The following is a 72,089-nucleotide window of genomic DNA, read 5'->3' on the forward strand; positions in this document are numbered from 1 at the left end:
TGAATATATATAAACAGCACTTCGTATATACCGGTGTTCGCCTTGTTCTTGCCCTGAGAGCGTACTTTTTGACTTTGTTGTGCAAGAATATATATATATATATATATATATATATATATATATATATATATATATATATATACATATATATACATATACATACATACATACATATATATTACCTACTGGCGGTCGCCTGTAGGTAGTTATAGTTAGGACCTATGGTTTTTTTCAGTGAATTTCAAAGGTTTTTCAAATGATAATTCCTAACTATAGCAGGCCTAAAACCTATGTTTTTTTTCAGTGAATTCCAAAGGTTTTTTAAATGCTAATTCCTAACTATAACATGTCTGAAACCTATGTTTTTTTCAGTGAATTTCAAAGGTTTTTTAAATGATAATTTTTTTAACATATTTCTTGTTCTATTTTTTCTTATTCTTTAACTACATTTTTTTATCTACTTATTTTTAGATAATTTTTTTTAATTACACTACACATATTTTGTAAAAATATTTTTAAAAAAAATAAATATATGTATACTTTTTAATATTTTATATTCTTTTAAATATACTTATATCTTTTTTTCTTTTTTTTGGGAGTCCCGCACCCAAAGTGCCCCCTTCTCGTTCACTATGCGGAACGTATCCGTCATTTTAGGATTGATGTGTAGGGTCCATGTACGGTGTGCGACGAGTACGACTTTCCGAACGCAGCCACTATGCGACTGGTACACGAATTCTGGCATATACGCAAGATGCACGTATTACGCGACGTGGCGGTCGCGCGGCTGTGCGTGACGTCATATTCGTATTGGACGCAGTGGGTGCGCGACCCCCACGGAATTTTTAAATGTTCAAAAACCTATATATGTTTATTTAATATAAATATTAAGACAAGACATTATCTGAGCTAATTATAAAAATAATAGTCTTTAACTTTCAATAAAGTTACATTTCTTTTGAATGCAACTTCGTGAAGTCACGCTCTGTGCGAGTTGGGTGCGAGTTGCATGAGCGTACCGTGCACGGACACCATGTGATGAGAAAAAAAGAGATTTGATTGGTTCATTACACTTCCTATTGTAAGTATTGAAGCACCCCACCCATTTCAATCTCTCTTGTTAGACCTTCCTGAGGAGAAGACATCTACTGGCAAGAACTGCTCTTTTTCAATTTTGCACTTCTGTTTCTCAGCGAAGTTGGAGAAATGGCAACTAATGAACCATCTTCTGCTTCAGAACACTCTGGAAATGAAGAATTTGTGCCTGAACCTCCCCCTCCAGAGAGATAGTCTTCAATTGTGTGGAAGTTTTTCACTTTTCCTCCAGGGCTGAAAAAAGTTAATGCCACGAAAGTGACTTGCAAAATCTGCAAGGCGGTGCTGTCCAGGGGTGACCCTACAAAAAAATACTCTTGTGGAACAGCAAGTATGAGGAGACATCTTCAAACAAAACATCCAGTAAACTTTGCATGAGAGGAAATGAGCAGACTAAGAGACAATGCTTCTGCACCACCGGGTGTTGCCAGTACATCTGGGGCAACAGCTTCAACTTCAACATCTCCTGATATTCGTCCCCAATTTGGAAGACTCAGGATTCATTGTGTTCAATGCAACAGACTCATTTCATATGGAGAGCAGTCAGTCGACCTAGTTTGCCACGCTGTCGACAACCACCGTTGCTAGTTTCCTTTTTTTCTCCTCCTACAGTTTACTTTTTTTTGTCCTGTTGACATTTTTTTCCTCTTTTGAAAAAAACACAAAAAAAAAATAAAAAATATAAAACAAAAAGAAAAAAAGTTATTGTTAGAACTAACTACTCTGGTTAAAGAAAGAGCTAAACTTGTATGCTAGTGTGTGAAAGTTTACATGAATGTATGTCTAGTAGATAATTGAGTGAAAGAAAGCATTTGCGGTGTATGGTGAATGGATATGTGCAGAACTATAGGGAAGTGCTGCAGCATGACACTGTAAAGTGTTTACCTACAGCGTGCTGTGGTACTGCTGAAGCACAGGGATGTAACATATGTACATAAATATGTTGCAAGTCTGTGCTTCCCTCTGCACAGCTGGTTAAACTGCAGCCATGTGGTGACACAGGTACCCTTGCACCAGAGTTCAAGGATGTCTGTGTCGTGCGGACATTGTGTTTGTGCAGGAAGGCACACCTTCCTAAACAAAAACAATCAGTAAAGGCATTTTTCTCCTTCAATACATGCTGTGCATTGTAGCATATATTGCAAGACAAAAAATGAGAAGTGAAAACAGTTCTCCTTGTTGTGCCTTGCTACAACAATTGGAGGCTGGTGCAGCATTCAATTGGAGGATGGTGCAGCATTCACACATATGTCCAGATTTATGATTTTTGATGAAACTGGAGATGTGTTTTGTTCTAAGACTGTTCTGTGCAAACACGCACAGCAACACCTATAGAACGCCTTTTCAATGCAAAGTGGTGTGTATGATGAGATTGTATTTACATGGAAAACAAAAGGTATACAGAGTGCCTTTTCCTCTCCTTGTAAATATGACAGAGAGTTAATGGCTAGGCCAATTCTTATTATAGGAGTACATTTCTTGTCTGCTAACAGAGAACAAAATACATTTATAAGTACTTATGTTTCCGGAAACCTATAGCACATATTTATATATGACTGAAGAGAAAGGATGGGGCCTATTGTGACATGTGCAAAAACACTCAGTGATGTGCTTTAAGTTAAATAGTTGTATTTCTTATAATTCTGAAATTACTAGGACGTACAAGACCACCATATGTCTATATTATGTACTATACCATGTATGTTGCACACAGATGCTCTGAAGCTGTCTCCTATTTGATACCTGTCTGCAATGGAATTCTCTGGCACAAATCTACTCCATCCATCTTCCTTTTTTTCAACTGTGTGCAAACACACGCCATTGTGCATTTTAAGACTTACTTAAACTTACCTCAGCAGTAATACATCTAAAACACGCTACACATTTTATTCAATTGTTTTTTATAATGTAAATTGTGGTAAACTGCTTATTTTAGAATTAGAATCTGTGAAAGAAAAGAAAAAATAGTTATAACATGTAATTATATATTTTTAACAACACAGCATAATTTAAACATTTTACATAGTAATTTATATGCTTTTTTGCTGTTCTCAGAATATATTGAATTTCAATAGAAACAGTGATTTCAATCGTACTCATCACATAACAGCAGGCAAAAAAAAACAATCAATAAGATTGTTTAAAAAAAACACAAATCCATCCTCAAAAATATACCGTGTAATACAAATCACACATATATAAAATCCTTACTGCTAAGAAAATTGTATAACTTTAATTTACAAACACTGAAAATGTTGTCACTTAAAAGTATACACCGAGACAATGTGCAAGAAAAAGTCCATAATTCAGATACCTTTCCATGAGGCCAAATGGTATTTTTGCACTCCTTTTTATATAAGTTATCCAATGGTAATCCTATTAAACCATAATAATAAATTCCTCAGAGGCTGAATTATCTTCCTAAAACGTTGGCTTTAAAAATATTAGGTAGGAATTTAGTAATTCATAAGGCAAACGTTGTTTGAACACCAACTGAGCATCGTAACAAAGTGTCCAGCCTTTTTCACTTTTTAGATAGGCAGTGTAATGTCCAGATGTTGTGGAAGGACCATCATGGAAAATTATTGCTACTGGTACAAAAGTCCTTCCTGAAATTGATAGTTGAGTAGCTAAAAAATGTTTTATTAAAGTGTCCAATTTCCTTCCATCTGCAGTACAACGTTGCATCATTAAAATTATATATTGTCCATATCTTTGTAAAAATAATGTTGATACCATTTCTGATTTGCATTGGCTACACTCCATGTTCTGATTTGCAGCTTTACCTAATTTATTGAAAGACACAGATTTACAGTTTGTTAATGTCAAATATAAAAATCTTTCAATGTCTACATTAGTGCTACATGTATACATACAATTTTCACAATGATGTTCCCATTTATAACAAAGGCCAAACATATTTTCTATTATACATTAGAAATTCCTGAGCATCTTGTTGGATATTTTGCGTAAATTGTGTAGAACCAGAACATACATCCAAAACACGAACATCAGAAACACTTTGTATTTTACTTGTATCATTTCTCAATTTTTCATAAACAGAATGCAACAAGGAACAAAATCTTTTTTCCCGTTTCTCCATAATTTGCTGTTGCAAACTTTCAAGAAAAAAAACAACATTGACCACTACATTAGCATAGCAGTTGACACCTGAACTATTTTCAAACCGATAACCAACAATCTCTTCAACAGTGTCCTTTTTCTTTTTGCTTGCAATGACATTATCTTGTTTTCTTCCCTTCTCTACACCTTCAGTACAGATATTCTCATACCTTCTTTTTCAACATACTACACGCTTTTCAAATACAGGATATTGGCCTAAATAGACAGCATATGTTCTTCTTAACCTATTATACTCTTTTACACAGTTTGCATATGCAGTAACCTTTGTGTCATCAAAATCAATCAAAAACAAACCAGATAATTTTCTGACTCGCAACAAAGCAACATATGCCATACCCTCTTTAAATACAGTATTTCCAATGTTCACCAAAGCACTGTCAACACTTAAACCTTGAGATTTATGAATAGTCACTGCATATGCCAGAGAAACTGGAAACTGTTTTCTACAGACATATAAATCTTTAACAAACAAAAACTAACTGAACAACGACCAATTTGTTTAACTTCTTCAATCTGATCAAATTTAATTTTTAAGAATTCAATACCATATTTATTCTGATAATAAATTCCACAACTTTGCCCATTGCTCCATTAACTTATCTTTTTCTACGTCCAAATTACGCCTTAAAATGACTAGAAAGTTTTTACATGCTTATAGATTCTTTTTTAAACCAGCAGTTTTAGATATCGATTTTTCTAAAGAATCCAATTTTGACTTCAATTTTTCTGTCAAAATAATAGGGATTCCTTCTTGCCCTATTTTATGGATGACTTCCATTTTTATTATTTCTTCATTTTCCAGTTTCAAAAGTTGTTCGTTGAATATAGTACACTCGCGCAGTGTTGGAATTAAGCAGATTACAGATTTGTTTTCTGCAATTTTCATGTATATTTTCTCAGGAACTACATTTTCATTTGGAAACAAATTGGAAAGTAATCGACTCTGCAAAGCTTGTTTGCCATGTTCTGTCAGTAGTCTAATTTGTATGTCTTGGAGAATAGTTCGATAATCCACATCATTTGCCTGTCGCATATTTATAATGAGTTCTTTGTATTCAAAATATGACCAAATGTTCACGTTTCCAACACTTCCGAGAGACTTTCTGGTGTCTTCATGCGCAAGTGTTTTAAATACTGGTTGTCCTTTTACAGGAGTACAAAAGGGGATTCGCCATAAGTTGGCAGGGTATGCTCAGACGTGAGTCCCTTGCTCACTTTGCCACTGGATTCAAGCAAGCTGGGCTGAGGACGGCTGGAATGCCAGAAACTGGTCCTCTGAAGCTTGTTTCCGGTCCAGGGAAGGCATGTCTTGGCAGTTCGGGCTGGACTGTTCCCATGAGGCACAGGGTCAGACTGATTTGCATATGGCCGTGTCTGAACTGGGGTGGCAGAGTGGGCTAAAGAACGGTGATGGATTAAACCCAGATCTGTTGACTGGGCGTGAGTGTTTGATTGGTTCAGAAGCTCCGTCCATCACCACCCCCTTTTGTACCGCTTTGTTCGCCATAAGTTGGCAGGGTATGCTCAGATGTGAGCCCCTTGCTCACTTTACCACTGGATTCAAGCAAGTCGGGCTGAAGACAGCTGGAATGCCAGAAACCGGTCCTCGGAAGCTTGTTTCCGGTCCAGGGAAGGCATGTCTTGGCAGTTCGGGCTGGACTGTTCCCATGAGGCACAGGGTCAGACTGATTTGCACATGGCCATGTCTGAACTGGGGTGGCAGAGTGGGCTAAAGAACGGTGATGGATTAAACCCAGATCTGTTGACTTGGTGTGAGTGTTTGATTGGTTCAGATGCTCCGCCCATCACCACCCCCTTTTGTACCGCTTTGTTCGCCATAAGTTGGCAGGGTATGCTCAGACGTGAGTCCCTTGCTCACTTTGCCACCGGATTCAAGCAAGCAGGGCTGAAGACGGCTGGAATGCCAGAAACCGGTCCTCGGAAGCTTGTTTCCGGTCCAGGGAAGGCATGTCTTGGCAGTTCGGGCTGGACTGTTCCCATGAGGCACAGGGTCAGACTGATTTGCATATGGCCATGTCTGAACTGGGGTGGCAGAGTGGCCTAACGAACGGTGATGGATTAAACCCAGATCTGTTGACTAGGTGTGAGTGTTTGATTGGTTCAGATGCTCAGTCCATCACCACCCCTTTTTGTACTGCTTTGTTTGCCATAAGTTGGCAGGGTATGCTCAGACGTGAGTCCCTTGCTCAATTTGCCACTGGATTCAAGCAAGCCGGGCTGAAGACGGCTGGAATGCCTGAAACTGGTCCTCGGAAGCTTGTTTCCGGTCCAGGGAAGGCATGTCTTGGCAGTTCGGGCTGGACTGTTCCCATGAGGCACAGGGTCAGACTGATTTGCATAGGCCATGTCTGAACTGGGGTGGCAGAGTGGGCTAAAGAACGGTGATGGATTAAACCCAGATCTGTTGACTGGGAGTGAGTGTTTGATTGGTTCAGATGCTCCGTCCATCACCACCACCCCCTTTTGTACCGCTTTTACAGGAGTAAGTTGCAGTAGATCTCCAAAAACTATGATGTGTTTTCCTCCAAATAATACGTCATACTCTGTTTTAAGATTGTGCTGCATTCTTAAATGCACAAAATCAAGAATTAAGTTTGAGACCATGCTTACCTCATTAATAATGAGAAGTTTCATTTTCTTCAGAACTCTTAAAACTTCACAACAAGCTTCTCCAGATAGCTTGTGATATTCCAATTTGTTTTCATGCTCTACTGGTAGCATTAGTAAACGATGTAAAGTAATTCCTTTAATGTTGTGTGCTGCCAACCCAGTTGGAGCAGTGACACCACAAGGCAAATGCGACTCAGTTGTTTTCTGTAGATAACTTGTAATTACTTTAATTAAGAAACTTTTTCCTGTTCCAGCTTGTCCACTCACATATATTCGGATAGGTTGAAATGATGTGCATGAGCACTCTTTCTTTTCATGAAGTAATGCATGGTCAATCAATAAATCAATGAGGAGGGACTAGGGATTTTGAAGGTCTGTTTCGTTCCCCAGGGAAAGTACGAGGTTTATCAAAAAGGAAACAGACACTTGTAACACTAGGCCATTGGTCATGTAAAATTAGAGTAACCTCAAAAACCCTATGCACATGTGAGTATTGCGGTATATATGGTTCATCCGCCCCGCATATGGGTTGATGGCAGTTATCATCGGTTACTCTAAATTGGTGATGTTGCCAGCCTCAACCTGAGGCACCTCTGGCATATAGTGCAGTGTCCAGAGAAGCAGGAAAAAGGTGTGTCAAAGGAAAAGGAGTATAAAAATAACCAAAATAGTGGGTTTAAAAAACTGAAAAATCACCCTAAGTGATTTTATTTAATGGTGTGATTATTCAGATTGTTAAAAAGGGTCTATTACTACTAGGTTGATCGAGTAACTAGATCATAGTAGTTGGAAAACATTTATCACACAAAACGTCGACATGTTTCTGCTCTGTCGGCCCGCAGGGGTCTATAGAGCATTCGTCAGGACTCACTACAAAAGTAGACAAACAATGTTCAAAATACTCACACCTTTTTGTGTAGTATTGCAATTATACCCTGTACACTTTGTAGGGTTGTAAATTCCTCCGTTTTCTGAAAAGAGAAGGGAGAAAACATCGAGGAAGACACACTCTTTTATACTCAATCCTAATTTAGGCTAGTACAACGAATAGAATAACATTATTATTCATATCTACAATCAGAAGTATTCGTCTCTAAAGGAAGGAGGGGTTGGGATATGGTTCGAGCTTATCGCGCTGTGAAAAGGGAAAAGTGCATACATTGCCAGCACCTTCAGCAAGAGGGAATTAAAAGTGCGCGTTGGCCACTTCTAAAACAAGCAGAGCGGGTCAGATATGTTATAGGAAGAGCAGAGCGGGTCAGATATGTTATAGAAAACGCAGCCTCTACGAGCGCGTGTGGGAGCAACCTCTAGAAGGGAACCTATTAGGTAAAATGGGCGAGTTAAGTTAGATGCTGCGCATTCGCGTACCTTATTAACAGGGAATACTTGCTTGCGTCGGGGGGCCCTCGGGACTCAGAGCTGTATTCAAAAAAATCGAGGTTAATCAGTATTCCGTTGGTCACCTTACCGCAATTCAGTCGGAGATGCTGCACGACTCCGCCATTACCCGCGTGCACTGGTGCTCACGTCTTGTGCTGACTCTGCCCCCGGAAGTTAGTAAATCCGGCAGGGCAGGCGTTTTTAAAGGGCAGGCACTCTCTGCTCACGTGTTAGTGAGCGTGTCTAGGTGGATGGTTTTTTCTAAACAAAACTTTATTGCTCGCAACAAGAGAAAATTTGCGAGTGTGGTTAAAAACGGCAGTCTCTTGTATTATAGATTGTACAGATTCAATGGGCTCACATTATAGCTAGCGTTGGTAGGTAGATTGGTTTTCATAAACAAAGAGTTTTTAACTTGCATCAATGAATTTTGGCGAGTGTTGTTAATAAACTCGGCAGTCTCTTGTAGTGTAGATGGTACATCATTTAGTGATTCGGTACAAGGATTGAAAATTCATCATTTGGAAAATTGATGCCACGGAATAGAATCATTCAGGCCATTTTCATAAGTTCTGAGGCGTTCCACCCACCTCTGTTCTTTTTCGAATAAAATTCGTTCACATCTCTGGGATTTGTCGGTTAACATTTCAATTACTGACCAGTGGATGTCATCGCAGGAATGGCCTGCTTGCACAAAATGGGTACACAGTTTTGTGGTATTCTTCTTTAATCTTATATTACTGCGATGTTCGCCAATCCTTGTTTTTATTTTTCGGCATGTCATTCCGATATAACGTTTTCCGCAGGGGCAAGTCACTGTGTAGATGACATGGGTCGAATTACAATTCGTGTGTTGACGTTGTTGCCACACTAAGGTGTCTGAAAGCTGTAGTGTTTTTGTAGCAGTTGTAGTTTTGCATGCTACGCATGAACCGCACGGGTAGTGTCCAGTTACTGGTGACATAGTTATATCCCTGGGCAGACTCACTTGTAGTTTTTTTGGTGGCGGTCGAGTATGGACCAAGACATCCTTAATGTTTTTAGATCTCCTATTGGCAAACCTTGGTCTGGGCCAATTGAATTGTCCGGTGTGAAGGATATGCCAGTTCTTGGTAACTAGTTTCTTTACTGCGTATGATGCCTGGCTGAATGTTGTCACACAGGTGGTTAGATCAGATATTGTTTCTTTCTCAAATGTTTGAAGGAGGCATTCTCTTGGTTGATTTGTAGCTCTTTTTTTGCAGAGTTTGATTGTTTTCTCTGTATAGTTTCTTTGTCTTAGTCTGTCACATAATTCATTTGCTTGTAGTCTGTAATCTGAGTTATTACTGCAGTTCCTCTTCAAACGAAGGAACTGACTGTAGGGGAGGTTGTCCCTCAATGGTTTGGGATGGAAACTTTCATAGGACAGAATGCTGTTCTTGGCCGTGGGTTTCCTGTATGTTTTTGTGTGTAACTCATTATCCTTTACGAATATGGTTATATCGAGGAAATCAAGGTTGCTGTTGGTGGCTGTATGTGTGAATTTAAGCCATGGGTCAAGGCTATTGAGCCAGTTCATGAAAAGCTGTAGGTCCAATTTAGTGTCCCAAATCATAATGATATCATCAATGTATCTCTTCCAGTATAAAATACTGGAAGAGAAGGTGTTGTTTACATTGATTATGTTGAGTTCTTCAAAGTGACTCACATAGAGCCCAGCCACCGAGGGAGCGAAGGCACTCCCCATGGAAGTTCCATGAATTTGAAGATACATATCGTCTCCAAAAGCGAAGAAGTTTTCTTTCAGTGCTAACTTACAGCACTCTAGAATAAAATGCCTTGGTGTTTTGAATTCCCAGTTTTTCGAGAATAAGACGTCTTCTAAAACTTGCATGGTATCGTTTTGAGGCAGACTAGTGAAGAGGGCTTCAACATCTAGGCCCACAAGAAGCATGGTTTGTGGGTTGAAAGGTTTTTTATCTATTTGTACCAAAAGGTCTCTGGTGTCCTTCAGGTATGCCGGTGTTTGTTGGACAATAGGCTTCAAGAATTCATCGGCAAATTTGGAAAGTGGTTCCAATATTGAACCGATGCCCGAAACTATCGGACGTCCTGGCGGTGGACTTCTATTTTTATGAGTTTTTGGCAAAGAATAAAAATAGGGGGTAATGGGTTCCTTCGCCATCAAAAAGTCAGCCTCCTTCGGGGTGATCCAGCCTCTCGTCTCAGCTTCATTGACCATAATCGCAATGGTGTTCTTGAGTTTTTCAGTGGGGTCTGAGTCTATCTTCAGATAAAATCTTGTGTCAGATAACAGAGCTAAGCACTGTGAGTCATATCCTTCTTTGCTTAGGATAACAGTTCCACCCCCCTTGTCTGCTGGCTTGATCACTATTTTTTCATTAGCTTTTAAAGCTTCTAGGGCCAAGCGTTCGTTTTTACTGAGGTTTTGGTAGGGTTTTTTATATTGTAATTTGTCTACCCCATTTAGGAGTGCCTGCTCGAACGTCTGTAGTTCTGGATGTACAGTTGAGGCTGGTGGATTAAAAGTGGATTTATTCCGCAAATTAGTATCTCCCTGTTCTGTCGTCCCCATGTTGGAATTGTGATTGGAGAAGAAAGCCTTCAATTTCAGTGTCCTACAAAATTCAGCTAATTCACTCTTTAATTTAAAAGTATCAAGCCTGGGGGTAGGAACAAAGCCCAGTCCCTTGTTGAGGATTTCGAGCTGTTCCTGTGGTAGATCCAAACCCGAGAGGTTAATTACGAGGGATTGGTCTTGCTGGTAGAGGGGTGCGATGCTGCCATGCTGCGTGTTTGCACATTCCTCTGTTGGTCTTGCCATCTGAGGGATTTTTTCTTGCCTCTTGGCTGGTTTTGGCCTCTCGATAAAAAATGAGGTTCTTGTTGAGTGGTGTGCTGTTTATGCCCCATTTGCTGTTCTCCCAAGTTTGGCATCTGTTGCATGCCTTGATTGTATGGATCCATCCAGCCACCATAAGGTGTAACAAAAGGCTGGTAATAAGGCATGTTGTACCCGTGAAAAAATGGTCTCTGCCATCTATTTCCTCTCCTTGGGCGGTTTTGTCTATAATTATTCCTGCCTCTCTTGGGGAAATAACCATCTGTACTGTTGATGGAATTATTGGAGGAATTGTTAGATTCGTTGTCAGATCCTGTATCTTGGGGGGAATACTCCTCCCCGGTATAGGGGTGCATCTTTTCTTGGTTGAATTTCTTTAAATCTTTGCCAAGTTTGTTTAATTTACTTTGTGTGAGAAATTCTCGGGTTTCTTCCAATTCCTTGTTGATTTCATCTAGCCTTTGTTTATATACTGCAGGGTTGATGCCCTTCTTAAGCTCTTTTTCACAATCCTCAATCTCTTTCAAGAGCTTATCTGATAGTCTTTTCGCAGTTTTTACAATTAGTACCAGGTAATCGAGAGTACACTTCCACGAAATCGAGGACCAATCTCGTCGGAAGGCCAGGTCGCTCAAGAAAATACGTGGGGCATTGGTGACCCAGAGGCCTCTTGGGGCTGCTTTTACTCTAAGGTATTCTGTCATTATAATTCCGTGTATAGATGTTCTCATCTCTTCTCTTTTTTTCTCCGTCAATTTGTCCCAGTCATCTGCCTGTGCTAATGCTTCCGTAAGTTCAGTGTTCTGTAAGAGTGATTGGCCTGCCAGAATTTCATCTATATCACTCGCATCAAAGCTCAAACCAAGATTTCCCTCCATTTAGAGTTTCGGGGTAATATCTATATATTCAAGAATGTATATATAGGATATATTGTCCCGCTGCTGTGCGCAGCTTAAATATCAATAAATCAATGAGGAGGGACTAGGGATTTTGAAGGTCTGTTTCGTTCCCCAGGGAAAGTACGAGGTTTATCAAAAAGGAAACAGACACTTGTAACACTAGGCCATTGGTCATGTAAAATTAGAGTAACCTCAAAAACCCTATGCACATGTGAGTATTGCGGTATATATGGTTCATCCGCCCCGCATATGGGTTGATGGCAGTTATCATCGGTTACTCTAAATTGGTGATGTTGCCAGCCTCAACCTGAGGCACCTCTGGCATATAGTGCAGTGTCCAGAGAAGCAGGAAAAAGGTGTGTCAAAGGAAAAGGAGTATAAAAATAACCAAAATAGTGGGTTTAAAAAACTGAAAAATCACCCTAAGTGATTTTATTTAATGGTGTGATTATTCAGATTGTTAAAAAGGGTCTATTACTACTAGGTTGATCGAGTAACTAGATCATAGTAGTTGGAAAACATTTATCACACAAAACGTCGACATGTTTCTGCTCTGTCGGCCCGCAGGGGTCTATAGAGCATTCGTCAGGACTCACTACAAAAGTAGACAAACAATGTTCAAAATACTCACACCTTTTTGTGTAGTATTGCAATTATACCCTGTACACTTTGTAGGGTTGTAAATTCCTCCGTTTTCTGAAAAGAGAAGGGAGAAAACATCGAGGAAGACACACTCTTTTATACTCAATCCTAATTTAGGCTAGTACAACGAATAGAATAACATTATTATTCATATCTACAATCAGAAGTATTCGTCTCTAAAGGAAGGAGGGGTTGGGATATGGTTCGAGCTTATCGCGCTGTGAAAAGGGAAAAGTGCATACATTGCCAGCACCTTCAGCAAGAGGGAATTAAAAGTGCGCGTTGGCCACTTCTAAAACAAGCAGAGCGGGTCAGATATGTTATAGGAAGAGCAGAGCGGGTCAGATATGTTATAGAAAACGCAGCCTCTACGAGCGCGTGTGGGAGCAACCTCTAGAAGGGAACCTATTAGGTAAAATGGGCGAGTTAAGTTAGACGCTGCGCATTCGTGTACCTTATTAACAGGGAATACTTGCTTGCGTCGGGGGGCCCTCGGGACTCAGAGCTGTATTCAAAAAAATCGAGGTTAATCAGTATTCCGTTGGTCACCTTACCGCAATTCAGTCGGAGATGCTGCACGACTCCGCCATTACCCGCGTGCACTGGTGCTCACGTCTTGTGCTGACTCTGCCCCCGGAAGTTAGTAAATCCGGCAGGGCAGGCGTTTTTAAAGGGCAGGCACTCTCTGCTCACGTGTTAGTGAGCGTGTCTAGGTGGATGGTTTTTTCTAAACAAAACTTTATTGCTCGCAACAAGAGAAAATTTGCGAGTGTGGTTAAAAACGGCAGTCTCTTGTATTATAGATTGTACAGATTCAATGGGCTCACATTATAGCTAGCGTTGGTAGGTAGATTGGTTTTCATAAACAAAGAGTTTTTAACTTGCATCAATGAATTTTGGCGAGTGTTGTTAATAAACTCGGCAGTCTCTTGTAGTGTAGATGGTACATCATTTAGTGATTCGGTACAAGGATTGAAAATTCATCATTTGGAAAATTGATGCCACGGAATAGAATCATTCAGGCCATTTTCATAAGTTCTGAGGCGTTCCACCCACCTCTGTTCTTTTTCGAATAAAATTCGTTCACATCTCTGGGATTTGTCGGTTAACATTTCAATTACTGACCAGTGGATGTCATCGCAGGAATGGCCTGCTTGCACAAAATGGGTACACAGTTTTGTGGTATTCTTCTTTAATCTTATATTACTGCGATGTTCGCCAATCCTTGTTTTTATTTTTCGGCATGTCATTCCGATATAACGTTTTCCGCAGGGGCAAGTCACTGTGTAGATGACATGGGTCGAATTACAATTCGTGTGTTGACGTTGTTGCCACACTAAGGTGTCTGAAAGCTGTAGTGTTTTTGTAGCAGTTGTAGTTTTGCATGCTACGCATGAACCGCACGGGTAGTGTCCAGTTACTGGTGACATAGTTATATCCCTGGGCAGACTCACTTGTAGTTTTTTTGGTGGCGGTCGAGTATGGACCAAGACATCCTTAATGTTTTTAGATCTCCTATTGGCAAACCTTGGTCTGGGCCAATTGAATTGTCCGGTGTGAAGGATATGCCAGTTCTTGGTAACTAGTTTCTTTACTGCGTATGATGCCTGGCTGAATGTTGTCACACAGGTGGTTAGATCAGATATTGTTTCTTTCTCAAATGTTTGAAGGAGGCATTCTCTTGGTTGATTTGTAGCTCTTTTTTTGCAGAGTTTGATGTTTAGATGTTGAAGCCCTCTTCACTAGTCTGCCTCAAAACGATACCATGCAAGTTTTAGAAGACGTCTTATTCTCGAAAAACTGGGAATTCAAAACACCAAGGCATTTTATTCTAGAGTGCTGTAAGTTAGCACTGAAAGAAAACTTCTTCGCTTTTGGAGACGATATGTATCTTCAAATTCATGGAACTTCCATGGGGAGTGCCTTCGCTCCCTCGGTGGCTGGGCTCTATGTGAGTCACTTTGAAGAACTCAACATAATCAATGTAAACAACACCTTCTCTTCCAGTATTTTATACTGGAAGAGATACATTGATGATATCATTATGATTTGGGACACTAAATTGGACCTACAGCTTTTCATGAACTGGCTCAATAGCCTTGACCCATGGCTTAAATTCACACATACAGCCACCAACAGCAACCTTGATTTCCTCGATATAACCATATTCGTAAAGGATAATGAGTTACACACAAAAACATACAGGAAACCCACGGCCAAGAACAGCATTCTGTCCTATGAAAGTTTCCATCCCAAACCATTGAGGGACAACCTCCCCTACAGTCAGTTCCTTCGTTTGAAGAGGAACTGCAGTAATAACTCAGATTACAGACTACAAGCAAATGAATTATGTGACAGACTAAGACAAAGAAACTATACAGAGAAAACAATCAAACTCTGCAAAAAAAGAGCTACAAATCAACCAAGAGAATGCCTCCTTCAAACATTTGAGAAAGAAACAATATCTGATCTAACCACCTGTGTGACAACATTCAGCCAGGCATCATACGCAGTAAAGAAACTAGTTACCAAGAACTGGCATATCCTTCACACCGGACAATTCAATTGGCCCAGACCAAGGTTTGCCAATAGGAGATCTAAAAACATTAAGGATGTCTTGGTCCATACTCGACCGCCACCAAAAAAACTACAAGTGAGTCTGCCCAGGGATATAACTATGTCACCAGTAACTGGACACTACCCGTGCGGTTCATGCGTAGCATGCAAAACTACAACTGCTACAAAAACACTACAGCTTTCAGACACCTTAGTGTGGCAACAACGTCAACACACGAATTGTAATTCGACCCATGTCATCTACACAGTGACTTGCCCCTGCGGAAAACGTTATATCGGAATGACATGCCGAAAAATAAAAACAAGGATTGGCGAACATCGCAGTAATATAAGATTAAAGAAGAATACCACAAAACTGTGTACCCATTTTGTGCAAGCAGGCCATTCCTGCGATGACATCCACTGGTCAGTAATTGAAATGTTAACCGACAAATCCCAGAGATGTGAACGAATTTTATTCGAAAAAGAACAGAGGTGGGTGGAACGCCTCAGAACTTATGAAAATGGCCTGAATGATTCTATTCCGTGGCATCAATTTTCCAAATGATGAATTTTCAATCCTTGTACCGAATCACTAAATGATGTACCATCTACACCACAAGAGACTGCCGAGTTTATTAACAACACTCGCCAAAATTCATTGATGCAAGTTAAAAACTCTTTGTTTATGAAAACCAATCTACCTACCAACGCTAGCTATAATGTGAGCCCATTGAATCTGTACAATCTATAATACAAGAGACTGCCGTTTTTAACCACACTCGCAAATTTTCTCTTGTTGCGAGCAATAAAGTTTTGTTTAGAAAAAACCATCCACCTAGACACGCTCACTAACACGTGAGCAGAGAGTGCCTGCCCTTTAAAAACGCCTGCCCTGCCGGATTTACTAACTTCCGGGGGCAGAGTCAGCACAAGACGTGAGCACCAGTGCACGCGGGTAATGGCGGAGTCGTGCAGCATCTCCGACTGAATTGCGGTAAGGTGACCAACGGAATACTGATTAACCTCGATTTTTTTGAATACAGCTCTGAGTCCCGAGGGCCCCCCGACGCAAGCAAGTATTCCCTGTTAATAAGGTACGCGAATGCGCAGCGTCTAACTTAACTCGCCCATTTTACCTAATAGGTTCCCTTCTAGAGGTTGCTCCCACACGCGCTCGTAGAGGCTGCGTTTTCTATAACATATCTGACCCGCTCTGCTCTTCCTATAACATATCTGACCCGCTCTGCTTGTTTTAGAAGTGGCCAACGCGCACTTTTAATTCCCTCTTGCTGAAGGTGCTGGCAATGTATGCACTTTTCCCTTTTCACAGCGCGATAAGCTCGAACCATATCCCAACCCCTCCTTCCTTTAGAGACGAATACTTCTGATTGTAGATATGAATAATAATGTTATTCTATTCGTTGTACTAGCCTAAATTAGGATTGAGTATAAAAGAGTGTGTCTTCCTCGATGTTTTCTCCCTTCTCTTTTCAGAAAACGGAGGAATTTACAACCCTACAAAGTGTACAGGGTATAATTGCAATACTACACAAAAAGGTGTGAGTATTTTGAACATTGTTTGTCTACTTTTGTAGTGAGTCCTGACGAATGCTCTATAGACCCCTGCGGGCCGACAGAGCAGAAACATGTCGACGTTTTGTGTGATAAATGTTTTCCAACTACTATGATCTAGTTACTCGATCAACCTAGTAGTAATAGACCCTTTTTAACAATCTGAATAATCACACCATTAAATAAAATCACTTAGGGTGATTTTTCAGTTTTTTAAACCCACTATTTTGGTTATTTTTATACTCCTTTTCCTTTGACACACCTTTTTCCTGCTTCTCTGGACACTGCACTATATGCCAGAGGTGCCTCAGGTTGAGGCTGGCAACATCACCAATTTAGAGTAACCGATGATAACTGCCATCAACCCATATGCGGGGCGGATGAACCATATATACCGCAATACTCACATGTGCATAGGGTTTTTGAGGTTACTCTAATTTTACATGACCAATGGCCTAGTGTTACAAGTGTCTGTTTCCTTTTTGATAAACCTCGTACTTTCCCTGGGGAACGAAACAGACCTTCAAAATCCCTAGTCCCTCCTCATTGATTTATTGATATTTAAGCTGCGCACAGCAGCGGGACAATATATCCTATATATACATTCTTGAATATATAGATATTACCCCGAAACTCTAAATGGAGGGAAATCTTGGTTTGAGCTTTGATGCGAGTGATATAGATGAAATTCTGGCAGGCCAATCACTCTTACAGAACACTGAACTTACGGAAGCATTAGCACAGGCAGATGACTGGGACAAATTGACGGAGAAAAAAAGAGAAGAGATGAGAACATCTATACACGGAATTATAATGACAGAATACCTTAGAGTAAAAGCAGCCCCAAGAGGCCTCTGGGTCACCAATGCCCCACGTATTTTCTTGAGCGACCTGGCCTTCCGACGAGATTGGTCCTCGATTTCGTGGAAGTGTACTCTCGATTACCTGGTACTAATTGTAAAAACTGCGAAAAGACTATCAGATAAGCTCTTGAAAGAGATTGAGGATTGTGAAAAAGAGCTTAAGAAGGGCATCAACCCTGCAGTATATAAACAAAGGCTAGATGAAATCAACAAGGAATTGGAAGAAACCCGAGAATTTCTCACACAAAGTAAATTAAACAAACTTGGCAAAGATTTAAAGAAATTCAACCAAGAAAAGATGCACCCCTATACCGTGGAGGAGTATTCCCCCCAAGATACAGGATCTGACAACGAATCTAACAATTCCTCCAATAATTCCATCAACAGTACAGATGGTTATTTCCCCAAGAGAGGCAGGAATAATTATAGACAAAACCGCCCAAGGAGAGGAAATAGATGGCAGAGACCATTTTTTCACGGGTACAACATGCCTTATTACCAGCCTTTTGTTACACCTTATGGTGGCTGGATGGATCCATACAATCAAGGCATGCAACAGATGCCAAACTTGGGAGAACAGCAAATGGGGCATAATCAGCACACCACTCAACAAGAACCTCATTTTTTATCGAGAGGCCAAAACCAGCCAAGAGGCAAGAAAAAATCCCTCAGATGGCAAGACCAACAGAGGAATGTGCAAACACGCAGCATGGCAGCATCGCACCCCTCTACCAGCAAGACCAATCCCTCGTAATTAACCTCTCGGGTTTGGATCTACCACAGGAACAGCTCGAAATCCTCAACAAGGGACTGGGCTTTGTTCCTACCCCCAGGCTTGATACTTTTAAATTAAAGAGTGAATTAGCTGAATTTTGTAGGACACTGAAATTGAAGGCTTTCTTCTCCAATCACAATTCCAACATGGGGACGACAGAACAGGGAGATACTAATTTGCGGAATAAATCCACTTTTAATCCACCAGCCTCAACTGTACATCCAGAACTACAGACGTTCGAGCAGGCACTCCTAAATGGGGTAGACAAATTACAATATAAAAAACCCTACCAAAACCTCAGTAAAAACGAACGCTTGGCCCTAGAAGCTTTAAAAGCTAATGAAAAAATAGTGATCAAGCCAGCAGACAAGGGGGGTGGAACTGTTATCCTAAGCAAAGAAGGATATGACTCACAGTGCTTAGCTCTGTTATCTGACACAAGATTTTATCTGAAGATAGACTCAGACCCCACTGAAAAACTCAAGAACACCATTGCGATTATGGTCAATGAAGCTGAGACGAGAGGCTGGATCACCCCGAAGGAGGCTGACTTTTTGATGGCGAAGGAACCCATTACCCCCTATTTTTATTCTTTGCCAAAAACTCATAAAAATAGAAGTCCACCGCCAGGACGTCCGATAGTTTCGGGCATCGGTTCAATATTGGAACCACTTTCCAAATTTGCCGATGAATTCTTGAAGCCTATTGTCCAACAAACACCGGCATACCTGAAGGACACCAGAGACCTTTTGGTACAAATAGATAAAAAACCTTTCAACCCACAAACCATGCTTCTTGTGGGCCTAGATGTTGAAGCCCTCTTCACTAGTCTGCCTCAAAACGATACCATGCAAGTTTTAGAAGACGTCTTATTCTCGAAAAACTGGGAATTCAAAACACCAAGGCATTTTATTCTAGAGTGCTGTAAGTTAGCACTGAAAGAAAACTTCTTCGCTTTTGGAGACGATATGTATCTTCAAATTCATGGAACTTCCATGGGGAGTGCCTTCGCTCCCTCGGTGGCTGGGCTCTATGTGAGTCACTTTGAAGAACTCAACATAATCAATGTAAACAACACCTTCTCTTCCAGTATTTTATACTGGAAGAGATACATTGATGATATCATTATGATTTGGGACACTAAATTGGACCTACAGCTTTTCATGAACTGGCTCAATAGCCTTGACCCATGGCTTAAATTCACACATACAGCCACCAACAGCAACCTTGATTTCCTCGATATAACCATATTCGTAAAGGATAATGAGTTACACACAAAAACATACAGGAAACCCACGGCCAAGAACAGCATTCTGTCCTATGAAAGTTTCCATCCCAAACCATTGAGGGACAACCTCCCCTACAGTCAGTTCCTTCGTTTGAAGAGGAACTGCAGTAATAACTCAGATTACAGACTACAAGCAAATGAATTATGTGACAGACTAAGACAAAGAAACTATACAGAGAAAACAATCAAACTCTGCAAAAAAAGAGCTACAAATCAACCAAGAGAATGCCTCCTTCAAACATTTGAGAAAGAAACAATATCTGATCTAACCACCTGTGTGACAACATTCAGCCAGGCATCATACGCAGTAAAGAAACTAGTTACCAAGAACTGGCATATCCTTCACACCGGACAATTCAATTGGCCCAGACCAAGGTTTGCCAATAGGAGATCTAAAAACATTAAGGATGTCTTGGTCCATACTCGACCGCCACCAAAAAAACTACAAGTGAGTCTGCCCAGGGATATAACTATGTCACCAGTAACTGGACACTACCCGTGCGGTTCATGCGTAGCATGCAAAACTACAACTGCTACAAAAACACTACAGCTTTCAGACACCTTAGTGTGGCAACAACGTCAACACACGAATTGTAATTCGACCCATGTCATCTACACAGTGACTTGCCCCTGCGGAAAACGTTATATCGGAATGACATGCCGAAAAATAAAAACAAGGATTGGCGAACATCGCAGTAATATAAGATTAAAGAAGAATACCACAAAACTGTGTACCCATTTTGTGCAAGCAGGCCATTCCTGCGATGACATCCACTGGTCAGTAATTGAAATGTTAACCGACAAATCCCAGAGATGTGAACGAATTTTATTCGAAAAAGAACAGAGGTGGGTGGAACGCCTCAGAACTTATGAAAATGGCCTGAATGATTCTATTCCGTGGCATCAATTTTCCAAATGATGAATTTTCAATCCTTGTACCGAATCACTAAATGATGTACCATCTACACTACAAGAGACTGCCGAGTTTATTAACAACACTCGCCAAAATTCATTGATGCAAGTTAAAAACTCTTTGTTTATGAAAACCAATCTACCTACCAACGCTAGCTATAATGTGAGCCCATTGAATCTGTACAATCTATAATACAAGAGACTGCCGTTTTTAACCACACTCGCAAATTTTCTCTTGTTGCGAGCAATAAAGTTTTGTTTAGAAAAAACCATCCACCTAGACACGCTCACTAACACGTGAGCAGAGAGTGCCTGCCCTTTAAAAACGCCTGCCCTGCCGGATTTACTAACTTCCGGGGGCAGAGTCAGCACAAGACGTGAGCACCAGTGCACGCGGGTAATGGCGGAGTCGTGCAGCATCTCCGACTGAATTGCGGTAAGGTGACCAACGGAATACTGATTAACCTCGATTTTTTTGAATACAGCTCTGAGTCCCGAGGGCCCCCCGACGCAAGCAAGTATTCCCTGTTAATAAGGTACGCGAATGCGCAGCGTCTAACTTAACTCGCCCATTTTACCTAATAGGTTCCCTTCTAGAGGTTGCTCCCACACGCGCTCGTAGAGGCTGCGTTTTCTATAACATATCTGACCCGCTCTGCTCTTCCTATAACATATCTGACCCGCTCTGCTTGTTTTAGAAGTGGCCAACGCGCACTTTTAATTCCCTCTTGCTGAAGGTGCTGGCAATGTATGCACTTTTCCCTTTTCACAGCGCGATAAGCTCGAACCATATCCCAACCCCTCCTTCCTTTAGAGACGAATACTTCTGATTGTAGATATGAATAATAATGTTATTCTATTCGTTGTACTAGCCTAAATTAGGATTGAGTATAAAAGAGTGTGTCTTCCTCGATGTTTTCTCCCTTCTCTTTTCAGAAAACGGAGGAATTTACAACCCTACAAAGTGTACAGGGTATAATTGCAATACTACACAAAAAGGTGTGAGTATTTTGAACATTGTTTATCTACTTTTGTAGTGAGTCCTGACGAATGCTCTATAGACCCCTGCGGGCCGACAGAGCAGAAACATGTCGACGTTTTGTGTGATAAATGTTTTCCAACTACTATGATCTAGTTACTCGATCAACCTAGTAGTAATAGACCCTTTTTAACAATCTGAATAATCACACCATTAAATAAAATCACTTAGGGTGATTTTTCAGTTTTTTAAACCCACTATTTTGGTTATTTTTATACTCCTTTTCCTTTGACACACCTTTTTCCTGCTTCTCTGGACACTGCACTATATGCCAGAGGTGCCTCAGGTTGAGGCTGGCAACATCACCAATTTAGAGTAACCGATGATAACTGCCATCAACCCATATGCGGGGCGGATGAACCATATATACCGCAATACTCACATGTGCATAGGGTTTTTGAGGTTACTCTAATTTTACATGACCAATGGCCTAGTGTTACAAGTGTCTGTTTCCTTTTTGATAAACCTCGTAATGCATGGTCAATCTGTTGTCTCATTTGGTGATATATTTGTTTCTGTTCAATATTTAGTTGTTCTTCCGAGATTGCTAAGTTTGTTGCATCTTTTTGAGCTTGATGCATTGCTGTTTCCACCTCATTCATGGCGATTACTGCTTCATTTTCAACAATTGGTTGTCCTAGTGGATCTTGAATCAACACAGCAGAACTTTGACTGTCTTGAGAACTGTCTCTAGCAATCTCAGGTGCAATTGTACTTTCTTGATCAATTTCATTGTTCAACATTTTCACAAAATTTGCAAAAGCACTGCATTGTATGCTATCTTTACAAGCATTCCAGTTCTGAACGCCATGGTTTGTACAGTTGCAAAAGGGCTAAATAGTAAAATTCCCTTTGATCAGCAGTGTCGCAACTCAGCTTCCTGTGATTAATCAAATTTCCTTTCGTTTGTTTCACCAAACATCCTTCGGAACCAATGACTCCATATTTTTCATCATTGATGTTCTCTCTACTATTCCCTGTAAAAGTGTAGTTTTGCAGCACTTCATGGAAACACATGTTCTCAAGATGATGACTTCTGTTTGGGTAATATGTGTCCAACATATTCGTTTTCAAAATATCTGTACTTTCCGGATCTTTGCCTGCTTAACATTCAATTTCTTGAACAGATTTCAGTACCTGATTTTGCATTGCTGCAAGACCTAGACTCACCCAAAATGATTTTTCTAGATTTTAGGTATATAGACTTGCAGATGATAACCGATCTGAGCATTCATATGCTCCGATTTCTCGATGCGATAACATCTTCAAACTGAAACTGTATAACTTCTTACTTAGAGTCTTCTCATGAGAAATCTCTTCCCACATTTCTTTCAATTCTGTCTTTTCTGATTTTTTAATATAGGACGTTACATATCGAGCAACAGCAATGGAATTGTCCGCAACATACTGAATATCCATGTTAGCATTCCACATGGACAGAATAACTGGGTTTTAGTCATTTATGTATTTTGACTCTTCATTTCTTCTTAAGTTGTAGGTATTTTTTGGAGTCTTTCTTGTGATGGTATGTTGCAAAGATGACATAAAACTGTTCACTCTTCCTTTGGATATTACAGGCCGTGGAAATGCAAAACGACATTTGGTGTACAACTTATCCTTAGATTTGTACTTTCGTCAACAGTATTTTCCACATCGGTGGCTTTGGAATCTTAAGAATAGTTCTCTTAAGTTGTTTTCTTCTGTGCTTTTAGGTACAGCACATGTGGCATATTCTTCAATAAAAGACAAACAGTATCATCCACATCTGTTCCAAATTTGGGGGCATCCTTAATCCATAACATCATATGTATATGAGGAGCACCTCTTGCTTGATACTCCTTTCTCCAAAAGACATCCACAACTTCTCCAAGAGGAGGATTTTTTTATTGCAGATAAAAGACATCATAGCTTCAAATCTATGATTGAAATACCTGCATACATTAACAGGATCCAAAGAGCAGGTGTCTTGTATTCAATATTTTTTATATTGCAATTTGCCTCTCGAAGAAATAGAAGTAAATCATCCCAAGCGTACTCAGCACAGCTTAGGGTAAGGAACCATGTAGGAGTTCCTAAGTTCCGTAGCATACATTTCAGTTCTCCATGACGACGGTACCAATATTCATTAGTCCCACGCTGACATGCCATCAGATTAATGAGCTGAGATTCAAAATGATCATCTCTCTGGTGCACTTTATCCATTAATTCTTTTGCAGATACATTTGGCAGATGTATTCCAGTTTTTAAAATGTGATTGACTGCATATGAAAGTCCAGACAAGTCGCTCTCAAATAAAATATGAAATATATAGGGAATACATTGTCGAAATCTTGGATCTTCTGCATATAGTCTTGTTGTCCAATATTCATATGCAGGAATCTGCACAGGACGTTCATCATATCGTCCTCATTTTCCAGTTGGGAACAACTGCGGAAAACAACGAGCTTCCAAGCTCTCTTACCATATACTCATGGGACTTCCTTTTGCTTTTTACATTTGGAACAACTCAATAGTGTTCCCCATCACTTCTTTTGAATGAAGTGGATGCACACTGTAATGTTCATAGATTTCTTCACATCTTAACATGTCCACTTTTTCAATTTGTCCACTTGACGTTTCTGTATCTTCTGCTAAAAGTATTTCTTCTTCTCCCATATAAACATTTGTATAGTATGTATTTTGTTTATCAAATACAAAGTTGCCTTCTGTACTTTCCTTACATTCAATAACTCCTGCCAGATTTTCTTATTCTTAGTCGGCACACAATTAACAAGAATAAGTAGTGGTTCACTTTCTACACTCTCTACACCAATAGTTTCAATATTTTTTTTAAATCTAACGGTAAATACACAACTCTTCCTTTTAATCCTCTTTGTAAATCTGAAGGAGGCAATTTGCCTGTTTTAGGCTCCATATGAACAATAGCCTGAAACGGATGCACACATTGAATAAGAATAGACTCATAGGGGTTTAAATCTGTCAATTCTGGAGGAATAGCAACTAACTCTAAATTTTTATGCACAGCTCTAGCGGGCATTCTATTCTCATCTAATTTGTTATAACAATATTCACAAATACGCTGATCAGAATCCAAATCAAAACAATTCTCTACCAACAAATACGTTGCAAATTCCTTCCACATATCATTATTTTCTTTTTCAATTTTTAAATACAGATCAACACTCCTAGTCTGATTTTTATAGTGAGTTCGCCGACAACAAATACAAGAAAAAATTGGCCTTTCACCTGAAATCACCTTAAACTTTGCAATTTCACTTTCAACATTTTATGTACAACTATGTTCAACATTCTCTACAACATTTTCTTCTAATAATGTCTGAATTTCTTCACTCTCTTGTTCAGGACCAAAGTAACAAAACTCAATATCATCACAAACCTTCTTCACATCTGATACTGACCACCGCAAAAGAGCACTGTTCAACTCATTTAACTTTAGTGCTGGACTTTTTGCATAATATAATCTTCTCACTAACTTTTGCATTGGAGTATGATGTACTGCCAACATCCTGAAATGGTGAAACACACTCTGACATACTTTCTTAGAAAGACAAGCCAGAGAATATCCTTGCAAACCAGTATTTTTTCTCACTCTGCAAGGGTCTAATCGTTGCAACAGCTTAATCTTTTGCTTAATATTTTTTTTACTATATGCTCGTAAAAAATTGCATAATTTATCAATAGATTCTTGTCGTACACTACACATACTACTGCAATCCCAAGTGTACACTGGGGCTTTAGGACGTCTGCCTAGAACTTAATCAGCTATCACTTCTTCTGCATTTCTGAGAACCATTTTCTCTTTGTCAATTGGACAACCATTGCTAACCTCATAAGCTCGACCACTGGTGTCAACTTCATGCAACAAATCATTGGTCTGATAATAACTCTCTTCATTAAAAAAAGGCTCAGAACTTGAACTGTGTTTCCATTCCCCTAAAAAATATCACAAATATTACTTCTGTTAATTACTCTTTTACTCTTAATTTTGGCCTTCATTAAATGGATTGGTTTATCTAGTGATGGAATTCTGTTCAATACTAAAATTAATAGTTTTCTTTTGACTTCAAAAGCCTTTTCAACAATGGATTCGATATGCTTCTTCTTTTTATAAAATAGTGCTATCTTTTTATATTTCTTTGTATCTTTCAGTAAATTATGTACTTCTCTGTTGTAAAATATTTTCTTTCGAATCTCTTTATACTGATTTTGTCTTCTTTTAGCATACATCGTGTCCTTTGACTGTCCATTTGCTTTTTTTCCTTTCCTATTATTTTGACTATTTTTTCTAGTGGAAGCATTGTCAGTACTTTTTGCATTGTGTACATTCTGTATGGCCCTGCACATTTTTTTTATGAATTGCTTTGTGGTCTTCCCAGAAGATTTTGTCTTTTTAGCCACATTATGTTGGACATCTAATACTTGTGGATGAGTTTTCTTCAAGTAACTCTCCATTTTATGTTCTTTTTTTGTCTTATTTTGTCCGGCATGATAACTTTATTTTAATTATGATAAATAGTATCTGTAAAAATCATAGATAAGTGTATATTAATAACCTTATAAATAATACTTTTCTATTACTATACAAACACATTTCATATAAATTCTGACTAAGAAATTGTAGGCCTGAAGCACAAGTGTGAAGGTGGTTAGACCACTACATGCATAGTGCATAGTAGTTTGAAGCACTCCATAACCATAACACCTGGCTCACTGCATGAGTACATGCATATTAACTAAATGATTACAATACTATAAGGAGAGACACTGAGTGAATTCATAATTGGATCACTTTTACTTTAGTGCATAGATTAGTAAATGGTACATAAAGAGTCACTATGGGATTGCAACAGTAGTCACAGTGTGTTTGCTGGAGTGTATGGATAGTGACTGGAGAATTGTAGTCCTGAAGCACAAGTGTGAAGGTGGTTAGAGCACTATATGCATAGTGCATAGCAGTTTGAAGCTCTCCATTACCTAAAGCCTGGCTCACTGCATGAGTACATGCTTACACCTGAATGATTACAGTACTATAAGGAGAGACACTGGGTGAATTCCTAATTTGTTGACTTTGAATTTAGTGAATGGATTACAACATGGTACTGAAAGAGTTACTATGTGATTGCAACAGCAGTCACAGTGTGTTTGCTAGAGTGTATGGATAGTGACTGGAGAATTGTAGGCCTGGAGCTCAAGTGTGAAGGTGGTTAGACCAGTACATGCACAGTGCATAGCAGTTTGTACCACTACATAACCCTAAAGCCCGGCTGACTGCATGAGTACATGCTTACTGACTGAATAATTACAGTACTATAAGGAGAGACAGTGGGTAAATTCATAATTGATTGAGTTTTACTTTAGTGAAAGGATTAATACATGGTACTGAAAAGTCACTATGGGATTGCAAGAGCACTCACAGGGTGTTTTATGGAGTGTATGGATACTAACTGGGGAATTGTAGGCCAGAAACTGAAGTGTGAAGGTGGTTAGACTACTACATGCATAGTGCATGGGAGTTTCAAGCACTGTGTGCCCTAAAGCCTGGCTCACTGCAAGAGTACATGTACTTATGTGTCTGTAAACACATCAACCAACCAAATCATTCTCTCTCAATTTTCCCAAATAGACACTGACTCACAATATGATTCTGGACAAATAACAGTATCCCTTGCACCTCACTGAAAGGATTCCTACATGCTACTGAAAGAGTCACTATGGGATTGCAAGAGCACTCACAGAGTGTTTACTGGAGTGTATGGATACTAACTTGGGAATTGTAGGCCTGAGGCACGAGTGTGAAGGTGGTTAGATCACTACATGCATAGTGCCTAGCAGTTTGAAGTACTCCTTGGCCTAAAGCCTGGCTTACTACATGAGTACATGCACACTAACTGAATGATTACAGTACTATAAGGAGATACACTGGGTGAATTCATAATTGGTTGAGTTTTACTTTACTGAATGGATTACTACATGGTACTGAAAGAGTCACTATGGGATTGCAACATCCGTCACAGTGTGTTCTCTGCAGTGTATGGATAGTGACTGGGGATTTGTAGGCCTGAAGCAGAAGTGAGAAGGTGGCTAGACCACTACATGCATAGTGCATAGCCTTTTAAAGCACTCCATGCCCTAGAGCCTAGCTCACTGCATGAGTACATGCTTACTGACTGAATGATTACAGTACTATAAGGAGAGACACTGGGTGAATTCATAATTGGTTGAGTTTTACTTCAGTAAATGGATTACTACATGGTACTGAAAGAGTCACTATGGGATTGTAAGAGCACTCACAGTGTGTTTGCTGGAGTGTGTGGATACTAACTGGGGAATTGTAGGCCTGATACACAAGTGTGAAGGTGGTTAGACTACTACATGCATAGTGCATAGGAGTTTCAAACACTGCGTGCCCTAAAGCCTGGCTCACTGCAAGATTACATATACTTATCTGTCTGCAAACACATCAACCAACAAAATCATTCTCTCTCAATTTTCCCAAATGGACACTGACTCACAGTGTGATTCTAGACACATAGCAGTATCCCTTGGGCTTCACTGAAAGGATTACTACAAGCTACTGAAAGAGTCACAATGGGATTGTAAGAGCAGTCACAGGGTGTTTACTGCAGTGTATGGATACTAACTTGGGAATTGTAGGCCTGAAACACAAGTGTGAAGTTGGTTAGACTACTACATGCATAGTGCATAGCACTTTGAAGCACTCCATGCCCTAATGCCTGGCTCTTCGCCTGAGTACATGCTTACTGACTTAATGATTACAGTTCTATAAGGAGAGACACGGGGTGAATTCATAATTGGTTGAGTTTTACTTTAGTAAATGGATTACTACATGGTACTGAAAGATTCACTATGGGATTGCAACAGCAGTCACAGTGTCTTTGCTGCAGTGTATGGATAGTGACTGGGGAATTGCAGGCCTGAAGCACAAGTGTGAAGGTGGTTAGAGCACTATATGCATAGTGCATAGCAGTTTGAAGCTCTCCATTGCCTAAAGCCTGGCTCACTGCATGAGTACATGCTTACACCTGAATGATTACAGTACTATAAGGAGAGACACTGGGTGAATTCTTAATTGGTTGACATTGAATTTAGTGAATGGATTACAAAATGGTACTGAAAGAGTTACTATGTGATTGCAACAGCAGTCACAGTGTGTTTGCTAGAGTGTATGGATAGTGACTGGAGAATTGTAGGCCTGAAGCTCAAGTGTGAAGGTGGTTAGACCAGTACATGCATAGTGCATAGCAGTTTGTACCACTACATAACCCTAAAGCCCGGCTAACTGCATGAGTACATGCTTACTGACTGAATAATTACAGTACTATAAGGAGAGACAGTAGGTAAATTCATAATTGATTGAGTTTTACTTTAGTGAAAGGATTAAAACATGGTACTGAAAAGTCACTATAGGATTGCAAGAGCACTCACAGGGTGTTTGATGGAGTGTATGGATACTAACTGGGGAATTGTAGGCCAGAAACTGAAGTGTGAAGGTGGTTAGACTACTACATGCATAGTGCATGGGAGCTTCAAGCACTGTGTGCCCTAAAGCCTGGCTCACTGCAAGTGTACATGTACGTATGTGTCTGTAAACACATCAACCAACCAAATCATTCTCTCTCAATTTTCCCAAATGGACACTGACTCACAGTATGATTCTGGACAAATAACAGTATCCCTTGCACCTCACTGAAAGGATTCCTACATGCTACTGAAAGAGTCACTATGGGATTGCAAGAGCACTCACAGAGTGTTTACTGGAGTGTATGGATACTAACTTGGGAATTGTAGGCCTGAGGCACGAGTGTGAAGGTGGTTAGATCACTACATGCATAGTGCCTAGCAGTTTGAAGTACTCCTTGGCCTAAAGCCTGGCTTACTACATGAGTACATGCTTACTGACTGAATGATTACAGTTCTATAAGGAGAGACACGGGGTGAATTCATAATTGGTTGAGTTTTACTTTAGTAAATGGATTACTACATGGTACTGAAAGATTCACTATGGGATTGCAACAGCAGTCACAGTGTCTTTGCTGCAGTGTATGGATAGTGACTGGGGAATTGCAGGCCTGAAGCACAAGTGTGAAGGTGGTTAGAGCACTATATGCATAGTGCATAGCAGTTTGAAGCTCTCCATTGCCTAAAGCCTGGCTCACTGCATGAGTACATGCTTACACCTGAATGATTACAGTACTATAAGGAGAGACACTGGGTGAATTCTTAATTGGTTGACTTTGAATTTAGTGAATGGATTACAAAATGGTACTGAAAGAGTTACTATGTGATTGCAACAGCAGTCACAGTGTGTTTGCTAGAGTGTATGGATAGTGACTGGAGAATTGTAGGCCTGAAGCACAAGTGTGAAGGTGGTTAGACCAGTACATGCATAGTGCATAGCAGTTTGTACCACTACATAACCCTAAAGCCTGGCTAACTACATGAGTACATGCTTACTGACTGAATAATTACAGTACTATAAGGAGAGACAGTGGGTAAATTCATAATTGATTGAGTTTTACTTTAGTGAAAGGATTAAAACATGGTACTGAAAAGTCACTATGGGATTGCAAGAGCACTCACAGGGTGTTTGATGGAGTGTATGGATACTAACTGGGGAATTGTAGGCCAGAAACTGAAGTGTGAAGGTGGTTAGACTACTACATGCATAGTGCATGGGAGTTTCAAGCACTGTGTGCCCTAAAGCCTGGCTCACTGCAAGTGTACATGTACGTATGTGTCTGTAAACACATCAACCAACCAAATCATTCTCTCTCAATTTTCCCAAATGGACACTGACTCACAGTATGATTCTGGACAAATAACAGTATCCCTTGCACCTCACTGAAAGGATTCCTACATGCTACTGAAAGAGTCACTATGGGATTGCAAGAGCACTCACAGAGTGTTTACTGGAGTGTATGGATACTAACTTGGGAATTGTAGGCCTGAGGCACGAGTGTGAAGGTGGTTAGATCACTACATGCATAGTGCCTAGCAGTTTGAAGTACTCCTTGGCCTAAAGCCTGGCTTACTACATGAGTACATGCACACTAACTGAATGATTACAGTACTATAAGGAGATACACTGGGTGAATTCATAATTGGTTGAGTTTTACTTTACTGAATGGATTACTACATGGTACTGAAAGAGTCACTATGGGATTGCAACATCCGTCACAGTGTGTTCTCTGCAGTTTATGGATAGTGACTGGGGATTTGTAGGCCTGAAGCACAAGTGAGAAGGTGGCTAGAACACTACATGCATAGTGCATAGCCTTTTAAAGCACTCCATGCCCTAGAGCCTAGCTCACTGCATGAGTACATGCTTACTGACTGAATGATTACAGTACTATAAGGAGAGACACTGGGTGAATTCATAATTGGTTGAGTTTTACTTCAGTAAATGGATTACTACATGGTACTGAAAGAGTCACTATGGGATTGTAAGAGCACTCACAGTGTGTTTGCTGGAGTGTGTGGATACTAACTGGGGAATTGTAGGCCTGATACACAAGTGTGAAGGTGGTTAGACTACTACATGCATAGTGCATAGGAGTTTCAAACACTGCGTGCCCTAAAGCCTGGCTCACTGCAAGATTACATATACTTATCTGTCTGCAAACACATCAACCAACAAAATCATTCTCTCTCAATTTTCCCAAATGGACACTGACTCACAGTGTGATTCTAGACACATAGCAGTATCCCTTGGGCTTCACTGAAAGGATTACTACAAGCTACTGAAAGAGTCACAATGGGATTGTAAGAGCAGTCACAGGGTGTTTACTGCAGTGTATGGATACTAACTTGGGAATCGTAGGCCTGAAACACAAGTGTGAAGTTGGTTAGACTACTACATGCATAGTGCATAGCACTTTGAAGCACTCCATGCCCTAATGCCTGGCTCACTGCATGAGTACATGCTTACTGACTGAATGATTACAGTACTATAAGGAGAGGCACAGGGTGAATTCATAATTGGTTGAGTTTTACTTTAGTAAATGGATTAGTACATGGTACTGAAAGATTCACTATGGGATTGCCTACTATGGGATTGCAACAGCAGTCAGTGTCTTTGCTGGAGTGTATGGATAGTGAATGGGGAATTGCAGGCCTGAAGCACAAGTGTGAAGGTGGTTAGACCACTACATGCATAGTGCATAGCAGTTTGAAGCTCTCCAGTACCTAAAGCCTGGCTCACTGCATGAGTACATGCTTACACATGAATGATTACAGTACTATAAGGAGAGACACTGGGTGAATTCTTAATTGGTTGACTTTGAATTTAGTGAATGGATTACAACATGGTACTGAAAGAGTTACTATGTGATTGCAACAGCAGTCACAGTGTGTTTGCTAGAGTGTATGGATAGTGACTGGAGAATTGTAGGCCTGAAGCACAAGTGTGAAGGTGGTTAGACCAGTACATGCATAGTGCATAGCAGTTTGTACCACTACATAACCCTAAAGCCCGGCTAACTACATGAGTACATGCTTACTGACTGAATAATTACAGTACTATAAGGAGAGACAGTGTGTAAATTCATAATTGATTGAGTTTTACTTTAGTGAAAGGATTAGTACACGGTACTGAAAAGTCACTGTGGGATTGCAAGAGCACTCACTCACAGGGTGTTTGATGGAGTGTATGGATACTAACTGGGGAATTGTAGGCCATAAACTCAAGTGTGAAGGATGGTTAGACTACTACATGCATAGTGCATGGGAGTTTCAAGCACTGCGTGCCCTAAAGCCTGGCTCACTGCATGAGTACATCCTTACTGACTGAATGATTACAGTACTATAAGGAGAGACACTGAGTGAATTCATAATTGGTTGTGTTTTACTTTAGTGAGTGTATTACTATATGGTACTGAAAGCCTAACTATGGGATTGCAACCGCAGTCAAATACCAAAATGCTTCTCTCAGAATCATTCCTAAATACACACAGATTAACATTGAGATTCTAGACAACAAACACTATACCTTGGATAATACCAAAATACATTTACTACTCTGGAAGGGGTACTCCATATTAGTGTGGGAGCCTGACTCATTTTGCAAATATATAAACAATGACTGGTTTCTAATCCTACCAAAATATGAGAACAGAATAGGTTTTTAATCAGTTATATGTCTGCAAACACATGAAATACCAAAATGATTCTCTCAAAATGATTCCTAAATGCACACAGACACACTGTGTGATTCTAGACAGGCTACACTATCCCTTACATTTTACAAAAATACATTTACTAGTCTACAAGACGTAAGATGACTGCACACATTCCACAACATATTCTACTACACATTAGTACCAAAATGCTTCTCTCAAAATCAATCCTAAATGCACACAGACTCACTGTGTGATTCTAGACAAGCAAAACTATCCCTTACATTTTACCAAAACACATTTACTAGTGTACAAGACGTAAGGTGACTGCACACATTTCACAAAATTTTGTAATACACATTAGTATAGAGTGCTTCTCCCAGAATTATTCCTAAATGAACACAGACTCCCTGTGTAATTCTAGAGAAACAACACTATCCCTTGCATTTTACACAAATACATTTACTAGTCTACAACAGGTAAGGTGACTGCACACATTCCACAAAATTATCTACTACACATTAGTATCAAAATGTTTCTCTCAAAATTATTCCTAAATGCACACAGACTCACTGTGTGATTCTAAACAAGCAACACTATCCCTTACATTTTACCAAAACACATTTACTAGTCTACAAAACAAAAGGTGACTGCACATATTCCACAACATTTTCTACTACACATTAGTATAGAGTGCTTCTCTCAGAATGATTCCTAAATGCACACATACTCACTGTGTAATTCTAGACAAACAACACTATCCCTTGCATTTTACCAAAACACATTTTATAGTCTAGAAGGAGTACTGCATTTTAGTGTAGAAACTTGACTCATTTTGCAAATACATAAACAATGACTGGTTTCTAATTCTACCAAACCATGAGAACAGCACAGCTTTTTAAACAGTTATCTCTCTGCAAGCACATGAAATACACAAATGCTTATCTCAAAATGGTTTCTTAAATCACACACACTCACAATAAGATTCTAGAAAAAAAGTACTTCCTGCACTTTAGCAGGAGAAACACATTAGTCTGATTAAAGTCAAAATGCACCACATACACCCCCTCACAAATTAATAGCTCACCTTTCAAATTGTTTTGTATATCAAGAAGTATGTCAGTCACACACCAGATTTTCTTATTCAGAATCTCCGTACTGTGCACCTGTCAGCAAAACCAAAGAATGGCAAAATTTCCCTCTCATGTTGCACATATATACATGTAATCATCAAATCACATTGCTTTCCACATTATTTCAAAAGCAAACACACATTTCTATTGGTTATACATTTCAACCCTTTCCAAATGACATAAATTTCAACCCTACCCCCAATCTGCCTTCTGCCTGTTACCATAGAAACAGTTCATGGAACACTTACCTGAGCACACAGGTCAAAAGTTCACCACACAATGTTGCTAATCAAAACAGCAAGTGTGCTTGACTTTTCAACATATAAGCTTATCCTATGTAATGTTCCTTTCAATCAGATTTTGTTAACCAATAAAAATCATGCTTTTAAAAAACAGAATCATGAACCCTAGTTTTCAGTGTAGAATGTTCTCAAACAACCAATCATTTCTTTTCTTTTTTCAAAACTGCATCTTATCCACCATTTTAGAAAAATCTTACTTTTCAAACTGCCATTTCATTTACAGAGACCATCTGAGTGCATCCAGATCTCCCTTCAAGATGCTTAGCGTGTGGATTGTGGGACACAGCAAAATTTTCTGGAGCCATAGGTATGCAGAAAACAAAGGCATTCACAAAGACCTAGGTTTGCCAAATGTAGACATTAAATGGATCAAAGAGGGCTAAAGTGGCACCAATTGATGCCATTGGTTAAATCCTTTTTGCATCTCTAACACCCTGACCTTATAATTGTACACTGTGGTGGCAATTACCTAGGCACTTTGACTGGGATAGATCTGGAAATGCTTATGAAGGACACCTTTGGAGAATTGATGTCACTTTCCCCCCAAACTGCCTTTGTCTATTCTAACATATGCCAAAGGCAGAAATGGAACTGGTCCAAACAATTTTGTCCACAGATTGAGAAAGCTAGGAAACATGTGAATACATCTGTTTCTGCTTTTCTCCTAGACTATAGAATAGGGTCCATTTACCACAACAATCTGTGTTTCAATATGCATGGCATCTATAGGAGAGATGGTGTAAATTTTACAGATGAGGGAAACAGAGTCTTCCTCTTGAACTTTAGACTCTGCATAAGTACTTACTTGTAGGTAACAAAATCTCTCAATAAACACAAGGGTTCATTTTAGAGCCACCTAAGAACTAAACACAAAAGTTTGATGTATATCTAAAAATAAATTGGAATTTTTTGCTTGGAGTCGCGCACCGAACGCGTCAGAGTCGTACATCGAGCGCTTGGAAGTCGTGCACCAAACGCGTTGGAGTTGCACACACTACGGATTATGAATCGTGCATCCAATGCGTGCACACCAGGGGGCCGCACTGAGCGCCGCACTGGGTGCGCGACTCCTAATTTTATCATAAAAAAAATAGCCCCTATCACTAAATTTTATTATTCCTGGGCAACCCAACCCCCTGGGCTTATAAGAAACATTGGGGACCGTAGGGGGACCCCCAATGCCCCCAGCCAGCTCCCCGCGTCTGGAGCCGGAAGTGCTTTTCCACATGGGAAGCTACTAACATGCAGCTGCCCGTGTGGAAAAGCAATATGGTTTGGATTTTGAAAGAGAGAGCAGGTTTCCCTGCTCTCTCTTTCAAAATCCAAACCAAGTTTGCTATGGGAGGGCAGGAGACTCCCGCTCTCTAATAGCAAAGAGCAGTGTCCCGGGGGTGGGCACCCCGGGACACTGCAGGAGCCGGCTTGGGGGGTGGCCGTCCCCAGGGCCCTCGGGAGCTCCAGGAGGGGGGCCATGCAGCCCCCTCCCACAATACATAAAGCCCCGGGGTGGCGGCCCCCCTGGACCCCTTAAAATGTAATAATTTTGCCCCTGGGATTTGGCCGCCCCGGAGGCTAATTATAAAAAAAGCTCAGGTTTCTTATTTACGGCAGGATCCGCGCCCCTGGGAATCCTTGGGGGACCCCCTAAGCAGGTTTAGAGGGTCAGGATATTTCTACCCTGCCCCCTTTATACCTTTTGCACACTTATTCCACTGACTTCTTCAGCCTCGCTTCTACCGAGGCACAAAATGGCTGCCAACAGTTCCTGATTTCGAATGTTGACAACCACTTGACAGCCAATTAGCATTCAGCGCGTGATCGGAAGGGTGCACTAAGGGTGCGCGCAGGCTGCGCTCACGGTGCGCTCAGGGTGCATGGATCCACTGCACCTATAGATATATATATGCTTTTAACTGTAATTTTCTCAGAAACTACTGAACAGACTGACACCATTTAAGAAAAAGGCATGAGTCTGAACTGAGGATTACATCTCTCCCACGTTTTGGGACTCCCATTTTTCTCAGCCTCCGCTACACAAATCATCTCGAGGCTTTCAGGAAAGGAGCGTAATGGAGCTGGCCATTAGTTTTGAAAATTTCACGAAGATTTATCAACCGGCGCCAAAGTTATTCCAAATAGAATGTTGCGGATTCCCTATGGAAAATAGGTCCTAACTATAACTACCTACTGGCGACCGCCAGTAGGTAATTGTAATATGGGCTGGCCGGAACATGGGATAGCCGAGAACTCCAAGATGGCACCCGGCTGGGCACCCTACGATCCGACAACCAGCGGTCCAGTGTCGTAGAGAGGAGACAGTGAGAACGGACACGGGGAGGAGTCGTGCGACCGTTACCCCAAATGTGAGGAATCATCGGGAGATTGCAGCGGGACGAGGAGAAAGCCGGACGCGAGGGAGAGGCGCGAGGGACTGGAAAGCGGAGCAACGGTGGAAGCGCAAGAACCAGCGGAGACGGACGGGAAGCCCAAGGAAGTCGGCATGACGCTACAGGAGGGGAATCCTGCAAAATACAACGCGCTTGTATCCAGTGGTTCCCTGAGGTCCCAGGACACTGAGATACCCAACGCTATGGTCCAGGGGGGCCGTAGCTCCAGGCAAGTGACGTGGAAGGAAGTGTGGAAGAGGAGGTTGGAGGGAAAGGGTTTCTGGCATAAATGAGGGCACTTGCTAGTGAATGTTTGGCACACCCTTGACCCAAGAACCCTATACCTTTACCTTTCCCAACCAGTACCTTTTATACCTCACTACGTGCGGTGACCTAGGAATGTTGGTGATGGGGAGCACCCTATAGACTATTGACCAAACAGACAGACAGTGACCGTAGTGTCCTTTCTTTTTTTCTGTTTGCCTTTCGGGAAGCACCGGCCATGGTCGCAGTGTGGAAGCAGAACAGCTAGAAGAGGAAATCCAACCCTGAGAGACTATATACCAGGAATGTGTTCCAGGACTGCATAGTTATTTCTTCTTTTGTATTGAATGGCGATACACCCCAATTGTCAGGACTGTAAGAAATAAATATTAACAAAACAGAGACCATTTTGGGGCAAGTGTGTTTCCACTTAGAGAGTTCTAATTCTGTACAAACAACTTTCCCCCACCTCCCCTTTTGAGAAAGGTCAAAACCATCACAGTAATATATATATATATATATTCCTGTATTATAGCAAACTTGAGGGCATATTAATAAGTTCTATTTGGCCGCAATTATTTAATAATAAGCCAAAACTGCAGTGAAAATGATATCCCCTTATTTACTAGGTGACGCTAAAATGCATTAATGCATGTTAGCAGTCGGTTTGCTAAGGGCTCTCCTCGTATCTCCAATGAGTTGCAATGTAGGTGTTCCCAGAGGCAAGGAAGGTGTTCCTATGACAATATAACATGGTAGAGGGCGGTAGAACAACAGCGTTGTATTTACAAGGGGGCCCTGGATTTGAGAATCGATAGCAAAACTCTCGCTAATTGCGGTTTATGTCGGATCCTAATATCTGTTCTGAAGTAGACTTAAGCATGTTTATTATGCAAGGTGGATTGATATGTTAAGTGTACAATCTTATATTAACAAGCTTTTCACTTGCGAACCTAAATTATCACTGTATTTATCGCAATATTGAGGGCTTATTTACAAGGACAGCGTTAAAATTATTGTCGCTTTAGTGTTTGGAAAGTGTCGTTAAAGCGGCCATAATGTCTTAATAATAGGCTTTTGACAATTCGTGAGAATTTGAATAGAAGTTCACGTTTACATCAGAACATTTTAAAGCTGTGCTTGATAATATGCCCCCATGTTTGCTATGGCAGTGTGAGAGCCTCGGCTCTCACTCTTGCATAGCAAACAGCAATGTTGAAAAAATCTTCCGATAAGATAACAAAGGATGATTTTGAAGTCCATTATCGCCGTTTTAGTTGTAGTTTGCTGGCGTTAAAGCGGCAACAATTTTAACGTCCTCTTTGTAAATATGCCCCAAAGTTTTGTAATGTCGACAATCCCGTCTCCCATTTAAATAGGCACGAAGTATTTACTGAAGTGCATTGTAAATCGTGAAACAACACTGTCTAATTATGATCGATATAGAATTCGAAGAGTTGTGTACTTCTTTTGCTCGTAATGTACATAGGGGCATATTTACAAGTCCCTTGTGCTACTATTTCATCACTTTTAACATGGGAAAAGTTATGCAAAAGTGGCGCAAGGGGCTTGTAAATCTGCTAAACAGTGTTCTGTCTTAGTTTGCTTTCTCCTGGGTAAATATAACAGTTTCTGTGCAGCAATACCTTTCAACCCTACCCTCAAACTACTTAGTGCCTGTTACCATAGTAACAGTTTGTGGAACACTTAAGTGAGCACACAGGTTACAAGTTCACCACACAATGTTGCTAATATAAACCGTTACTGTGCTGGAGTTTTTACAAATTTCCATAGGAACCGTAAATGGCAGCTTCAGACTCTGGTAAAGAGTTGGTAAAGAGTTAGCCTCAGTATTATAATTCTAGTTATAAACATGGATGTGGTGTGGGTGTATACCAGTCATGAGGAAGTGTGTGTGTGCAGTTTTGACAACTAGACCCGGAAGTAAGAAATCATTACAATGGAAATCTGGGCTATGTAGCGTTGCTGTGTTTTCCTGGAAGCATAAGCGGAGTGGGCTGGATTGACGTATGGCAGTGCTGCGCGAGGCTGTGAACGATGACTCCAGAGCTATGGGCGTGGCTCCGTCGTGAGCTATATGAGTACAACTGATTCGGGTGTCCGTGTTGTAGTGCTGTTGTCACCCAGTTCGTACACGTAAATGTGTCATTATGTCTGTGAAGTCCCACAACATGGCCAACATGGAAGGTACGGGGAATCACTGATCCTACATTCATCCATAGTTCCACACAGATAAAAGGTGGTGGATATGACACATTTCTGCAAATATGAATGTTTGTTGTACATTCAGTGGTGTGTTGTAGCTGTAGTAATACAGGGTATGAAACCTTTAGAATGCAGTTTTTGGCACATAAAGGGCAGCTAATATATATACTTATGTGGTCATTCGGGTGTACTGTCGAACTTGGTGCTGGAAATCAGTGTTCAAGGCTCGGAGTCATGTCCATATCCTAGTATTGTAGAGAAATGACGTAATCTACTTGTGCCTGAAAATGTATCGTAAATACGGTGCTCATGTAAATTGCTGATATAGTTTTGGGGTAGGGTGCAGGAGCAGCATTTTGCAAACATAATGAATACACAGACACAGATAGATAGTTGAAGTGGGTACGGGCACATGCGCTCGACTTCATTTTATTATGCTGCTGTTGGTAACAAGTAGAATAGTAATCATCATGTCATACACAGATATTCAATCGTAAACGGTTTATGACTTCTGCTGTACAAAGGTAGTAGCACTACATGTGAAATAATACACAGAAGATTCTATCGTAAAGAGTTCATGAGTTGTGGTGCACTAAGGTAGGGTCGGTTTGTGTGGAACCTGCAATGACGTGTGGTTTAGGCAGACCGCACTGGTAATAATATCTTTTGACTATTGAATTTTGCCTTAACAAGGGCACGTGGCTATTATCTACGGTGTACTGAGTTAGTGGTACGTCTGGTGTATAGCGTGTGCTCACTGTGCGATGATGCGTGGTCTTAATGGGTTGCACTCAAACCTTTCACTGTTGCATACTGAACTGCATGTACTTTGAGGGGGAAAAAATAAGTACCATCGATGGTTATCAATTCTTGAGCAACAAAATGATCAGAATAAGATAATTGTTCCAGTGGTGTAGCCATTTTTGTCTCCAAAAAAGAAATTGAGGTCTCCAATGAAGAAAAAGTGAGGTTTAAATTGTGACCTATGCTGTCAGCAGTGTAGACTGTTATTAAGTGTGCCTTTGCACTTGCAGAGTGAATTTTATTATTCAACTAAATCTATAAGAGATATAAAAGAAGTTTTTGAAGGAAGCATACTAAAGGGATAATGTGTAGGTTTGATAGGTGTTATACTTAGTTTGCTTTGCACTGAGTTAGTGGTACCTGAAACTAGAAGGTTCTGTGAAACCTGCGATGATGCGTGGTCTAGGCAGACCGCACTGGTAAGAATGTCTTTTGACTACTGAATTTTACCTTAACAGGGGCACGTGGCGATTATTTACGGTGTAATGAGTTAGTAGTAAGCCTGATGTATAGCGTTTGCTCACCCTGTGATGATGCGTGGTCTGAACGGGCTGCACTCAAACAAATTACTGTTGCATACTGGACTGTATGAACTTTGAGGGAGAAAAAAAAATAAACTAGCATCGATGGTTATCAATTGTTGTGCAAACTAGGTGTACTGATTGCTCCCCATAAAAAATTAAACGATGGGATTTCACGCAGTGGATTCTTAACTTTCTCAAAATGAGGATGTATGTCTGGTGGCGATGTTGAAGGTGATGTCCCAGAGGTACTTGGTTTTGCCGGTGGTGGAGGTACATTTTGGCACAGTCTTCTACATTCTTTGTGAGCATAGTTCACAGGATGCAGCGATTGAAGGTGCTTGTGCATACTAGCAGTGCAACAGCACTACTTTTTGTCTTTGCTTTAAATAAATCGAGGCTGAATTTAATGCTGTCTGTAGTGTAGATCCAAAGCTGAATTTAAGTTGTGAACCTTACTGTTCGCAGTGTACATTGAAGCAAGTAGTCAGCACAGTTATAGAAGAATGATTATTATCACTTATTTTAACAAAATCTGAATACATACAGTATAATCGTAATCAAAGCTGTATTCTTTACTGTCTATAGTGTAGATGTAAAACTGAATTCAAGTTGTAAACCCTGTTGTCCGTAGTTTAGATCTTAGGGTGGACTGCATCATCTGTAATCATGATTGAAGTGGAAGATAGAATATATATAGAATACACTGTTGAAATATTTATGTTTCAGGAACATTATAGTTCAAATTGTAACCTGTGCTGTCTGCAGTGTAGATTGACATTAAGTGTGTCTTTGCACTTGCAGCGTGAATTTTATTATTCAACTAAATCTATAAGTGATATAAAAGAAGTTTTTGAACGAAGCATACTAAAGGGATATTGTGTAGGTTTGATAGGTGTTATACTTAGTTTGGGTTGCACTGAGTTAGTGGTACCTGAAACTACAAGGTTCTGTGGAGTCTGCAATGATGCTTGGTCCGGGCAGGCCGTACTGATAGTAATGTTTTTTGTCTTGTGAATTTTATCTTAGTAATGCCACGTGACAATGATTTTTGGTGAACTGAGTTACTAGTACCTTTGGCATTTATCGTGTACGCATCCTGCAATGATGTGTGGTGCGGGGTATAGTAATTGGACTAATGTGTTTTGTCAATTGAATTCTGCATGAATTCCATTTAAAAGGGACAGTATGTCTCAACTTGACTGCAAACTGTTCAGTCTTCTTTGCGATGATTTATGGTGCACTGAGTTAGTAGTATCTTTGGCGCTGAGCTTGTACGTATCCTGCGATAATGTGTAGTGCAGGGGGGCCACACTTGGAGCAATGTTTTTTGCATAGTGAATTCTGCCTTAATAAGGCCACGTGAAGATGACTTGTGGTGCAGTGAGTTAGTGGTACCTGAAGAACTTAGCATGTGCGCACCCTGCGATGATTGATGGTTCGGGGGGTAGTAGTGGTATAATGTCTCTTGGCTACTGGAATGTGTCATGTGCAATCGCCATTCTACCTGAATTGTGATCCCTCACAATGTAGATCTAAGGCAGAAGTCATCACTGACATCAAGAAACTCTTGTTGTCGTATCCTTTAACAAAATTGTCTCTGACTTACATAAATCAAGGCTAACTTGATTGTGTCCGTAGTGTAGATGGAAAGCTGAATTCAAGCCAAGCCAGAGCAAACAGCCAGGGGTGGGAGAAAGCAGGAGCCGGCCCTGGGGGTTGGTGGTCCCTCCAGCCATCTATGTCTCCAGGAAGGAGTCTGCATGGCCCTCTGTGTTCTTTAAACAAAAAGCCACGGGGAGGAGGTGGTCTTCTGGGCTGCAGGGAGGAATCTACTTATCCCCCCACATGTTTTCTTCTAAAGCCCTGGGGAGATAGCTGTCCCCAGGGCTGGGGGGTCCGAGAGGTCCTCCATTTAATAAGTAAAGAAGTCCTGGGAGGTGGTGGTTTCTTGAGTGTAGTGTGCCATGCGAGCAACCCCGCATAATTTAAGTAAAAATCCACTGGAAGGTGGTGGTCCCTGGGATTTGATTAATCCTAGGAGGGGGAACCCTATGCACCCCTCCCTTATTTTTCATATGCCCACAGGATTTGGCCCACCCAAGGGATTCCTTTAAAAGAAGCGCCGAAGCCCGCTCTGTGATTTGTTTTTTAATTTTGCTGCAAGGTGGAGTCTCTGTGGGGACCCCCATCATATCTGGGCAGTCATGGTATTCCCCACCTGCCCCATTTCATTATTTTTTACTTTTTGGGGGTACTCGGCTTCAATCCGAGTCCCAAGATGGCCGCTAACACTTCCTGTTTGAAGTATTGGCAGCCAAACATATTTCAGTAGGATTTCAGTAGAATTTTGGGCTCCCAAATATCTATATTATTTAAACTTAAAAATGTCTGAAACTTATGAACGGATTTACACTAAGTCACAGGAAGCACGCCTTCTGGAACAACATCTAGCTTTCTGACAACTTTGGTGTAATTCCGATCAGTGGTTTGGGCTGTAGTCATGTTCAAAAAATGAAAAATCCCCAAAGACATGACATGGGGAAGACGCGTTTTGGGCCCTCCTTTTTTCTTGGCCTCATGCTTGACGGATCACCCTATAATTTTCAGCAAAGCAGTTGAATTGAAAAGGTGAAGTTTTTTTTTTAAAGTACGTGAAGATTCGTCAAGCGGTGGCAAAGATATTGGCAAAACAAAACATGCTTTTCCTATGGAAACTTAGGTTCTCACTATAACTACCTACTGGCTATTGCACTGCTGGTTGGGGAATTAATTCCATTTTACTTCTGAGGGCTTCAGGACTAAAGTGTACTTTTTCCCCAACCAGTAGTGCCCCAAGAGGCGCGTTTGCAAAGCAGTGGAGAAAGGGCGAGTGACCTCTGATGACCTCTCAGCACTCCAGGTGTGTGTGTCTTACTGGGGGTAACAAGAGGGAAGATGGCCCCAACGACCCTCAAGAGCCAAGGGGAATTGATCCCCCAACTAGTAGTACACCAGGAGGCATATTTGCAGAGTGGTGGAGAAAAGGGGCGTGGCCATCGAACGCCTCTCAGCAGACCCACTGTGTGGGGCTTACTGGAGGTAACTGGATGGGTAGGAAGCCCCCAAGGACCCTCAAAAGCCAAGGGGACTTCATTCCCCTACTAGTAGTACACCAAGAGGCACATTGGCACAGTGGTGGCGAAAGAGAGCATGTCCTCCGACACCCTATCAGCTATCCTGCCATGTGCGCCTTACTGGAGGTAACAGGAGGCATAGTTGGCCCCAAGGACGTCCTTATATATACAATACCGCACATCCCAGTCCTTTCGCCTTGAGCTGGCCCTGTTTTGGCAGCTTAGTGCCAACACAGGCACCCTTGCATGATAGTGCGAGGGTGCCTGTTTTGTAGGCAGAATTTCATTATGCAGGAAGGGGCACCTTCCTGCATAAAAACAATCTTCAGAGGCTTTTTCTTCTTTCTATGTGTGCTACAGAATACATTTATTTATTTATTGATACCATTTATAAAGCGCGCTGTTACCGAGCGGTGTCCTGGCGCTGAAATGATATGATATCTCCCCAAGATGACAGTCGGTTCCTAAAGGCCAAAAAGTCATGTTTTAATATTTTTCCTGAAGGCCATCAGGTTCGTACTTTGTCTCAGGGCCAGGGGCAGGGCATTCCAGGCGGTGGAGGCTCCAGAGATGAAACTTCTGCCTCCCCATCGTGCTTTCCTAATCCGAGTAGTCTTAACTAGCCCTTTATTGGCGGACCTCAACTGTCTGCCTGGCGTGTACAGTTGAAAGTGCTGTTGGAGAAAAGATGGACCTAGTCCATGCACTGCCTTGTACACAATACAAAGTGACTTAAACATTATCCGTTTGCGCACCGGAAGCCAATGCAATTTTCTCAATTCCTGTGCCACCGGCGCAAACTTGGGCAGTCCAATATTCAGTCGTGCGTCCGCGTTTTGCAGCATCTGCAGTTTATTGAGCAGCCCCTGCTGGGCTTCCAGGAAAAGACTGTTACAGTAATCGAGGCGTGACAGCACAAGTGCTGTCACCACCGTTTTCCTGCTACTGTCTGGTAGAACCTTCCTAATGGTTTTCATGATCCAGTAAATGGAGGAGGTTAATGTATTGATTTGAGGTTTGAAGGATAGTTGGCTGTCAATAAGAACTCCTAGGTTCTTTACCTTTGTTTCCGGAATGGGTGGGGCTCCCAAATCGTCGGGCCACCATTTGGGGCTCCAGAAACTGACATCAGCACCAAAGAGGAGGATCTCGGTTTTGGAGGAGTTCAGTTTTAGGCAGTTACCTGCCATCCATGAGCTCACCGCAGTCATACAGTCCTGGAACCTGGCAGCTATTCCTTCTTCTCTCCCCGGGAGCAGAGATACCACAATCTGCGTATCATCGGTGTAAGATGTTAATTCAAATACAGCACTCATAAAGAGGAAAAAACTAGGAGAAATAAAGATATTTCTCCTTGTTATGCCTCTCCTGGGAGGTGTATCCTTTTGGTGCATTCCCAGGTTTACCTTCTTCTAAATCTGGGAATGCATCTAAATTCATGAACACAACACCAATGGAAGCACCTCACTGATGCAAAGTAATGCAAAACAACAATTTGCTCTGCATTACATTACCCATGATTTATGAAGCCACACAAGGTGACTTTGCATGGCTTCATAAATCTCATTTAACATTTACATCACTCTTGCACTGCTTTGTGTGGTGCAAGACCAAAGCAAAGAGGCTCATAAATATGCCCCTAAGTTCCTGTGTCCTAAAATAGATTCTGCAATATTTCTCTTTATGGTACAGCCAGCCAGTCAGAGCAACAGCTTAAGCTGGTCTTGCAGGATTTTCACAGGAGCTTTTCACTCCTGCAGAAGCACTGTTGGCAAAGGAGAAATTGTCAATCTCAGCCAATCATTTTGCTCTATTATTTGAAGTTGCATGATTGTTCGACTTTCGCCAGGCTCCAGCCAACCCAACCATCCAGATATACAAATATTTGAAACCTTGATTTCTTAAAAACGACTAAATGGATTTACACCATATCACAAAAAGTGTACTTTCTTGGTAAATATCTAGCTTTCTGTTCAATTTGATGTAATACCCTTCAGCCCTTTTAACTGTCTCGCTGTTCAAAAATCCCATCAAATATGCATGGGAATGCTTTGTTTTGGAATGTTTTGTGAAGATTTCTCAAACCAAAATATCCATAGTGCCTTCACTGGTCACAAAACCCCAAGGTGACCTGCAATATCCTAATAATGTAAAGCAATGTAAAGTAAAAGGGGAATTTATACATATAATATGTGACATTATTTGACATGTTGCTCCCCCTCCTTCTTAAAAACCATTACATTGCAAACGAGTAGCCTGACGATGTTATCTGTGATTTAGTTTGCTGGACCTGCCCTTTTAGCCCACAGCATGCTGGGATTTTCAATTTTGAAAGTAAATTACATGTCCCCGAATGCAACGTAATCTTCTGCAAGCTATAAAGGAAGATGATGCTGATGGTGTGGCATATTACATGGAGCCTTTTACCAGCTATGCTTAGGCAGCCTCTAGGATTTAGCACCACCGGCTCATCCAAGAACCAAAAACTATTTCTCGCATGTGTTAAAGGTAGAGGAGCAAATAAATACATTTCTCTACCATTTGTCTGTGAATGAAGTGATTTTCGTTTCTTAGAGGGATCTGCCCTGGGAATTCCTTCAGGTTGTTTCAGACAGCATGCATTCCTTCACAGAAGTTAGGATGTGGCCCAAGCAGTGCTTGGGCTCCAGCTAGTCACTTATAATACATTATTACAAGAGATTAGGCCATTTATTTTATTTTTACAGATGTTTTGTATATGTATATGCATAGTAGTGAAAACAAATGTTGTCCAATAACATGTTATTTAGAGCAACTGTACTAATAAACACCCATTTACACATGTATTACTAGAGTACAAAAGTAATACTACAATTTATTTTCCCAGTAGAGGACATGTGCCAAGGGAATCACACTGCTATTTTCTAACATTATTAAGAGAGAGGAGGGGCATCATGGCCCCCTCCATTAGAGATTACGTCTCTTGGGAGTCATGGCCCCTGCCCACACTCAGCAACAGTAAAACAAGCAGATTATACATCTGCATATGTACTATGACGTTACTGTTAGTTTCAGTTACAAAACCTCAGTAATGAAACCTTAGAAATTCACTGAAAAAAGAAGTTAAAGTGATGTTATTGTTATAAAACAAAACTAATGAAACACTGAAATTAGCCAGTTGTGAGTAGGTAAACTAGCAAAAGTATGCACCTCCTCATCCACGAGACCACACATAGAATATCACTCATGACTTGACTATATACACATAGTGCAATCAAAATAAACCAACTCACCTGGATCGTTAGTTGTGGCCGACATCATTCGTAGTGTAAAAACGTATTAATCTGTGAAAAAAGGATTGGTGTTTAGTGTCAGTAGAAGCAAGGTAAATACATGTCTAACCAAACTTACAAATATTTTATTTCCATGTACACAAACACCTCCTACATGACCACTGTGAGGCCAATAGATAGTAGTACCTTAATTCACATCACCAAAATCAATGTTGATTGACAGGTTTGAAATTCTACATTACTTGCCTGGGCGCTCTGTTATGCACCCAAAAAAAGTGGGAACCCAAATCTACTGCAGTTGATACCAACAAATTAAAATGCGTGCCACCTGTCAAAACAGTAAACACTAGAAATGTGATCTTCCCACGCAGGGCCTTAAGTGTTGAAATGAAAAATACTTAGAGCCTACTAAAATCTACTACCAATCTTAAGAAAAACAAATACGAACAAAGTTATAAACAAGAGCCTTAATATAAAGAAAATAATCACGCACTTGACATGCCCTGCTCATATGTATGGGCAATACTGACAACATGTATGTCTTTGCACAACATGTCTTATTGCTCACAACAGAAAGCCACTGTAACCAATAGCGACAGGCAGGTCGAAGATCGGCCTTACCGAGAGTATATTTGCTATTTGATTTACATATGTTTGTAAGTGTGCTCATGCTTGTCTAACCGTTTTTTTAAATTGCACAGCTTGCATAACTTTTAAATTCATTGTTGCTAGTAATGTAGCACAAATTTCATTTTTCTTTTATTGGGTTGCATCATAATCACAAGTAGTTTGTACCCGCATATAATCATTTGTCGTATTAACTTGGGACAGTAGAACGTGAACTGTAATAACGTGAATTGTGCGGTATTAGAGATATTTTCATATAAACTTGAAGAAATTAAAGTTGAAATTCATATGTGTTTAGGTGAAAATATTAACGTGCAGAAATCGTGTATGCTGCTGACAATTATTCACGTATTTGATGTGCTTGTGTAACGTGTTAATTTAGAAATGCTCAGTAAAAAGCATTCATTTATGTGTAATTTTGTGAGGCCTGTGTGCTATTTTTTATGTTAGCTGATTTTGTAGGCCTGAAATGCATTTTCCCTGGAAGCTCTCATAGTAGATTTAATAGTTGAATTTCATGTGCATGATGGATTTGTTCTTTCTCACGTTTCTGTTGCAGGTGAAAAATTCACCCTTGTTAGCTAGAATTTTGTCTTTGTTTTAAGAGTTAGGTCAGGGAGAAGAGGATACATTGAGAACTGAAACTGATAATGGAGAACTGTTGTACTTTCTCATCGGAGCAAACCTGGGAGTTAAGGTCATCTCGCCAAGGTCTGGACCTTCCTAATGGAAAATCACTTACAAGGAGGTGGCTTGACTGGATATTGGGATACTGGAATGCATCTTGGTATACTACTTGTGTTATTGGTGTATCCAAGTTAGGGAAAGTGCCCGGGGAAGCACTGTAACTGTATGCTACTTTACCATCTAATGTGTTGGGGAAGGTTTCACACACTGACACGTTACTGAATCTTGCCTCAGGAAATGCTATGTATGGATGTCATGCTAGTGGTACTGTAGGGATAGATTAATGCTTTATACCCACAAACTTCCAATAAAGAGGAATCTCGATGTTTGCTCAGTTATTTTTTGTATCCTTATTCTTGAACTGATCATCCTGTGCATGCTGCACCTCCTTAATGTCATCTGTAGATTTGGCTTTGTATTAGTTCTGATGTATTTCTACACCCTCATTTTACGGGTGATGTACGTCTAGCTGCTTTTGGCTTTGTAATAAACTAACTAAACTTAACTGGGAGTCTGTGATTCTCAGGGGTCATGGTAAATTGGAACTGGAATGTTTGATTGGCCAATGATTTCTCTCCAATCCACGCTTTCATGCTGACAAAAAGTACCATCGACCTGAGGTTCCAGAGGAGATCTAGAACATGGAACCCAGAAACCTTCACTCGTTATCTCACCTGTTTTGCCGCCAGCACTCGTTGGACCAGAATAATTGTATTGAGCATTGTCCCTGAGCTCCCCGCCCGCATCACTGATTGCTCAGAGAGAGTCGAGGGTTTCTCTCTTCTGACGAAGCTACACCGCAGTGACTGCCATCTTTGGATGGTCCACCTCACATTTTGCATAAATTGTCAGCCTGATGACGACGCACAGCAACAGACAGGATGGAGAGCGGCCATTCACGCATCATACTTGCTATTTGCTTAACATATGCTTGTAAGCTCGCTCAAGCTTCTGTGATTGTTTTTTAAATTGCACCGCTCGCATAACTTTTATACTTATTAATTCACTGTTACTCATTATCTCATCTGTTTTGCATCAAGCACTCATCAGGCCAGAATAATCATTTAGTGCATTGTGCCTAAGCTCCCTGGTCGGCCGCAGCATCGCTGATTGTGCGTAGAAAGTAGAAGGTTTCTCTCTTCCAGGCGCAGCTACATCGTAGAGGCCACCATCTGGCGCTAATGAACAGTGGATGCGTCACCAACGCACAGCGGATGCGTCGCTGGCATCCAAAGGCAAGCCGATCTGCTCCCATCCGCGCCAGGACCCCTGATCATTTCGCCATCCAAAACTATTCAAGGGAATTGCTTCTGGAACTGGGTATCCGAGTTAGGAACTATCCCTGCGAACCCCCTAAACCTGACTGATTCATCTGTGAAGAATACCATTTTACATTTATGCTTAACAGCGTCTCCTTTATAGAGGCCTGTACTAAACAATCAACCTCGCTCATAAAAAACAAATATGTGTTTTGCGAGTTTGTGGACTCACCAGGCATAATTTTGGCACAGAAACATGGACCGACTGTACTTCGTACTCTGACTTAAGAATTGCCATCCCAGAGGGGTACATTGTTTAGGTCAGCCTCCTGGTGACCTCATCATCTTGGTCCACTCCCCTGCCCAGTTGCTATTGCCAAAAACCTAGGTGTGCTCAGTGATACAAAACTTTAATTCACAGACCAAATAAATCAGGTCACTGCACCCTGCTTTTTCCTGCTGAGAATTTTGAGGAATATTTTTCCTTTTATTCGGAAAGAGTTCCAACATTTTTTAGGATTTACGATTGCAATTCTTATACGTAGGTATCCAGCAACGACTTCTGAGCAAACTCCAGACTTTCCAAAATGCTGAAGCTCACTAGATCATAAAAATTCCCAAATTCATCTCGACCTCCCAAGCCATCATTAACCTCTATTGGCTTCCAATTTGCGAGTGGGCCAACTTCAAAACTATTTGCATGGCGCACAAAGTCCTTCACAATGCTGCTCCAGAAAATTTCAAGAAAACATTACAGTGGTACACTCCCAAGTGCATGCTTTGATCCTCAGCAGCTAAAGTGGTGGCCGTCCTCCACGCTGGGGAGACAGAAGTTTCTCCGTCTCAACCTGCAAACTGTGGAATTATATGCCCTTGAAACTTAGAGCTCAACCAGACCTACTACTGTTCAGAAAACATCTAAAAATGTGTCTTTATGCGCGTTCTCCCTAACATTAGGTCTGCCAGTAGACTTGCTTTTCCTTCGCTAATGCTAAGACGCATTCAGGGATTTACATGCTCTACAAGTTGTTTACTTTACTTACTTACTAACATTCAGCAGTTGAATAAGAATCGCTTGAATTTGATTCAACAGCCCCATGAGCACATCCTGGGCTTGATGGCTTCTTCCACTGACTAGAGAAGAGTAAGAGAGAGAGGGGAGAGAAAGAGAGAGTGCGAGAGATTGCAGGCAGAACAGGCAGATCTGCATGTTCTTTATGTCTGGCTCCAAAGTTTCTGACCCACTTGTGACCTCCACAATGCACACAAGTAAAGCACCTCTAGTATATATGGAAATCACTGCTACACTGCAGCACCCTCTTTTATGAATTAAAGCAATGGGAATATTTTGAAAAATACCTAACAATGTGTTGTTCATTTAGTGCTTAGTGCCAGTCTTTCTTTGTAATAGCACTGTAAATGCACGTTGCTACTTAAATAAGTTACAAAAATTAAATAGGTCCCGGAAAAATGAAAAGCTGATGCTGTTGTTGTGGAAACTAACTAATGAATAAGAGGGCTGCTCTTCTCAGAGTTGCAGATCAGGCCCTGTTCTCAGAGCAGGCCTGGACCTGGGCCCAGAGACCTAAGAGCACAACCAATGGCATGCACAGTGCACTCAGACTCCAGGCGACTAGTGCAGTGCCTAGCAACAGATGAGATCCTTTCAAATAGGCAGTTGTACAGGAATTAATACCCCAAAAAGTGAGCTCAGGAGCAAGAATATTCCGAAACTGTGCTGTGAGATAGAAATACCCATCCCATGAGAGCTTGAGATAAGCGAGACCTATTTTTTAGCCCATCTTGGTCATACAATGAATGAGATTTTTGTGCAAGAGAGCTCAGCACCTGGGAGATTTCAATATATTGACCAAGGGGGCATGTTTTATTCTTTTCTCTATTGCTGAAAGGTGTACTCTTCAAGCCACGCAAACCATCATCAATAGATTGAACTAAATCCTGAGTAGAGTAGGCAAATGTCTTTTTCTAAAGTGGTGGTTTTGGAGGTTGGAGCCAAGATGGCGGCATGGTGACACATCCTGGTCTGCCTTTAACAGAAGCAAGGACAAGGGCTTCCTTAACCCTGATCAAGGATCCTAAGCGTGCCTTGGCCATAGACTTAGCAACAGGGTTGTGATGTCAGAAGAGTGGAGCGAGCAAGCAAGATGGCAGCTGCAATATGTGAAACAGTGGTCTGACGGGGGAAGACTATACCTGGAAGGCACAGAACCTGGTAATGACCCATCGGACGCTAGGAAATCTAGTGTTGAGCGAGCGAGTCGCACCCAGAGTTGACAAGACCTGTCAGAACCCCAAATAGTGTACCCCAGGTGTGGAGTGGGGTGCAGGTGGAGGCTTGGCTCCTCCTAGATAATCGGCCAAGGAGGGACTCACACAGCCAAGAGTACTGGCACTGTGCAGGGCACTGGAGAGAGCAGCTGCCTTGCCATGTAGCAGCAGTCATGCTCAGCCCGGGTGCTCTCAGTCAGCATAGCAGCAGATGGAGTGGCTCGGACAGGTGGGTACATGTGTGATTCACTGCTGTTTCATGCAAAACAGACATTAAACATTGAAGAGAGTCAAGAAATAGATCCAGGCAATTAAATAGATCCCAGGAGAAAACAAAAACTGTTTAATGATCCATCAACAAAGGAATAGTCCAGAGAACTGCACTGAAGTTGATGTACTGGCTGGCCCTGATTAGGGAATGGTCGAAAACTCTGCATGCTTCACCTAGCTTGCTAGATACTAGGGGCAGATTTACCAATACTTCATGCAGCGCAATTGTTAGAATAGAAATTGTTTATGCTTACTCAGTTTTTAATTAAAGTTAGCATTCGCTGCAACATTTTCTATTTTGGGAACCCCTGATGAGGAAAGGAACTAGGAAATTCTAACAAGTAATAGAGTCAAACCAATTAAAACGTCAAAAGTCCATACAAATTATAAGGGGTTAGCTCATGCACGTTTCTACACAGGTCATAAATATTCCCCTCAAACACAGGAAAGGTGAACACCAAACAAATTATACCCGATATTTACTAAAACTCAAAAACAAAACAAATCCCTGAATAAAGACGACCACACAGACAAGGTTACATTAAGTCCACCAACGTTGCAGGTCTTAACACGCACCGAAAATGGCAGTACAACAAAGGAAATTGTACAAATAATAAAAGAGCTGGTTAAAGACAAATCTGACTATGGGTCGCTCAAGGAAACAATGGGAGAAGGAACTAATAATCAAAGATTCGGGCTTATCAACTTGGACAATGCAACAGGGGAGACACAGTACAAGGATACAACATACCCCGAACCTCCGTTAAGATCAATACCAACTCCCATCTATGTCAGAAATAGTTTTAAAACAATTCTTCAGCCGCAGTGCAAATCAACGGGGAGACACGATATATTGAACAGGGGAAACTTACTACGGCTCCTTCAACACATACCCACACTGTCTCACACAAAAAGTGAGGACATAGTTTGCGTTCAATTTGAATAAAAAAATGGTGATACCAGTAAAGAAGACACCATAGTAACCTAGTTAAACCAACACATGGCGGAAGCTGTGCTTAGAGAAAAAGACATCTTCAAAAACTGGGGCATTGGGGTGAGTGCACCAGAACAAGAAGAGTACCCATCAATTCTACAGTAGCCGGCAAATACAACAACAATGAATAGGAAAGAGTACTCACAAGGGATACTCCACGGCACAATAAAAATACATGTAGACAAACACTACAAGAAATTAATTATATCAGTTAGGAGACAGGAGGACAGGACTACAAGTAGGAGTGTACATATACGATATGTGATAATTAACATCTGTTATCATTTTTGTGATATTGACACAAGTCTGGTGTGTTATAGAATATCATTTCAATATATTGTGTGGATCAACTGTGATTGATTTTGTGTAGCATCTTGTTACATTTACATTCCTTAGGCATACCATACTGTGTAACAACTTGTGGTTTCCAGATTTAGGATCTATAAGTGTCTTTTGTATCAAAAACTATTTATTATACGTATGTATATGTTTTTTATAATACTTGAAATAATATATAAGAAAGAAAAAAAGAAGAGAAATAATAAAAAAGAGAATGTTTTATATCACATCAGTTTTTGGATTGCATGATTTAATTATGGATTCATGTTTCAACTGCTACACAGTCTAAAGTTGAGCACTATGCCCGGTGCGAAATTGTTTTCCAAATAAGTTGTTTCCTTGTTAGGGTATTATCCTTTTTACAGGGGGCCTGTGTGTTTTTCAAATCGTAAATTCTCGCAGCATTTCTGTGAGGGGTGTTCATATTCATCGAAGGCTTCGCCTTTTTTCTTGAGGCGTTTATACATTTATTTGTTGGTTTAAGGGTTCAGGTTTCAGTTTTGTTGTAATGTGCATCTTGAATTATATGTAACTGTATTTATGTATGTATCTTCTTTGTGTGGTAATGGGATAAGTGAGTAAGTGCTTGTCTCTTCAAGAACCTAGATAATCAGGTGGTAAATCTAAAACAGTAACAATGTCTAATTTACCAACATTTGGCTTTTCAGATGAGCAATTTGCCACTATGGTAGGGAGCTCATCAAGTTTTGGTAATCAGCCACAGGTATCTATAGATAAAAATGAGAATGCCATTACGCTCTTGGCATTAAAGAAAAGATGAGGGGCATTGAGCTGCATGGCAAGTACATTCTTGACTATCTAAAGGCAGGGGTTATCCCCCAAGGTTTGAGAGTAAGGAACATCCCTGGCCTATTTGTTCAGATAAAAGAATTTCTGGAGAGATGGGCCATGATATCAAACAGATGTTCACTAAACTATATGATGCTTATAGTCGAAACCACAAAGGAAGTTATTGAACAGCTACTAGCAGAGATCTTGGATCTAGAAAATAAAATTAAAGCATCTGGCATAATAGAAGAGTCAAAAAAGAAATTGGAGGACATTGAAAAAGATCTGAACTCTTATACAGACTATTTTATAAAACGTAAAATTGATAAGTTGAACAAAGATATAAGATTCTTTAGCAAATAATCAATGTATCCATATTTGGCAGATCATTATTATAGTCAACAGGAAAATCAAATGAACCAATACAACCAATTTCCAAATAGACACTTCAATTATGGTAAAAAGGTTACTACCTTTTCAGACTCTTCGGATTCGGAGGGAGAAGGGCAATTTGGAGCCAGTAGTCTTCAGGCTCAGAGTTTTGGAAATGATAGGCAAAGAGGTCCTCTGTCTTTTTTAGGGAGGCCACAGTATCAGCGGAGATTCCAGCACAATCAACATCTGGAATACAATCAATTCCAACCCAACCCCCGATGGGATACAATCAATATCTAGAAACAAGAAACAAGAGGTGTTGGAGGGAGTAACCACAATACCCATATTCAATTTGAGTAAGACAGCTTTATCTCCAACGATACTGTTGGTTCTCTCAAAAGGTTTGACATTTGCTCCTCACGCAGGATTGAACAAATTTGAACTGTTTAGAGATTTACCGACTTTCTTTAGGAAGGTCAGGCTTCACATTTTTTTTTCTCTGATCTACCAATGGTGGATGAGTATAGGAACCGATCAGGACTTTCATTAAAATCAACATTCACGCGTACTATAGATCAATTACCATCAGAAGTAGCTATTTTTGAAAAGGTTCTGTATAATAAATTTGTGAACCTCACTAAACATGTTCAGAAAACACAGTTTAATCTAGATAGAGAAGAATATGAAGCCTTAGAAAGTTTGAAAACATGTAAAGACAAGGTGATAAAAACATGTGACAAAGGAGGAGGCATAGTCGTTTAAGATACTGTGATCTATGTGAATAAAATGCCAGAGATGTTAGGTGATACTAGGTTTTATTTACCAATAGCCAGAGATCCTACCAAACAGGTAACCACTAAAATACACAAGCTCAATAATCGAGCTTTACAAGATGGGGACATTTGCGAAAAGGAGTGGGAATATTTAATGTAGAGACACCAAGGATGGCTAGTATCTACGGCATCCCAAAAGTACATAAAAGTATGACAAACCCACCATTAAGACAGATAGTCACCACGATAGGCTCTGTAACTGAGCTATTAGCTAAGTATGTGGATCCCATGTTATGTCCCTATGTAGCCTGCACGCCAGCCTTTGTCCAGGATACACGACATATCATTAACCTTGTAGAAGATGTACGCTTTTGTCCGGATAATACATTTCTGATTACAATGGATATAGAGGCCCTCTATAGTAACATTCCGATAAATGGTGCCATCTCAGCTGTACATTGGTTTATTCACACATATAATATCCAATTTCTGACTTTATTTGTTTTAGAATGTCTAAAGCTAGTCTTAACAGATAATGTTTTTGAATTTAACAAACAACTTTATAAACAGCAGCAAGGTGTCAGCATGGGAGCATCATGTGCCCCTACTATTGCTAACATATATATGGGTGACACTCAGAGTGTATTGTAATTTAACCCTGATTCTATAAGAAAAGGTTTGCTGACATAGAGTATATGAAGATAATTGTGTTTGATTTGTAAAGAATCTCGATAAGTCTGGCTGTTTTGTATTTAACAAGACGTTTCCATTTGTCAGTCTTCTAGTATTGGAATTAAACAATATGTTAAGTAAACTAGTGTTAATGTCAAGGTCCGTACGAATATATAGTGCTGCCAATATGGTAGTCTAGCTAACATACTAAATCATAGAATAGTACTATTCACACCTTACTATAAAAAAGGAATTTTGCGTATATAAATTATATTAGGGCACTTGGCTCTGATTTATAAAGATTTATCGAGTCATAACTAAGATGACGGTCTCGTATTTAAATCATCAATAATACGCTCCTAAGAGAGATGAGAAACTGATTTGTGTTCACATCTATGCTTGCATTTAAAACTGAATACTACCAATATGGCAGCTCTGCATAAACACGCTGCGCAGGGCTATTTTAGAGTTGGAGCGCACGGGGGCCTGTTTGCATCCCGATATATTGTTCAGAAACTCTACTCAACGAGACAGGTAAGGCCGTAATCTGCATTGTATTAAGTGCTGGTGCTTTTAATCCATGCCCCATAAGTTAGCGAGCATTAATAAGCTAAATATGCACTACAACTCGCGTATTAACGGCGAAGGGAAATCAGTAGCATGCTTAGTTCTGGCATATTCATATGATGCCACACAGGTTAGCGGCTCACTATAACTCTAAGTAAACGTTACCGCTAACTTTATAAATAGATATGAAATCCTTAAATTAGTAAAGCACTAAGCTAGCCGTTACTGGGACATAAATGATAAGTTATGTTTTTGGGAGTTGTAGTCTTGCTTTAATAACTTAGAGTAGGAGCGGACCATATTTAATTGGGAGGATGCCGCTTGAGTTGAGCTATAAAGTTTATCAATGATAGTTTGTCATTCGGAAAATAAGCTAAGGAAAAATTATGCACAACAGGAAACTTTAGGGACACACCTATATGAGATGTAAGCATTTATGAAGTATCTTTGGAGGGAGTTAGCTGTTGATTTTTTAGGAGCTATCGGCCGAAATACATAGCAGTCAATTTTTGATGCATGCATTGTACTATATGCAAAATCTTCCTTTATATGTTATTCAGAATTTGGTTGTAGAACAAATTGAGTGTCCCGATGGTAGCAATTGGGCTTAGTTTGTCAAAATGTCACCTGTTTAATATATTCATACCTGATGAAAATAATACGCATGCTTTGCATCAGCTAGTGGCACTTCCCCCTTTTGTCATTTTTAAAATTTTTATTTCCATTAGGATACATCAGGATCTATCTCTATGCCTTTTAGTAATTAAGAAATATGGGTACCCAGAGGATAGTGCATTGAGGAAATTATTTACCCCAAACTATAGAGGTTAGTATTTTCTCTATCAGTGATGTTGTCTTCCATAAAAGAAAAATGACCACCCAAGAGGTATAGGGAAATAATCAAATCCTAATATCGTTCAATTAATCACACTTGCAGGGAAATTTGTCAATAAAACGTTCGGAAGCTATCATTCGTCTGAACCACCTTACGGTGACAGAGCAATAAGGGGAGTAACTTGCAAACATTCCTGCAGATGTTTAGATAGGAAAGCTAGTAACAGCATGAAGATATAATTGGATAAGTTAAAGGATTTATTTATTTATTTTCTCAGGCATGTTTTAGGGTCCCTAGTACCTGGCAAGCGGTATGTTTGAATTAATGTGGATGTCCCTTGCAAGAATATAAGATATCTAAGCATTAGATCAAGGCAATTTAGGTAAGTACTAAACAGAAGTCAAAATTAGGACCTAAGAGAGAAGAAAGCTAGTCTACAACTGTCATTTTTTACTATTTCAGATTAAGCAGGATATTGGTCTTGAGCAGAAATAGTGAAATTCCTGTCCCTGTAGTTTTTAAAGATTAAAGAAAAGAAAGTGACCCAAATATATCGGGTAAGAAACTGCCAATTGCAAAAATATCTGTTAGGTACTTATATAAAAACATTAGTGCCATTTGGATCCAGCGATCTTACATATGCCCAAAAAGGATTTATAGTCTAGTTATCTTTATACAGGGTAGTATACCCTAGTTAGAGTAATCCAGATAAGCAGAATCTGAGAATATTATATCGTTGTCCGCTCTTAGATTATAGATGATTCCAAATGTAAGTTTGATTCAGTGTCAAGTTTGCGGAGGGAAAACATGGATGGCAAGATGGCCGCCGCTGGGTTGTGTGTGAGCAGTCGCACTCATCCCCTCTCCTGCCCTAAGCTGAAGATGTAAGAGTTGGAGATGCTGAATTCCCTCCGATGGCCCCTGAATGCTTGCTACAGACTGGATTGAAGGGACTGAGGGGCTACGAGCCTATCAAGAACCAACTTTTGAAGGTTGCACATCTCAAGTGGAAGTTTCTTCTGGTCCCACACTGGATTAACCCCTTCGATGCTGATGACGAGCTCAGCTCGTCATCAGCCACGGTGGTCGTGTGCGGATGATGAGCTGAGCTCGCCATGTAACGCGGCTTTTGTAAATTTGCCGCACACAGCGGGAAAAGCCGCCGGAGCGATGCGGTTAAGGGAAGTGTTGCTGCCCTGATGAGTGCGTTTGGGCTTAAGAAGAAGCAGCAGTCACAGGCGGCTAAAATGCACCCACGGCCTGCGAGGCAGGAAAAGGAGAAGACGCAAGAAAAGCCAAAAGAGCATCCGGATACGTTATATGGTATCCGCATTGATGCTAGTGACAGCGGGCAAAGAGGTGGATAACACGGATGGCCCAGCACGAACCCTCGGAGCAATTCGTAGGATGGTGGCTCCCCCAGGAAAAAAGAAAACAGATCAGTGGGGAAAGGCAAGCGCAGTCGAACAGGACAGCCCTGCAGAACCCCGGAGTATGACAGCGAGTAAAGCAGGAAGAGCCGGCGAGAAATCAAAGGGCAAAGAAACCGCACTACGACAGCCCACCTTAACTGAGGCATTCACCCCTAAGGCGCAAGCGCAGAACAATGGAGGCGCTGGAATCTGCGGGGCCAGTGGAGCCAGCGGAGCCAGCGGAGCCAGCGGTGTCAGCGGAGCCAGCGGAAAATCGGACTCCCGCAAGAACGTCCTCGAGGACGCTGAGGACGCAGAGCTCGAGGTTGCTAGGCAACGATCCAGTTCCGACCCAGAGAGAAATCCTGCTTCACTTGCGGAGGCTTCTGAAGCAGAACGGACCTGTGGTAGGAAGGACTTTGCTCCATGCATGGTAAGCGGTGAAGGTGAAGGTGGAGGGGGCTTGGGATTGACTGAGCTAGGAAAGGCTGACATGATGGGAGCCATAATGATGCTTGAAGAAGAGATGAGATCCGCGTAGAAACCCAGCAATACTTGGGGCAGCAGTGTTAGTCTGGCGAACAGAGACATTGTGGGGGAAGGCATGCTGCTTGAAGCAACAGAAAGGGGTGAAGGAGGGTCAGTAGAAGGGGATTGCTTCTTTTCCCTCAATGAGGATTCAGGATCGGACCAAACCAGTGTGGGGAGTTCAGAGGAGACCTCAGGCTCAGGGTCTAGCACAGGTAAAGATACTACTCAAAAGAGGAAGTTGTCAAAATCAAGCAGGCAGCTTTCTGGACCAGCAGGGGGGGCTCAAAAACGCCTAGTTTGGGACTACTCCGCAACTTCTCAGACATATCAGGAGGAAGATAGCAACACCACGGAAGTACCTCCTGGGGGGTCAACGCAACAGGTTCCTGTGGACCTCTTATTCAATACTCTTAAGCAAATGCAAGCTGAGGCTAGGTCCGAAAGCCGGAGAGCAAGGCAAGCTTAAAAAAAAATTCAGAACACAATGAGGAAAATGAACAAACTATATGACGAAATAGCAGACAGGGTAACTGGAATTGAGGAACGAACAGGCAAGCTGGAGGATGATGTTGGAAGCTGGCAGACCTTCAAGACAGAACAGGAAAAACTCACCGAAGATGGTTAGTGGAAACTTGAAGATTTTGAAAATCGCCAGAGACGTAATAACATCAGACTGCTGGGTGTGGCAGAAGGGATTGAAGGGCAGGGCATGAGGCGATTTGTGGTGAACTTGCTAAAGGGGGCTTTTTCTGAGTCTGAGTAGCAATGGGAGAAGGAGGTACAACGGGCACATAGGTTCCCATTCACACTGAAGCGAGGGGCGAGTAGGGATGGTCAGGGGACTTTTCCCAGGGCTATCCTAGTGAATGTAGGGAACTTTTTGTTAAGGGAGGAAATCATTGCTAAAGCTAGACCTGATAGCAAACGGTAGTTTTAGGGAACCACCTTTTTCGCTAGGCCCGATTTCTGCCACGTAACAGTGGAGAGAAGGTGGAGGCTCAGGCAGATGATCGCACCGTTACAGTCACTTGGTTCAGAAGGGTACCTCCTCTTCCCTGCTAAACTAAAAGTGATAACGAAGGGGAAAATAAGAATGTTTAGCTCAGAGATTAAAGCCCAGCAGTTTCTTGATGAGCTCAAAAGTAAGAAAGGGGGTTAACGTATAACTTATTTCAGATGTCTGAATTGAAATCTGTGTTTGTTATACATTTCTGATTAAGCTTGTTTGAGATTAGGGGGGTATAACAGCATGCTAGATAGGTAGGCAGAGGGGGGATGCGATTGATGCAATCCATAAGCGGCCACACATAGGTCATTTTTTACCTATTTGCCAGTAATGGGGGGGTGGGACCAGGAGGGGTGGGAAGGGTAAGGGAGTTAAAAGGGGACAAGGGAGGGGTGAAAGATATACAAAATTTTGGTATTTATGGTTTTATTCAGCACATTGTCACAGGGTGTAGGACACGGGATATACGTTACATAAAATTAGTAGGTTCCTTTATAAGATCAATGATGTATTTTAATGACCTGTAAGATTGCCTCGATCAACATTTGTGGTCTCAATGAAGTTAATAAGAGGCTGAGAGTGGCGGCATTGTTAAGAACTTTACAGTTAGACCTGATATGTCTACAGGAGACCCATATAGAAGGAACAAAGTCATATCTACTGGAGCAGTTGGGGTTTACAGTTTTAGCAAATACTAAGTAGGGGACAAAAACCAGAGGAGTTGCAGTATTGGGGAGAAGTAGAGATGTCGTGGTAAGAAGAAAGAAGGAGGACTAATGGGGTAGATGGGTGATTCTGTAAATAGGTTTTAAAGGTGAGAATTTAACGCTGGTTACAATATATGGCTCCACGGAGGATGATCCGGATGTTTTCCATTTTCTGGATGCAGAATTGGCTCAATGGCCCAAATCTATTGTATGCTGTGGGGACCTTAATATTCATGATCCAGATAGCTCTTTTATGCAGTCAGGAGGAAAGTACCTGGGGAGGAAAAAGAAAGTGTACAAAGCGCTTGTAGATATGGTGTTTCATAATTCTCTGGTGGACCCCTGGGTCAAGTTGCATCCATACTTGGATGGTAGCACTTTTATTTCAGCTCCACACAAAATTTTGGTTAGGTTGGACTACTTTCTAATTTCTAATTCTTTGATTTTTGGCTCACAAATAGAGAAGCAACCCCGGATAGTGTCAGACCACAGTCCTTTGGTATTGACGCTGAGACTGGGTCAGGTACAAAGAAGAAGTACGCAGTGGACCTTTGAAAGAGCATTATTAAAGGATCCGACATATAGGGAATACATGGAGGAGTGGATTACATTTTGGGAGATTAACAGAGGGACTGCACCCCTGGGAGTGGCTTGGGACGCCTTTAAGGCTGGGGTACGGGGCGAGACAATGAGTTTTGTTCTAGCAAGGCAAAAGAAGGAGAGAGCAAAGATAGAGGAAGTTCGGCAGAATCTGATAAAAGAGGAAGAAGAATTGGCCTTAGCTATACTTCAGAATCGTTCTCTAGAATCACATCTCCTTAGAATCATCGTGCTTAAAGCAGAAGCCATAGAAGGTATTGCCAAGAAAGCAGCGGATAACTACCTGGTTAAGAAGGAAAGCGCGTATGAATTAAGTGAAAGAGTGGGGCATATCCTGGCTATACGTACTAGGCAAAGATTAGCTACAGCTGATATTAAAGAGATTATGGATGCGCAGGGTAATTTGGTTACGGAGGCTGATTTAGTTAGAGAAGTTTTTAGGAACTACTACACAGATCTGTATACCCCTGAAGATGTAGGGAGATTGGCGGATATAGAAAGTTACCTCAGGGATATCCTTCCCCCAATCATGTCTGAGGAAGAAAGGGAGGTTTTAGATGCCCCATTACATTTGGATGAATTCATTGTTGCTTTGAGCAGCCTACCCTCGGGGAAGGCAGCAGGGCGGGACCAAATCCCGTTGGAGTTTTATAAAGTGTTTAAAGGAGCACTGTTGGTGGATATGTTTAATATCATGTTACAGGCACAAAGGGGGGAATCGAGTCCGGAGTCATGGGGTGGGGTGGATATTGTTGTAATTCTCAAAAGGGGGAAGCCTCCAACGGCGCCTGGTTCATATAGGCCGATTACCTTGATGAATGCCGATGTAAAAATCTATTCCAAAATGTTAGCAAAGAGGCTGTCGGGAATTACTGAGAATTTGGTAAGCCCTGCACAGCATGGATTTATACCTGGTAAAGGGACAACACAGCATATTAGGACGGTGGTTACAATGTTTGATGTGGTAGGTGTCCTGGGGGACCCTATGGCAGCGCTCTTTTTAGACGCAGAGAAGGCATTCGACAGGGTCTCCTGGGACTACCTATAGCAAGTTTTGAGATGGTGCGGTATTGAAGAAGGCTTTATAAAGGCCATACAGGCTTTATACAACGAACCTACCGCCAAGATCAGAGTTAACAGGGGGCATTCGGCAGCAGTGAAGATCGGAAGGGGGACTAGGCAAGGGTGCCCTTCATCCCCGCTGCTGTGTGCATTGTATTTAGAGCCACTCCTGCGTAGGTTTGAAGGTTATCCTGGTATGTCGCCGATGAGGGTAAATGGCTGCACGGTTAAAACACTGGCCTATGCCGATGACGTGGCCATACTGACTCCAGATCCGTTATTGGCTATTAGGGAGGTAGAAGCTGAAGCCCAACTATTTCGGCAGGTTTCCGGGTATAGCTTGAATAGATCAAAGACGCAGATTGTAGAAAATGTGTATTCTAGCTGTAATGATGTAAGGGTGGTTACCTCAGCAGTATATCTGGGGGAGGCAATCTCGGCAAACCTGGACATGGTTGTAGAGAATAATATGGCTCCATTAATCTCTAGGGTAAAGGCGGATTTGGAAAGAATGAATAATTTATACCTCTCTCTTGTGGGTACCACTAATGTTATAAAAATGTTGATCCTGCCTAAGTTCCTCTATCTTTTTAGGGCTATTCCATTATTTTTTGAAACTAGATGGTTTAATTTATTAGAGATTATGTTGAATAGATTTATCTGGGCTCACGGTAAGACCCGGAGGGCCTATAGATTTATTTCTCTACCAAGAGAGAGAGGTGGGGTGGGGGGCGCCTGATTTGAGACTTTAGTACTTTGCTGCTGCTATACAGTATATGCAGGGACTGATAGGAGGGGGGGTATTGAGCAAAAAGTGACAACTATGTCTACGGAAGTATATGCAGCAGTTTTAGGAGAAGAGGCAGAAAATTGCTTCTTATATTGTACCGAGTATGGATACTATAAGAGGACAAGATTTAAGACGCTTAACGCAGCAATTAATATTTGGAATGCCTTTTTGAAAAAAACTGGACTGGGGAGATATAATAGGTATACTAGGCTGTACAAGAATAGATCCTTCCCAGCGGCAGTTTTTGCTGATTCAACAATGGCTGGATGGGCAGAAAAGGGGATTGCACAGATTGGTGACCTGAGGGACTCAGAAGGGATAGTACAGTTTACGTACCTTACATCTAAATATGGCATTGATAGAAGGGATTTTTTTAAATACCTGCAGGTTAGGAGCTTCTTGAGCAATAAGCAAGGTGGGCCAGCAGGATATGATAGCAATGAAATCATGGAGAAAATAAAGTTAGGCGGGACTGTACAGTTAGATCTTTCTATGTATGTCTGGTAAAGGGGAAAATCGACGACATCGATAAATATAGCAATAAGTGGGTCGAGAAACTGGATGGAGAACCAGAAGGGTTTTAGGAATCACTGGAACTGGGTCGCACAATCTTGTGTTCAGCTCCCCTACAATCCCGTTCCGGTCCTCGGATGCTTGATTCTGGTCTGGGAAAGATATGGCTGTTGTAGTTCGGACTGGACTGTTCCCATGGGGCACAGGGTCAGAGCTGATTTGCATAAAGCCATTATCTGACCCAGGGTGGTGTGGAGTGCAAAAAACGATGGATTTAGGCCCAGATCCTTGTACTGGGGTGAATGTAAGACATTGATCTACATTCTGTCCATCAAATTGTTTTTTGTAATTTTCTCCCTGAGTGTACTGGGGTAGCTCAGACGTGGGTCCCAGAGCCTCCACACCACTGGAGTCAAGCTAGCCGGGCTGATGAGAGGTGTTACCGCGAAACCGGTCCGGTCCTCGGATGCTTGATTCTGGTCTGGGAAAGATATGGCTGTTGTAGTTCGGACTGGACTGTTCCCATGGGGCACAGGGTCAGAGCTGATTTGCATAAAGCCATTATCTGACCCAAGGTGGTGTGGAGTGCAAAAAACGATGGATTTAGGCCCAGATCCTTGTACTGGGGTGAATGTAAGACATTGATCTACATTCTGTCCATCAAATTGTTTTTTGTAATTTTCCCCCTACAATCCCAGCATTACAAAACTTTGTATTCACTGTATTTTACCCCAGCTAGGATAGCAAAATAGGGGGGCACCACGGGCATCACTTGTCCTCGATGCAACTCATTAGAGGCAGATATTGTACATATCTTTGCTACCTGCCCTCTACTGCACACTTTGATTAAAGATACAGAAGTTTTTCTCAATAGGTCATTAGATATACAAATAACTTTAACTCCTATCTGGCTACTGATGGGGATAGGCCCAGAGGGGGGTAACCTACAGAGAGAATTTATCTTTATGGCCACCGCAGTATATAGATTAACTATAGCTAGGGCATGGTTGGATAGAAACCCACTGGTTATGCAAATTTGGCTGGCGAACCTGTTAGCTGCCTATAATCTGGAGAAACCTATATATGCACTGAAATGTAGGAGGGGTAAGATGCGAGGCTTAAGAATTTGGGAGCCCATAGCCAGATGGAAGGAGGCTCTGGGTTCGCACTAAGACTATTTGTATCTGACTATTGTTAAAATGTATAGTAGGCGTCATTGCTTGCATTTTGCTCTTACCCTTACTTTATTTTACCTTTCTTTCTTTTCCTTTTAAACATTAGTTTGGTTATCTTTCCAATTTAAGAGGTATTATGAGGAAGATGTACTGTATATTATAAAGTTATTGGTTGTAGCACTTGAAATGACATAAAATGTTAAATGTACAATGTGTGCAAATCGAAAAATAAAAAGATACTTAAAAAAAAAAAGATCAAGGCAATTTAGGTAAGTACTAAACAGAAGTAAAAATCAGGACCTAAGAGAGAAGAAAGCTAGTCTACAACTGTCATTTTTTACTATTTCAGATTAAGCAGGATATTGGTCTCGAGTAGAAATAGTGAAATTCCTGTCCCTGTAGTTTTTAAAGATTAAAGAAAAGAAAGTGACCCAAATATATTGGGTAAGAAACTGCCAATTGCAAAAATATCTGTTAGGTACTTATATAAAAACATTAGTGCCAGCGATCTTACATATGCCCAAAACGGATTTATAGTCTAGTTTTCTTTTTACAGGGTAGTATACCCTAGTTAGAGTAATCCAGATAAGCAGAATCTGAGAATATTATATCGTTGTCCGCTCTTAGATTATAGATGATTGCAAATGTAAGTTTGATTCAGTGTCAAGTTTGGGAACCTGATGCACAATCCTAATGTATATTAGGGATCTCAGTTAGGCACATGGATTAAACTGAATGATTATATAGAACAAGGAACATAATTTGGCAGTATCTATCTCTTTTTAAAAAATAACATCACGCTGGAGGTGCTATATGAGTTTGTATGTTATGTGTTCACAAATCTTATGTTAATACTAGTAGATGCATGTTATAGCGGAAGAGAAACCTTTGAGCCCTGATGACCATGTACATAAAGTAAGGGGAGGGTCGTCTTTTATAGGCCACCATGTGTTATCATTGTATATTGCAGTTGTTCCATGGATTTATCTTAATTGAAATTGAAATCTTTTTCCATTTATAGTAAACCACTGCTGTGCTAACCCTGAGGAAGGCTTTTGCCGAAACGCGTTGGTAATAGTAAAGACCTGTAACCAGTGTTTTTTCTCAAAATCAGTACATATACGATATGTGATAATTAACATCTGTTATCATTTTTGTGATATTGACACAAGTCTGGTGTGTTATAGAATATAATTTCAATATACTGTGTGGGTCAACTGTGATTGATTTTGTGTAGCATCTTGTTACATTTACATCCCTTAGGCATACCATACTGTGTAACAACTTGTGGTTTCCAGATTTAGGATATATAAGTGTCTTTTGTATCAAAATGTATATGTTTCTTATAATACTTGAAATAATATATAAGAAAGAAAAAAAGCAGAGAAATAATAAAAAAGATAATTTTTTATATCACATCAGTTTTTGGATTGCATGATTTAATTATGGATTCATGGTTCAACTGCTACACAGTCTAATGTTGAGCACTATGACCGGTGCAAAATTCTTTTCCAAATAAGTTGTTTCCTTGTTAGGGTAATATCCTTTTTACAGGGAGCCCGTGTGTTTTTCAAATCGTATATTCTCGCAGCCTGTCTGTGAGGGGTGTTCATATTCATCAAAGGCTTCGCCTTTTTTCTTGAGGCGTTTATACATTTATTTGTTGGTTTAAGGGTTCGGGTTTCAGTTTTGTTGTAATGTGCATCTTGAGTTATATGTAACTGTATTTATGTATGTATCTTCTTTGTGTGGTAATGGGATAAGTGAGTAAGTGCTTTTCTCTTCAATAACCTAGATAATCAGGTGGTAAATCTAAAACAGTAAACATGTCTAATTTACCAACATTTGGCTTTTCAGATGAGCAATTTGCCACTATGGTAGGGAGCTCATCAAATTTTGGTAATCAGCCACATGTATCTATAGATAAAAATGAGGATGCCATTACGCTCTTGGCATTAAAGAAAAAGATGAGGCGCATTGAGCTGCATGGCAAGTACATTCTTGACTATCTAAAGGCAGGGGTTATCCCCCAAGGTTTGAGAGTAAGGAACATCCCTGGCCTATTTGTTCAGATTAAAGAATTTCTGGAGAGATGGGCCATGATATCAAACAGATGTTCACTAAACTATATGATGCTTATAGTCGAAACCACAAAGGAAGTTATTGAAAAGCTACTAGCAGAGATCTTGGATCTAGAAAATAAAATTAAAGCATCTGGCATAATAGAAGAGTCAAAAAAGAAATTGGAGGACGTTGAAAAAGATCTGAACTCTTATACAGACTATTTTATAAAACGTAAAATTGATAAGTTGAACAAAGATATAAGATTCTTTAGCAAAGAATCAATGTATCCATATTTGGCAGATCATTATTATAGTCAACAGGAAAATGAACCAATACAACCAATTTCCAAATAGACACTTCAATTATGGTAGAAAGGTTACTACCTTTTCAGACTCTTCGGATTTGGAGGGATAAGGGCAATTTGGAGCCAGTAGTCTTCAGGCTCAGATATTTGAAAATGATAGGCAAAGAGGTCCTCCATCTTTTTTAGGGAGGCGACGAAATCGTCAAAGGAATTGGAGGCCACAGTATCAGATGAGATTCCAGCATCAATCCACATCTGGAATACAATCGATTCCAACCCAACCCCCCGATGGGATACAATCAATATCTAGAAACAAGAAACAAGAGGTATTGGAGGGAGTAACCACAATACCCATATTCAATTTGAGTAAGACAGCTTTATCTCCAACGATAGTGTTGGTTCTCTCAAAAGTTTTGACATTTGCTCCTCACGCAGGATTAAACAAATTTGAACTGTTTAGAGATTTACAGACTTTCTTTAGGAAGGTCAGGCATCAAATGTTTTTCTCTGATCTACCAATGTTGGATGAGTATAGGAACCGATCAGGACTTTCAATAAAATCTACATACACGCCTACTATAGATCAATTACCATCAGAAGTAGCTATTTTTGAAAAGGTTCTGTATAATAAATTTGTGAACCTCACTAAACATGTTCAGTAAACACCATTTAATCTAGATAGAGAAGAATATAAAGCCCTAGAAAGTTTGAAAATATGTAAACACAAGGTGATAAAAACATGTGAGAAAGGAGGCGGCATAGTCGTTTAAGATACTGCGACCTATGTGAACAAAATGCCAGAGATGTTAGCTGATACTAGGTTTTATTTACCTATAGCCAGAGATCCTACCAAACAGGTAACCACTAAAATACGCAAGCTCATTAATCGAGCTTTACAAGATGGGGACATTTGCGAAAAGGAGTGGGAATATTTAAATGTAGAGACACCAAGGAGAGCTAGTATCTACGGCATCCCGAAAGTACATATAAGTATGACAAACCCACCACTAAGACTGATAGTCACCACAATAGGCTCTGTAACTGAGCCATTAGCTAAGTATGTGGATGCCTTGTTATGTCCCTATGTATCCTGCACGCCAGCCTTTGTCCCGGATACACGACATATCATTAACCTTGTAGAAGATGTACGCTTTTGTCCGGATAATCAATTTCTGATTACAATGGATATAGATGCCCTCTATAGTAACATTCCGATAGATGGTGCAATCTCAGCTGTACATTGGATTATTCACACATATAATATCCAATGTCTGACTTTATTTGTTTTAGAATGTCTAAAGATAGTCTTAACAGATAATGTTTTTGAATTTAACAAACAACTTTATAAACAGAAGCAAGGTGTCAGCATGGGAGCATCAAGTGCCCCTACTATTGCTAACATATATATGGGTGACACTCAGAGAGTGTATTGTAATTTACCCCTGATTCTATAAGAAAAGGTTTCCTGACATAACAAGACGTTTCCGTTTGTCAGTCTTCTAGTATTGGAATTAAACAATATGTTAAGTAAACTAGTTTTAATGTCAAGGTCCGTACGAATATATAGTGCTGCCAATATGGTAGCCTAGCTAACATACTAAATCATGGAATAGTACTATTTACACCTGACTCTATAAAGGAATTTTGCGTATATAAATTATATTAGGGCACTTGGCTCTGATTTATAAAGATTTATCGAATCATAAATAAGATGACCGTCTCGTATTTAAATCATCAATAATACGCTCCTAAGAGAGATGTGAAACTGATTTGCGTTCACATCTATGCTCGCATTTAAAACTGAATACTACCAATATGGCAGCTCTGCATAAACACGCTAGACTCACTGTGGTGAATATTGATGTCGTCATTGCGTAATGGGTGCATGCTGCGCAGGGCTATTTTAGAGTTGGAGCACACGGGGGCCAGTTTGCATCCCGATATATTGTTCAGAAACTCTACTCAACAAGACATGTAAGGCCGTAATCTGCATTGTATTAAGTGCTGGTGCTTTTAAACCATGCCCCATAAGTTAGCGAGCATTAATAAGCTAAATATACACTACAACTCGCGTATTAACGGCACAGGGGAAATCAGTAGCATGCTTAGTTCTGGCATATTCATATGATGCCACACAGGTTAGCGGCTCACTATAACTCTAAGTAAACGTTATCGCTAACTTTATAAATAGATATGAAATCCTTAAATTAGTAAAGTACTAAGCTAGCCGTTACTTGGACATAAATGATAAGTTATGTTTTTGGGAGTTGTGGTCACGCTTTAATAACATAGAGTAGGAGCGGCCCATATTTAATTGGGAGGATGCCGCTTGAGTTGAGCTATAAAGTTTATCAATGATAGTTTGTCATTCGGAAAATAAGCTAAGGACAAATTATGCACAACAGGAAACTTTAGTGACATGCCTATATGACATGTAAGCATTTATGAAGTATCTTTGGAGGGAGTTAGCTGTTGATTTTTTAAGAGCTTTAGGCCGAAATACATAGCAGTCAATTTTTGGTGCATGCATTGTACTATATGCAAAATCTTCCTTTATATGTTATTCAGAATTTGGTTGTAGAAAAAATTGAGTGTCCCGATGGTAGCAATTGGGCTTAGTTTGTCAAAATGTCACCTGTTTAATATATTAATACCTGATGAAAAGAATATGCATGCTTTGCATCAGCTAGTGGCACTTCCCCCTTTTGTCATTTTTTTATTTTTATTTCCATTAGGATACATCAGGATCAATCTCTATGCCTTTTAGTAATTAAGAAATATGGGTACCCAGAGGATTGTGCATTGAGGAAATTATTTACCCCAAACTATAAAGGATAGTATTTTCTCTATCAGTGATGTTGTCTTCTATAGATGAAAAATGACCACCCAAGAGATATAGGGAAATAATCAAATCCTAATATCGTTCCATTAATTACACTTGCAGGGAAACTTATCAATAAACCGTTCGGAAGCGATCATTTGTCTGAATCACCTTACGGTGACAGAGTAATAAAGTGAGTAACTTGCAAACATTCCTGCAGATGTTTAGATAGAAAAGCTAGTAACAGCATAAAGATATAATTGGATAAGTAATAAGGATGTATTTATTTATTTTCTCAGGCACGTTTTAGGGTCCCTAGTACCCGCCAATCGGTATGTTTGAATTAATGTGGATGTCCCTTTCAAGAATATAAGATATCTAAGCATTAGATCAAGGCAATTTAGGTAAGTACTGAACAGAAGTCAAAATTAGGACCTAAGAGAGAAGAAAGCTAGTCTACAACTGTCATTTTGTACTATTTCAGATTAAGCAGGATATTGGTCTCGAGCAGAAATAGTGAAATTCCTGTCCCTGTAGTTTTTAAAGATTAAAGAAAAGAAAGTGACCCAAATATATCGGGTAAGAAACTGCCAATTGCAAAAATATCTGTTAGGTACTTATATAAAAACATTGGTGCCATTTGGATCCAGCAATCTTACATATGCCCAAAAAGGATTTATAGTCTAGTTATCTTTATACAGGGTAGTATACCCTAGTTAGAGTAATCCAGATAAGCAGAATCTGAGATTATTATATCGCTGTCCGCTCTTAGATTATAGATGATTGCAAATGTAAGTTTGATTCAGTGTCAAGTTTGGGAACCTGACGCCCAATCCTAATGTATATTAGGGATCTCAGTTAGGCACATGGATTAAATTGAATGATTATATAGAACAAGGAACATAATTTGGCAGTATCTATCTCTTTTAAAAAAATAACATCACTCTGGAGGTGCTATATGAGTTTGTATGTAATGTGTTCACATATCTTACGTTAATACTAGTAGATGCATGTTACAGAGGAAGAGAAACCTTCGAGTCCTGATGACCATGTATATAAAGTAAGGGGAGGGTCGTCTTTTACAGGCCACCATGTGTTATCATTTTATATTGCAGTTGTTCCATGGATTTATGGTAAATAAAATTGAAATCTTTTTCCATTTATAGTAAACCACTGGTGTGCTAACCCTGAGGAAGGCTTTTGCCGAAACGCGTTGGTGATAGTAAAGACCTGTAACCAGTGTTTTTTCTTAAAATCAGTACATATACGATATGTGATAATTAACATCTGTTATCATTTTTGTGATATTGACACACGTCTGGTGTGTTATAGAATATAATTTCAATATATTGTGTGGATCAACTGTGATTGATTTTGTGTAGCATCTTGTTACATTTACATCCCTTAGGCATACCATACTGTGTAACAACCTGTGGTTTCCAGATTTCGGATATATAAGTGTCTTTTGTATCAAAAACTATTTATTATATGTAAGTATATGTTTTTTATAATACTTGAAATAATATATAAGAAAGAAAAAAGAAGAGAAATAATAAAAAAAGCAAATTTTGTATATCACATAAGTTTTTGGATTGCATGATTTAATTAGGGATTCATGGTTCAACTGCTACACAGTCTAATGTTGAGCACTATGCCCGTGCGAAATTGGTTTCCAAATAAACAGTACAAAGATACAACATACCACCGAACCTCTGTTAAGATCAATACCAACTCCCATCTATGTCAGATATAGTTTTAAAACAACTCTTCAGCCGCAGTACAAATCAAAGGGGAGACAAG

General features: G+C 40.5%; 1 long non-coding RNA gene across 1 annotated transcript; it reads right to left on the bottom strand.

Annotated features, from left to right (window-relative positions):
* Positions 1–33,888: 33,888 nt before the first annotated feature.
* LOC147659503 (uncharacterized) lies at positions 33,889–54,749 on the bottom strand. The gene is made up of 3 exons (XR_015307226.1): positions 54,556–54,749; positions 46,829–46,879; positions 33,889–33,969 (listed from the first exon to the last, which is right to left on the bottom strand). It is a non-coding gene; the product is annotated as an uncharacterized LOC147659503 (long non-coding RNA).
* Between the last annotated feature and the right edge of the window lie 17,340 nt (positions 54,750–72,089).

Source organism: Lissotriton vulgaris, unplaced genomic scaffold (assembly GCF_964263255.1).
Source record: "Lissotriton vulgaris unplaced genomic scaffold, aLisVul1.2 SCAFFOLD_2992, whole genome shotgun sequence".
NCBI classification, from domain to species: Eukaryota; Metazoa; Chordata; class Amphibia; order Caudata; family Salamandridae; genus Lissotriton; species Lissotriton vulgaris.